At 37.2% G+C, this 60,948-nt stretch overlaps 2 protein-coding genes across 3 annotated transcripts; one reads left to right on the plus strand and one right to left on the minus strand.

The window, feature by feature from the left end:
- The first annotated feature begins 15,584 nt into the window (after positions 1 to 15,584).
- Positions 15,585 to 48,519, plus strand: LOC133990358 (corticotropin-releasing factor receptor 2). The gene is made up of 12 exons (XM_062428643.1): positions 15,585 to 15,880; positions 16,004 to 16,123; positions 38,582 to 38,667; positions 39,244 to 39,350; positions 40,212 to 40,329; positions 40,478 to 40,631; positions 43,521 to 43,581; positions 43,664 to 43,736; positions 44,262 to 44,347; positions 46,266 to 46,401; positions 46,935 to 46,976; positions 47,880 to 48,519. Exons 1-12 carry the CDS (start codon positions 15,760 to 15,762, stop codon positions 48,018 to 48,020), a joined length of 1,245 nt encoding a protein of 414 aa, XP_062284627.1. The 5' UTR covers positions 15,585 to 15,759; the 3' UTR covers positions 48,021 to 48,519.
- A 7,757-nt stretch (positions 48,520 to 56,276) lies between these two features.
- Positions 56,277 to 59,471, minus strand: myl13 (myosin, light chain 13). Of its 2 annotated transcripts, XM_062428535.1 has the most exons (6): positions 59,328 to 59,471; positions 57,858 to 57,885; positions 57,316 to 57,465; positions 56,676 to 56,849; positions 56,459 to 56,570; positions 56,277 to 56,361 (listed from the first exon to the last, which is right to left on the minus strand). In XM_062428535.1, the coding sequence occupies exons 1-5, from the start codon at positions 59,424 to 59,426 to the stop codon at positions 56,464 to 56,466; spliced, it is 558 nt and encodes a 185-aa protein (XP_062284519.1). In that variant the 5' UTR covers positions 59,427 to 59,471; the 3' UTR covers positions 56,277 to 56,361; positions 56,459 to 56,463. The 2 variants fall into 2 exon arrangements, with proteins under 2 accessions (XP_062284519.1, XP_062284518.1); XM_062428534.1 differs by having other exon boundaries at positions 56,277 to 56,570; positions 59,328 to 59,470.
- Between the last annotated feature and the right edge of the window lie 1,477 nt (positions 59,472 to 60,948).

Genomic DNA, 60,948 nt, shown 5'->3' on the forward strand with positions numbered 1-60,948 from the left:
GAAGCAGAAGCTCAAACATCATAAGAAATGTTTCCCCTTGCATCTCATTCTCTTAAAATACAAAAGGTCACCACCATTCAACAAAGAGCCATTTAACCTTTGTCGTATTTGAAACACTGAAATGGCACTCCTAATTTTCTGCCGGGATCTCCTTGAATCTTTAGTGTTGTTATTGAATTTTTAACATCAAAAATACATTTTTGTCTTTGTTTATTGAAACACAACTTTACATCTGGTTCTGTCCATGAACCTGACTCCATGCACTGCATGGTGTGTTAACGCCAAGGAAGCCATTTAATGTTTGTTTTCTTCATTTTCATCAGTGATGTATTTGTTGTATGTCTCTGTTCTTTATATAAGAATACATTTACATTACGTGCTCATACCCATTAGATTATTATGCTCTCCAAACCTCTTCTACATTCTTAATTGTATTATACTTGTTGTAGTACCTTAGAGTTTCCTTCAATCCAGTATCCCCACAGGGAACATTAATAATGCAATGATTCTTTTCTATTTGTGAATCCAGGAGTTGAATGTGCATTCACTAATTGCAGCCACACGTTGCTGTAGTTACTGTATTATACATACCATCCATTATGAGGGCCGGCATTAGTCTGCCCACAGAAACAGAAGAGCACACTGTATTTGTCACAAACAACAAAATGGAGGCAAGGTGTACAAGGGAAACTAATTGCAAGAAAGGAGAAGGAATAATTGGATTTATAGATTACCACTTTGGTGTGTGTTCTGTGCATTTATGTGAGTGTATGTATATGCATGTTTGAATTGCAGGGGCAGGGTATTTAGTGAGACATGCAGTAATATCCAGATTAATGTCAGCACCTCTGAGGCATCTGTTGCCATGGCTGTATGCCAGGGATTAATACTGGATATTAGAGGAGGTGGACTGGGACAACAGTTACGTTGAAAAGAGGCTTTGACAAATGAGAGAAGGTGGCTGTACAAGGGCATGAATTACATAAATGAAGGATTCAGAGTGAAGCAGATTAACACAAAGACAAACATTTCACGGTCAGGGACAGAGGACTATCAATTGACTCAGCACAAAAAAAGAATGAAAAAGCCTGTATGATAAAATTTCAATTTTTTCTTCCCTTTTTCTTTTGAGGATGGTCTTTGTATGCTTTACAAAAGATCTTAAATGACTTTAAACTGGCTGACGTGGTGATAATTGAGTATCTTTCTTTTTGTTGCTCCTCCAAACTCTCAGTGGGGATTTCTCTCTCTTCTCTCAGAAATGCTGCAGAAGTCATTGCTAGAATAACACCTGCTGACACACAAGAATCCTTTGAATCCTTCTAAAGCGGTGCTGAGTTAGATTAGAGGGATAACGGCTGAGAGTTAATGGACCATGGCTCTGTTTTAGATCAACCGCATAAATAGAAGGCAGGACGATGGACAATTTTAAGTATAAGAGTGACTTACAGAAAAGAGAAGAATTTCATCGATGTCAAAGCCAAGTTGAGGTGTTGCTAGAGGAAACACTGAGTGCTCAGCCTCATTTAAACTCAAATTGCTGTATGAGCGGACAACCCTAAAGGCTTTTTCAAATGTGTCTTTCCAGTTGAATCAAACTCTTGTTCTTTCTCCCTCCAGTAATAATATTTGGGTGTGGGCCACACCAACAGCTCCAAGCCTTGATCCAATCCAACTTTTTTGAGTGCTCTGCAAGTTTGAGTTAAACTCCGTAGCCAAGTGTGCTTTACATACTTGGATGGGATGTGTTGCAGCAACAAACCAAAGTTAGACAAGAAATGTGGTATTTGCATCTTAATTAAAGCAGCTTTTAATGTTTTATGATGTTAACATGCTGTTTTAGATGCATTTACATCTTCACAAGATTAAGACTGTCAGAGGACATCTGGATTCTTATGCATGATTTAAAAAAAAACAACATTTATTATAAGCAACAAACTATTTGAATGGATTTTCAAAAGACCTTAACTTTAAATTCTTACTGCAAATGCTATAGGGGAAACATAATATTAATTGAACAGTAAATACAGTAAACTGAGTTCAGGTGGGATTAATCCTGTATCCATCTGTAGATGGATTGTGCATCCATACATAACTCATAACATAACCCACTATATAAACTATTAAAAGTTTGCAATTCATGTCTGAAAGGCATTTTATACTAATCTCCTTGTGACTCTGACATGGATCTACAGGGACATTCAGCATATATGGCATTTGGCACATTCACAAAGCCCATTTGATGTACATGATATCATGGAGATTAATCTCTGTGGAAAACAGGGTCCATTTGCCTGTATTAAATTCCAAATATAAGAATAACTCTTCATCATTGATCATTACACACATGCACACACATGCGTGCGCACACACACACACACACACACACACACACACACACACACACACACACACACACACACACACACACACACACACACACACACACACACACACACACACACACACACACACACACACACACGCAACTCATTTATTACCATTACTTCATTAAATAAACACTGTTTTAATTAGAATTTGCACAGCATTATTGGACTGCTTTTCATACTGTGGAATATGAATCGAGTCAGATTACAGATTACATTGAATTCAGAATGAAAAAAGTGTACAACTGCAGGTTAATGGAGGATTTGCTGCAAATAACCATTAAAATGTGACAGTTCATAGGTTAGGTGAAGGCTTTGGAGATAACCTTCTTACTGCAGAGAGAATGATTATGAAATGATTTATACATGCTTCTTTTCAGATTACATAACAAATGCTGTTGTAATTGGGCTGAACTGAAATGTATATCCTTCGTTATCAGTGGTCCCACTCATTGTTTTTGTGGGTGTTTGGGTAAGGATTTCCTTCATCACAGTGTAGTATATACAATATACTGTATAAAAACACAAGAGGGGAAAGCTTTATGATTGCATCTTGTAGACAAGAGAGAACAGGAAATTAAAGGGTAAAGGTAACCCTACACAGGGAGCAACTTTGTAGTTGGTGTCAAGACATAAATTCATCACACTGATCCATATCTGAAAAATAGCTGAGATAAATTGATTGTAAAAACACCTTATCAGCTCATGTTATGACCCCACAGATGCAGTTAAAGCAGTTCTGTAAAAAAAAATGCATAAGAGCATTTTTCCCCCTTGTGCCTCCAGTTTAATTGGAAAGCTCTGCTGTCCAAAATGCAAAATTTGAGTTACCAGTTGGCTGTGCTATCCACTCACAGGTGCACACACTAGTTGCTAAATTGTTCAATTACGAATCAGAGCAGAGCAGAGGGCCAAAGGTAACTCTCCCATCTTGGACATGAATCAATGGTAGTATTACTGTAAGAGGTAAGAATGGGAGGATGGGTAGAAAGAAGATGAAGGGCATTTTGGGTTGTATCAATCATGCCTGGTAATATTGCTGCTGCTGTTTTGCCAGACACAGCACTGCCTGTAAAGTTGACGAAAACAGCATCCTGACAGTAGCATCATCTTGATAACAGAAGATGCAAAAGGTTTGATTCATATATTGTCATGCCATGTGTATCCAAATGAATGTTAGATTCAGGTTTTAAATGAGGAGATTCATGGAGTTTTGCATTTTGCATGTGTGTTGTGAGGCAGAAACAACACAAGATTAAACTGCACAGAAAAAATATCTGTCTATACAGCCAACCTTTTCTCATTTAAAAAATTTAAAACAACACTGTGTGATATTGCTTTTCTGTTTTGAGAGTTCTTGGTGCACCTTACAATTCACATTCAGCTGATATAATAATATACAATTTTTATACTGTCCAGAGATTATTTGGTGGTTGATTAGTAGACGCAGATCGGTGATGTGGACCAAAAATACCACATTTTGGATGAGGTGACATTAGCATAAATTATGAGGAAATTTCAGCTGGCAGTCAAATAGAAATGTCAGCTAATAGTTAGGTTAAAATAAGAGATGAAAGTGCACACTGTAGAGGCCAAATGCAAAACAGTGGCAAAAACAGAGTCTCAATGATTATTTTCATCTTTTTCATGTGCCAACCAAAAGCTTGTGTCCTGTACTATATATTAAAGGAATTGTTTGATATTTTATGTAATATGCATATATGCTTTGTTTGCTGAGAGTTAGATGATATATGATGTATCTTCAAAAGCTACAGCAGGTAGCTGGTTTGCTTAGCTTAGCATGAAAACTGGAAAAGAGGGGTATAGTGTGGCTCTGTTAAAGGTGTTTTCCTGTTTCCAGATTGTATTGTAAGCTCAGCTAACCTTATATTTAATGTACGAATAGTAAAGTGCTAACTCTTGGAAAGAAAGAAAATGAGTGTGTTCACTAAAGTGGCAGCTTGAATAGAGGTGTGTTCTAGTTTGCGTTTGGCAGGAGTACTTACCCATCACATGGAGTCATGGTATCTCAGCATGACAGGTTGAGCCATCTCAGCTATAATGCCTCTTCTTGCATCAACACTTTAAATACTGGCTCTAGTAAGTAAGTTCAAACCAATATAAGGCTTCAAAATGTCCCTCCAGAAACCCAAGAATGTAGCAAGAATGTAGTGTTTTACTTCTGTCGACATTGGTTTACACCCATCACCACGGCCCTAGTTACTCCTCTTTTTTGTTATAATTTTTGTTGTGGAGAAACAGATTTTGTTCTATTTGTATTCAGTGCACACACACACCTGCACTTTATAGGCTACTGTAAAACTTTTTTTAAATCCCAGAACAATTTAGAAGTCTAAGCTCATGTTTTTCCTCCTGAAGTTCTATAGCTGCTTAAATATTTGAGGAATGAAAGATACAATTGAACAAGGAACTAAAATGTAATCAAACCATGGCAGAAATCCCCATGTTTTTATCTCTGAATTACAGATGTTTGAATTAAAACACACAATACAAGTAAGGTGCCCCATGCTGCCCAATATAGCTATCTTTAAGGCGTCAACATCCACTTCCCTTGACCAATTGATTTGATGTGCCTCTGGTAATTTTTTCCCATAATTTTGCATCAGTGTTTTCTTAGAGGCAGTGTAATGGATTTGAAATTCACTTTGTCCTGCGCCAGATGTTTGTTTTTATTAAAAACATGCCAAAAACTGCTGCCTGGATCTGTGTATAGCGATACCAGGCTGGGAGTGAATTACACATTGCAATATATCCCAGTGCACAAATCACTGTAAAATCAAAGTAGTTCTCTTAATTGAAAAATTAAGATCTTACAAAAGCCTGAAACAAATTCAAGCAAAGTCATTTTATTTCAGTTGGCTCTCTGATGAAGTGGTGCAGTGCACAGCCTTGTTGACTCACACAGTTTTTGTTTAAAAAAAAAATCTATTTAGTAATCAATATTTTCCAGTATGATAGGCCTTTTTCACAGGAGCAATTTGGACTTTTTAGTCTATTAAAAGCAGGTATTACAGGTATTACTAATAACATGGGATGGGCCAGTGTCCACAATATCAGGACTCTGAAACTGGAAAAGGTTAATGAAAGTCAGCCATCATCAATTTTATTTATTTTACACCCACGTTTTTCCTTCTGTGACATGTCAAAATGTCATCTGTCAAAAAGGCTTTGTAGGTTCTTTAAGTTAATGTTTAGATTTTTTTATTGTGTGCTTTCTTCTATTGTATCATTTATTTATGAAAAACAGATGTCTGCTGATAACGTAGACTTGTCATGTGTAGCTTTATGTCACGTCATGTCATATTAAGGTATGACATACTAGATTGTATTCCAAAATGACAGTTACCGTTGAATAATACAATATGACATATGGATGTGAATATGGATGTGGAACTGAATGTGAATGTGCTCTGCATATAAAGTATTTGTATTTATGGGAGAGGTAGATGCAGAGCTGCTGTCTCTGGCTTGTGTCAGTCACTCTAAACTAATGATAGTAAGTATAGTAAAAACTCAAGTCACCCAGTTACATTTAAGTATGATGCAGCACAAACATTGTAAATCAGGAACTGACTGGTGATCCTCGTAATAGAGCATGTTAACAATATACAAAATGTACCAAATATTACAATGATAAAGGTTTAAAAAGTTGTGAAAAGTGTTGTAGGCCACATTGGAGGTCCATGATTAATGGTGGGGAGATGTCTCTGTTAAGCATGAGCACATCCTGAGGGAAATTCAGTACTTGCTGTCCTTTGCTGCATTCTGTTCACATAGCTTCTCTCTCTGACACGAGCATGACATCTCTGGGGAAACTGAAGCCTGAAGGCAGGGAGTTTTTGTTCTTGTGCTACCTATAGTACTTTCAAAACAGCACAGGATGGCACAGGGATCACAATCCAATATATAGCATTTCAGGTTATAAATTGTATTTGGGCTTCATTATGTGACATCATAAAACTCAACCGATAAATTCTAAACTGTTTTACAGCTGAAGATGAGCCAGTGAAGATTGTTTCACCGTCATTTTAGACCCCAATCATATCTGCCTGAATGGGGCATTTTTTCCCCCCTCCATCTTGAACTTTGTGCTCATAAATATTTGCATCCTTGGAAACAAGGTGGAAATACATAAAAAAAGAGCTTCGATCCGTTGCCTTTAGGAGATTAGGGACTTCAATCAAAAATGCCATCCACATCCCACCACTCAACAGAAAATCCCAGTTGAGATGTGAAAATATCTAAATGAGAGGGATTAAAGAGCTTCACTATGAATTCCCGGCAGCTTTTAAATAAATGAAACATATACATGTAGTGGATCAAGGGCAGGGTTTAAAGCTGGACGGTGTAGTCTGAGGATGGAAGAGTAACTATTGATTAAAGCTTCTTTCTTCTTTCTTATTGCACTGCGCAGTAATCTGGAGAGTGCTCAGAAAATTTAACACTTAGAAAGGAAGTCTGGTTAATCAAAGGTCTAACAGCCTAAATGCGAAGGAATTAAGAACAAAAGCACTCACCTGGGAACAATCTAACTGAGCACAATGCAAATCATTTACACAGATACTAATTTTGATTTCATGCTGCTGTTGAAAAAAAGAAATGGTTAGGAGTTGTAGATTCTTAAACTATGATTAGTTGGTACTTATATGTTGTCAATTATTATTTTATTTTTTACACTTATTCAGGGTCTCAGACACTTCATCTTCTTTAGACTTCCTTAACACCCCAGCCTGCATGCAAGTCTTCAATTCTGAGACAAGTGCAGGGAGAAATCTCTTGATTAATGATATCTGGTCAAAGGTTTTGGGGAATACAGAATTGCTTTTCCTATTATACGACAGCTCAGGGCAAAAGTATCACCTCTATTATCCATGATTTAGATGTCGAGCAGCTCAGCTTCATTCAGTCAGTTCTTCATTAAGGTGCTGCTGCTGTAAATCTAGGCAATTATACAAAAAGTGAATGATACTTGTTGGAGTCTCTCAATAAGAGATGGTAGTACGATATTTATTTGGGGACTGTGTTCAAATGTTATTTCCCTTAGCCAGAACCTAAAATGTGTACAGTTAGTAACTAATTTGCCTAAAATGTTTCAATATAAATGATTTGTTCTACTGGCAGGAGCAAGGGAAGAAGTTCAGGGTACTACAGATTTCTCATGCATACTTACACATAAGAGTTGTATAACTTGACTCTTTTATGTGCTCACTTTGTATACTTGTGTGTCATCGTTTTTGCCACAGATCTATGACAACGGTTCATTAACACATTCAGCATTCCACCATATCAAGGTGATTATAGTATGTCAATGTTGTGCTTACAGATTGATGCAATGCCCACAAGTGGCCAAAAAAAAGGAGTTCATTGCAATGTTGAGACTTGTCTGATCCTCCTGATAAATGGTGTTCATCCTTCACTCTTCACTGATCATGCATGCACAAGTCAACTGTGCAAATATTCCTCTAGAGTGAACTACTGCTTTAGAGGAAAATCAAGGACCAGATTACCAAGCCTTCCTGTGTTTAAATGTGCAGCTTATATTTTCAGCAAACCAGCCCTCCCAATTGCATTTAGTCTCTAATAAAGCCTCTACAAAGACTTTTACCTGGAGAGGATATTCTTTGACTTCTTTCCCAGGGTGCTGTTTGTGGAGATTCTCTGCTCTTAACTAATATTTTTACAATTACATTTGATGTGCACCTGGTAACACCACATGCCACATGGTAGATACAGAGCAGAATATGTTTACTTTTGACAGGATCATGATAACATAATTTCACCATCTCTCACCTGAGCGGTGTGAGGAAGCTGATGTCTTAGGTCTCTAAAGGATTAAATGAGAGCTCTGAGAGCATCTGCCAGTCTTTATAGAGTAGAAGGCACAACATGATATATTTACAGCTGAACTGATTTTTGGACTTCTGTGTGCGTCTCTGTTACCTCAATATGTTGAGTGCTTGAGAGAAGTGTCTTAAAGGGACATCTCATGCAACACAGAATCATTTTGAACATTGTGACATGTATGGCATACACCATCACTGGGAAAAAGGCACAAGGTTAATCTGAGGCAGTGGGAGTGACATCCCGTAAGACCTTGCTCTTTGTCAGGCGATTTCACAAGGGCACTCAGGGCGTGTCAGTCTAGCATGCAATATTATGATTAAGATCATCGGAGAGAATCAGCCTCTGGGAAATAAAGTGGCTGTGACCAACATATTTCTTCGTCATCAATGAGTAGATGTAGCGTCTGACATGCCAGCTCACACAAGCTGACTTAAAGAGTTTTCTTATTATACTGTTGAGTCTTTCTCCACATAACAGCATCATCTCCCGCCTGGGAGGGTTTGATTATTGAGTTACATACCTTTAGATAAATGAAGTAATATATTTCCATGCTCAACCTGCCAGTGCACTACACCTCCTATTCACCTTAAAAAGACAAATGGATGAGGTTATGAAATAACACCAAATTGCTATTGAATTAGAAAGCATTGAGTTGCACTCTGTAAATGAAACAAGGCTTAATTTGCACTGCTAGCTATACTATTAAACCATGTTTAAATGATAATTTCATGCACAAAATTAACTTTGTTTTTCCTTCAAGGCAGTGCAATCTCTGAAACACTTTATTTCTGTGCTCTGTTATATTGAATGCGTCCTTGAGGTTGCAGGGAGGATCAACAAAGCCATGGCTACCATGGCTCATTTAAACCACAAGTACCAAACTGAGGCCAGCTGTTCTTTAACAGGGTCCAGTTAAATTAACCCAGAAACTAAGCTTGCTTGCTTTAGTAATGTTGTGGTGCAGCAGCGTGGGTGAGGAAGTAAAGTCAGATAGGTTTTCTAAAAATAAGGTGTGGAGTGGGACATGTAGCCTGGAGGTATTATTTCATACAAACAAATACATTTCTATTTGAAGTACCTTTGCATGGTCAGTGGAATACAAAGAACACATTACATTAAACCATAGTAAACCATAGAATTTCATTATTTCTATTCACACCAAGAGGAAATTCTTCACATGGGTTTAGTTCAGTACTTATTAAGGTGCACTGTATTTCTGGTCTGTCACCTAAGTCAAGTTTTGTGAAAGTTCAATCAGGAAGACTTATAGGGCAAGTATCATTCACATTTCCAGGTCTGCATTTGTATTCTGGGGCTCTACTAGTGTATCTCTACATGATTTACAGTTGGAAAAACTAATTTATCTTATAGTGGTCCTTATGCAGCCCCTCAGTTCAGCCTCAATTTTAGCTCCAATTTCTTTAAGGCCCCCTTTGGATGATCCTCCTTCTGATTGGTTAAGCTATGCAAACAAACCATAGCAGTAGGATTTAGGGTTAGGGTTAGGGTTTTGTTTTTTATTTCTTAAATACACCCATACACGTTCAAGCGCAAACTAGATCCAAAATATGCAAGTGGACAACACGAACCACCCATGGAACAACCTTGACAAAACAATGTGGACGGCTATTTCTGGGGAGAAGGATGTAGAGGTGTATTACAAGAGAAGAGTTCAAAGCAGTTTGAAGCCCTGGCTTTTGGCATTTTACCTTTGTTCACCTCAGGTTTTAGAACTTTGACCATGTTTAACATAAACATGTGGCATCATAACAGTATAAAAATTACATGAACTCAAAAAACATGACAGGACCCTTTAATGTTTACTTGATTTATTTAGATATATTATGCTCTCCTGTTACCAACTCAATCACCTGACTGACTAATTCATATTTTTCACTCCAACCAGTCAAAGTTTTACCACGGTCTCTGTGAGTCAATCATCTTACTGTCAAACTTTAAAACCATCCCTGTCTCTTCTACTGTCAGCTGTCATTTCAGTGTCAGATCAATGTGAACCACCTCCACCACATTCACCTCCAATTTCTTCAGAACCAGCTGTCTAGTGTCTCAACTCCATGGGGAATCTTCCTGCACAGTTTATGGCTTGACTTTCTGTGTAAAAATACCGAATGCCAGTTGAAGAGCTGACTATTTGCAGCATGTAGCCTACACTGAATACCACTCTTACTGTTTGAAACCAGAGCCTGTTTGCAAAAGAGGCTGATTGCAAATAGCAGTATGTGTTGTCAGCCCTAACGAGTCTATAATAATAAATAAATCACTAACAGTCACAACAGATTTATTCACATAGCACCATTCTTGTAATGTGTACTCTATATTCTCTGTACAACTCAAAGAGGAAAAAGTACACATCCTGAGACAAAGGCTTTAGAAAAATACAAAAACAGACAACAGCTGTTATTTGGTTGTCCTTTCCCATCTTCACACTAATAACTCACACTTCAGAGTCCCAAGACTCGTGGTAATAACACAAAGTACTAAAAGTCATTTCAGATCATCCCCTTGAGCTCTATGTTGCAAAAACAACCACTTGGATTATTCTCTACCGTGGCAAAGAAACAAAATACATGCAACAGCACACACACTAACTCATGAGGGCTTGCATGCTCACAAACAGACACAAGCAAACAGCTAAAACATATCAAATGGGATATAGAGTCAAAGCTTGAGCTGGACTTTGGAGAGTATTAGGTTGAGAGCTGGAGGAAGCTAGGGACTATTAACTCTCCATCCACAAAGCTGGGCTGCTCTCATTATAAAGACAACTTTTTCTTCCTTTCATTGTTTTGAGCAAATGTTTTTCTCTTTTCTCCACTCTGTTTTAAATTGAACACCCTCAGGCTAGTTTTCCTTCAACACAGTTTTTGAGGTACTGTGATGCAATGGTTAAATACTTGCAGAACTCAATTATAATATACCTTCTTTTCATACAATTCAAGTGAGTATGTATTAATAATGTATTTTCTAGAGACTAAGAACATAAATCAGTATTCAAAGTTGTTTTGTAAACACAAAGTGATAGGAGACACAAGCCGGCATCAACAGGGCAAAGCCGTATGTTTATCTTCAGTGCAACAGCAGGATTGCCAGCATCTCCGTTTGAGCTCAGCCTGCTATAATGATCTGCTTTTGCAAACAATTTCAAGCAAATACGGGATTCCCATTCACCCGTCATAATGCATGGGCAGTTGTGATAACACACTGCATTTGTCACGGCTCAGTACGGAGGCTGAGTTAGCAGTGCGATGTAAGCAGATATATTTACAAAGATCCAAGTGACAATAGTTAATTTAGTTTAGCACATTAATTGCAGTGCAGTTGCCTGCCATAGCTCTCAGGGAGGTCATTCCAGTGTTTTAGCATGGGGGTGTTTTTAAACAGAGCAATGAACTTGAGGATTTAACTGCTGCTTTATGTCCACACGCCACACAGTTCAGATGAAGCAGAGTGGTAAACGGTTTTCTTCTATGAGCCATGTGTTCAACATGTCATCTTAGTTCTTTGTAACAGAATGACTCAGAGGAGTAGGTCATGGCTGGCAGCAGCAGGACATAAACAGACTGGACTCAATTGCTCTGATCCTCATCCAAAGGAGCTGTCTGAGAGTCAAATGGTTACAATGAGCATGGCTTATCAGTTGAGCCACCTGAGCAAGGCTCAGTATGTGACTGCTTGAGATGCACTCTCAAAATGGTTTTAAGCTTTGATTAAGTCACCTTTAGGCCTGTACCATTGTGCACGAGGACATTTATTCGGCAGCTGTCATTTCACACAGTACAGTAAGTAGCTCATGCTAAAGCCAGCAGTCATTCAAAGCTACTCAGGCTGACTCATTTTGCCCTTCTATACTGTAGGGAGTCATGTTAAAGCTTAATCAAATCCTGCTGGTGTGCACAATATATAGCTGGTATTGGCTTTTTATATTTTCCACAATATGTCATCACACTGACCTTTTGTTGCCTTTGCCTTTGATATTGCTTTGTTACGTCTCATTTAGGCAATTGTTCTGAACTTAGTGGTTCCTTCAAGTGCTCCAAGGTGCACTTTATGTTCCCTCCCCTCTTGTTGTCTCTCCACAGTCAGTTTCTGTGTGCTGTGCCCTTGGTCACAGCCACAACTCCATAATCCTGCACACATAGTCAGCCTGCAGATTTTCTTGCTCTTTTGAGTTTGGGAACTAAAAGGTGTCTTTTTATTGAGCAAAAAGTCTCACTTGCAGAAAATACATTCATTTGAATTAGGTCAAGTAGACTCAAAGGGTAAAGGATTTCCTTCAAAGGGATTTCAACATGCCAGTGGCAACCAAACTGCCAGACAGCAACTGGGATGCTCCATTAATCTGGAGTGATTTATATGCTTTGTAAGCATGTTAACAGTCTCAAAAAGCACATATGAAAACCAGTAATGGTCCACTGTACATTTGATTACTCATCCCCATCCATCCAGATGAAACTGGCTTCTTATCCGCAACCTATACTTACATTACCAAATAAATCTCTCTGTTATTGAACACCCCTAGGCTCAGACTCACCAGAAGAATCCCACACAAATGAACATCCTTTGATAAATCGGCGCACAACCCATGGATGAGTTGAGTTAGGTGGGATTAGGCATAAATGCCTTTGGGTCTAGAGATACTCCCAGATCAAAATGCAAGCTTTTGGTCGATGCAACCCTGATGAAACGTCCTTCATCTGAGTGTCTGAGCCTCATTTGGTGTACAGTCTGGTTGTGAGTAGAGAGAGCATAACAATATATATTACAATGTTATGTCATGTAGACAGGGGAGAAAAAGCATCTGCTAAAGATACAAATCTTTTTTGAGCTGACAACATAGCAGATTAGACATTATCTAACAGATGCGCTCCTCAAGCAGATCCTCATTATTGTGATTTACAATTCCCTTTCCTCCAGCAAAAAGAGGACCACAGGATAATTTTGAGCTATGAACCAGTTTAAATGACAATTTTGAATTTGTTTTTGGATTAATCACTACAAGACTGTGTTTATGTCTTATTTAAGTAAGAAGAAAAGTAGCTCAAATCTCTTAAATTTACATTTGTTATGTTTGTCTGGATACAGTTTAAATAATGTGTAAAATATTTTTTTTGGTTTCATGATGATATTCAATGGATATATTTTATACATAAGCGTTATTTTAATACTTAAACTAATTGCAGATCCATTATATGAGATTATACATAAAGAACTCTCTGCAGTCTGTGAAGTATCAATGCGATATTTGACGACCCAAGATGGACATCATGGTCAAGGATTGAAGTCCACATTTGTTCAGCTTGAATTTAAATATTACATAGACTAAAATCTCAGAAGCATTGTGTGGCAACATACTGTATAAAACGATATGGATTTTTTAAATGTTACAGTATTTTTTTTCCCATCAACAGTAATTAGATGCAGTCATGACAAACGCAAACCTTTTTTCTCCCATCACAGAAAGTGGTGATGTATGGAAGGGGTGCTGTGGGAGAATTCATTAACTTTTTGGTGTACTATTAATAGCGGGAGCAATTAGAATATTCATGTTCATCACATGGCCAAGTCAACATTCAGATGCCAAACTTAACACTGTGTGTGTTACAGCTCTATGAGTGCATGACCTGAAAGCACAAGGAGGTAAAATGAGATGGACTGCTGCATGTTGAAGCTTAGAGGGAGCTCAGAGAGAAAGCTTTATGCTGGCGAAAAGGTCACGTCTCAAATTTAACAGGTAAACAGCCAAGATATTAGACTCAGTTATGAGGCAAATGTCTAGTCTAGACACTTTTGATTGGACAGGTTTAAGATTTGGGGGCTTTGAGTTTGAATATTTGATTTACTGTTATATTTACAGTGTTATCCTTATGACCTTTAAACTAAAATGTAAGTAAACTGGTAGAAAGGAGTACACTTTCTGTTGGTGCTCTATGAGATTTTAACATGGTGACCCTATTTTTGTTTCATTTTATTTAGTGTAGCATCTTTGCAGAAACTGCTGGAAATGGAAAGTCCAGGGGCGCTGAGTAAAGGTCAGTTTGTTAATGTCACAAATATCAGTGACTGAACTGAAGTTCAGGTTCAAACTGCAAATGTCTGATTGTATTGACAAGTGTTTATCCGACTGATCCACCAACTAATGTGTTTTAGTTTTCATGTGACACATAGCTCTTACTGAACTCTACACCCAGCTGAATCTACACCAAATGCAACAAGCAATTGATTGGTAGACAGGAGAGCCACTCAACCTTGTTATAACTTGAAAATTGTTGAAAAATGTTAAGTGGTGAGAGTGTTGAACTGAATGCTATTTTTTAATGCCGTCATAATTATTTTCAAATAGGCCTCTTGTGGTAAAGGGGAAGGTCATGTATTTTAAGACCTCTCACTCTTTCTGAAGCTATAATCACTGAAGTATAAAATCAAGCTCTGTTCAATTGAGCTCTGACTGTGGAGTTATACTTAGATGAGCAGTCACACTAAATTATTTTGTTTGTATACGAGCACTGCGGACACGTTAAAAGATACTTTCCTCACCACAAACAGAAAAGTGTCTGTGGTTTGTTCCATTGCTTAAAACAACCTATTTTTTTCCCAGACAGGTGACGCCTTATGAATGTGTGGATGACTGTCCAGAAGCAAAGGAAGAAGTAGTGTGACATTATGATGTGGGAAACCTATCTGACGGTGGTGGGACTTTTTAGGGGGACTCATTACTTCAATATTTCTAAAATTCCAGTTCCAGCCCTGATCCTTTTATTAAAGTAAGATCACACATTCAAAGCCAATTCCCCAAACATTACCTGAAGCAAACACAGATTTCTGGGGGGTTTATGGCACAGAGGTGAATGATGTTCATAAACATTACGTTGGACCTAGGTGAATTCATTCATTACATAAGTATTATGTAACTTTAACCAGAAAACAAGTCCTCAAGGCATAGCTTGACAACTATTTCTGCAAACTTTAAGTTAAAAGGTGAGTTGAAACTGAAAATAACACTTGGCATGGCATTTCTCTGTTCCTTTCTTGTTTTTCGGATATTGCAAATTATCTGCTTTAAAAAATATATTTTTCAGTATAACCTTGCACATTCAGGCAACATCAACAGTCATCAACAGGGATGCATTGTATTCTAAATTATATCTCCTACAATTTCTCATGTGAATACAGAAGACCTTTTCTTGCATAAATAATCATGACAGGTGGGTAGCAGGTGTGAAACGTCAGACTGACAAAGCCCATGATCTGGTCACTTTAGGCAATCGGCTGTCTTTCGTCGGGGTTGCTGCAGCACGTGGATGGATAAGCGGTTCCGCGGCTCTGATTGGCCAGGGAAGCAGTTCCCAGCAGGAGCGCTGGGCTCTCTACTTCTCATTACTGTTGCTCCGATTCACAAGCCCCATGATCACCGCTGGGCTCAGTGTGGCCATCTCCTCTGCCCGGACTTGGAATTAATCGTACGTTATTTAAAGCGGCGCTTCGCACCATGGATGCCACCATTTACCAGATCATATTTGGAGAGCTCGGGGACCTAAACTGTAGTTTGATGGATGCTTTTCAAGACACTTTTTTGGGAAACGCTTCATTATCATTGCTGAGCACTGATGGTAAGGTGGAATGTCTTCCTTTTTCTTGTTTCATGAATGAGAATGTTTTTTGTTATTTTTTGGAAAAATGGAAATTATAGCCTAAGCGTCCTCTTTTTTTGTTTTACTTTATTTGTATCCAAGGTTTATATTGCAATGCCACAACCGATGAGATTGGAACCTGCTGGCCCCGGACCAGTACCGGGAGGATTGTAGAGAGACCGTGCCCTGAGTATATCAATGGGGTGAAGTACAACACAACGAGTAAGATATTTATCTATCATGGCAAAAGTTCCTTGCAATGCATTTGTTTGGAAAACCATTTAATTATTTTTTTTCAGAACTAGTTTATTAGTCATTAAACATAAAACAAGACATAGAGTATTGGAGGCAGAGATGCACTCATTTCAATTCAAAGTTAATAAAATAAAATGTAAAAAAAAATAGGGGCAGACACACAGACAGCAAACAAATCCAGCAACTCAGTGACATCCAAATAAACATTTTCATATTTTCACTTTCTTGGTCTGTTGAACCTCCATCTGTTCCGATATGAAGTGATGACAGTGAACTCAGTGATAATTACACCTCCTGTCACTGGAACAGCTGCACCACAATGAACATGTGTCTTGTTCACGCAATGTTAAAGGAGGAATCCACTGAAATCACATAAACTTCATTAAAAAAGCTACTTGTGATGTGATGGCAATTCCTTCTGTTTTGTTGAATTTTGAGTCAGATAACCAGTGAGTAACTTTGAAAACTTGGACATGTGACATTGTGGTGATGTTTGAGGTGCAGCTGATTTTTACATATAAAAAGAAGAAAACGCAGCAGTAAAATCCATGTTTATTTTTGGTTTCACACTTAGGCTCAACAGTCATTAAGAAATAAAACAAAATGAAATACATCATACAAACAGGCAAAGGCGTATCTTGTTACATTTGCAACAGCCTTAAAAACAACACATATACTGTAACATACAGGACTAGCAGTGGCGTTTGCTGGCCACCTTGTTGAGTTTATTCATGCCATCCCCTCCTGCTGAATTTAGCCATAGCAATTTCTGAAGATTGGCTTTACGGCATTTCAGCCTCATCTCAACCCCCCCTGTCATTATTTAGCCCATAAATGTGTATATTATGAGTGTGGTGGCCATTTCTACACACTGTGACCTGATAAAGATCAAATAGGAATCAAAACAGTTTCAATCTCAATTTGAGGTTTGGAGCCAGCTTTACCTTAACCAAATCTTACATGTAACATATATCTGCAGCCAAATTCACCTGCACTGTCTGTAATTCCCAACAACAGTCAGTTAACACTTTCAACTGATACAATCAGCAGCAAGTTGAGAGGAATGGTTTTATCTGTTGGCATGAAAGGGTAAGCAATTCCAAAATCAAGCTGCATCAGCCACCAGTTTTGCCAATAGCTGAGAAGAGTTTTTCACGGCTGTCAACCACACCATCACTGCTGTGTTATGTGTTAATCATAAGACAGATGAAGTTGTTGAAACTCATAAAAGTAAATCACAGCATTTATTTCACAAAATAACTCCTGTAATGCACCAAGCATGAGAGTTCAGCGTGACTGTCCAAGGCTGGATTTATCATTTAACACAGCTGTTGTCTGAGTAATAGGCTCAGGTGCATTGTCATTGCCCACTAACCCCCCCACATGATGCACACACACACACACACATCTACCTAGTCACCTCTTACTGCATTGATTTAACCTTTGCCCTGCTGGCGCTCAGTATTAGTTGGACATACCCAATGTGAAAAGCTCAGTCATTCACCATGACAACATGTTCTAACACCTTCTCTTACGTATACTATACCTTCATATGTTGATGCCCTTGTCGATCAATAAGACATTTTTGACAGGCATAGGATTAGATACTATGGTGGGATTGCCGTGATTGAATATTTCTGTAGAATGTATCCTCCAATCAGACTTTTGGCTTTACTATGAGGGAACTGTTTATGTGCTGGATTTCTAAGGTGATCATATAAATTAATCGCCTGTGGCCTCTTGCTTGTTTTAATAGATTTGACAAATCAAAAGGGAAAGAATGAGTGCTTTAATAAAAGAAAAAGTCAACTCTTACTGTAGTTAGTAGACCAGGTGACAGATTATTTCTGTTCCCTTGTGTAGATCCAATGACTAAGGTAATTATAGGAATCAGTCTTCCTGACAGCATATTGTACAGCTCTTATTCTTGTGGCACCAACATTTATTTTCAAAAATGCCAGTTTTTATTTTTTTTTACCAGGATTAGTGGGTGGATTTAGAGTGATTGGTCAAATCCATATGTTTTGCAAAGTGCGTGAAATAAGGCTTGATGCCATTATAGCACTTTTCTGTCAAGCAATGCTAAAGGTATCAGACTGAAAACAAAGTAGTCATTTGAAAGACATGAAGGAATGTATATTTTGCAGTCACATAACAAAATGTATTTTAACGCTTGATTCACACATCTGCTGTAGTGTCTTGGGAATTTCAGCTGCACCTCCAACCCCCCACCAAATCCAATTGCAGTTGAATTTAATGGATCATAGAATTTTATATCAGCGCCACCGTGGCGGTTTGAGTGTCTGTGATCAATTCTCATATGTGAAAAAACCACCCTCAGGAATGTTAATTGGCTGGTGAGAATTTGCAGCATAAAGCTCTTTAATGCACTTTTGATCATGTGAAGGAGAATTACAGTCTCTGTAGATTATGGCATCGATGTATACCGGTCTTTGGGGGAGCTTGACAGGCCTGCAGTGTGATATGTTTAAACATTGCATGCTTAGTATTAGCATGCACATCTCAAAAGATCAACAATTGGTTTAAATCACTGGCACTGTTCTGCAAAGTATACTGTTGGGAATCTGCATTTATAAATGTGGTATTTGATTAAACAAGTTTTTTCAATCATGAATGTATAGTTTACACAGCAACCAACAGTCACTCCAGCAAGCTGCCCAGTCTAGTTTTGGCCACTGAGCCTTTTTAGGGTTGAATGTCTAAATTAATGTGATAGGAGCTGTTTAAGTTGGTTCAGAGACAGGGTAAAGTTTCAGGCTTTGTTGTCTTATGTAGCCCTATGTTGTTTCTCTATTATCTTCTACAGTTTTTGTAATTTGTTGTTGCATCCCAGCAACATTTAAGTGCAGTTTGCTTTGCGCCTGGCAGGTACTTAGCTGGTTATTGAAAGGATATGACAATTATGGCAATTTTCTATATTTTCCTTGCTGTCAACAATTCCCAAGTGTAGAGCCAAACCAACAACGAAATCATCCTACTTACAGGTATTGTGTTTGTAAAGCAGATGCTACTGCACGTTTGGGAATGTGGTCAAGTTTACAGTGCTTCACTAGCTTGTTGGGCAAGAGCCTTTTGGCTTTGCACTAAAATTATTTGAGAAATTTACAGTGCATTACAAAGTCAAGAGATTGTGATTGCACAACACGCTAACAGAGCTATGTAAACAGAGCCACGTTCCCGCACATGGAACTAATCTCTGGAGAAAGAAAATACGGTAGATGTAATTAGTCTTTGGAGCTGTTTCTAAGCAAACTACTGCCCATACTCTTCGAGGTCAGGGAAAATGTCACCCAGTGCAGCGGCGTGACCCTTGACACACAGAGAAATAAGATACATCAGGCTTAAGATACACACACAATACTTATAAGTACGCCGAGTCCATTATTGGTTTAGCGCTGCACATGAGATTTGTTGGAAATCAGAACATTTTTATTATTATTAGTATTGAAATATTATTGCCATCCATATTATTTAATGATGGTGATGGCTGTTGAATGTTATGTATAGCTTTCTTTCAAATACTGTATAGTGCAGTCCCACATTGCACCATGGGATCCTGTTGACCGTTGACTGTATATGTACTGTATATGTATATGCAGTGTGAAACCCTGTAACATCCTAGTAAGTCTCCAACAAACAAGTCACTGATGCTTCCCCATTTATTTCACTCTAATTTCAGTTAAACAATGGGATTGTTTTTAGAAAATAAAGGAGATAGAGCACATGAGGATTAATAGTGTACACAAACGAATCATCTGGATGATAAATTTCAAGGACAAACTGTATTGGTGTAATGCATTTGTGCAAGTGGAGCAGTGTATAAAGCGGATCCTAATTAAGCACAGTAGAAGAGCCTTTGCAAAACTCCTGATTGCATAATTGATACTAGAGTCACGGGATGCAGTGCACTTTAGATTTACAACACTGTGACATGGGACAATGGAGGTGATTATGTTGAACCTGCTGGATCTCATTACCATCCATGGCTAAATAAACATTTTAAAACTCAAAATAGGTCAGACTAAGAATAGAGGTAGGCTCAAACATCACCATAGCAGGTGTTAATTAAGACGGTTTAAGTGTGGTTACAGAGGTTCTAAAAAGTACAAATAAAATATAAATTTGATGTGATACTGCTTTGCACTGTTTGCAAACAAAGGCTAAATGGGTGCATGTTCTTTTTATTTCACTCTTTGGCATAATACAGGATCTTACCTATGGGACTAACAATACAATTCCCTTCTATTTGCTTATTTGATATGTCTCAGAGCTAAACATTTAATGGTCTACATATCAGAAAAGCATGAACTACTGTTTCATTTTGAGGACAAGTCCCAGTACTTTGTTCTTGCAGTTGTTGAACGCTCAGGCATATAAATGCTCTATCTTCTGTGGATCTCATAGTTTTTCTGTAGTGCTTTAAAATGAACGGCTAAGTAAGTTTAATGTCAGAAAAATGCTTCAATTCTCTACAAAAATCTGAGTTTTCCCAGACTTAACAGGTCTGCTCAGGTAAGGGGCTATAAATTCTTTTCCATTTCTTCAAGTATATATAAATATTAATGTCTGTGCCGAATGGCTTAAGAGGTTTATGCATTTTTAAATCTTCCCATGTCCCTTTTGTGTGTGTGTGTGTGTGCATTTATTCAGTTCTCTGGTTTACATGAAATGCACATCACCACTGTTGGGACAGAGTTGTTAGATGTGGCTTAAAGTGATTCATTGTCTCTGCTTTGTCACTATGATGTGATGAGCTTTCTGTCAAGCCTCAGGCAAGACAAGATGTTCACAGCGGTATAGATGAATGATATCAACGGCAGAGTGTCAGTTTTGCAAATTTAAGCCATATCTCGGTGGCCCGTGTACTTTCTCTGTTCAGAGGAACCCAGAGACATGTAACTGTAATCATTCAGTGAATCGTATTTTCTTTCTTTGGTAAACACACCTCATCCCCCTGTTCCTTTGTTCATTGTCACTGAAGATGCATCCTGTCAGCACATAATGTCCCTTTCTATTCAAAACAGGTCAAAGTCAGGATTGTGGCTCCTACAATGAAACATTATTGATTTTCTTATCTGGATTAATAAAGTCCACGTCATATCAGCGCTGCAGTGTGCATCAGGTTCAAAGAATGGAAGGGAGCTGGTGCAGCACAGCATGTTGACGCTTTATTTTAAATCAGAGATGAGTCTGTGCAACATACCTAAATCTTTCCGAGGCACACATGAAACTGAAATAGAGGAGTGAATAAATCGAGGCAGGTGCTATCATCAAACATAAAATTGGTGGCTCTCTTGGTCAAAATCTTGGGAAGTTCATGGTGGTCAGAATCCACTAGAAAACAGCATGAAAGAAAACCTGGGAATGAGATGCTTTATTAAAGAATTAGATACATTTCTTACTAAAATTGAGCCACTGGTGACATTGTAGCAGTGGATTCTTGGCACAAATCATTTAAAAGTGTTTGAAGATATAATGTAGATTCTGTCAGTAGGTATGATTCTTTAACTAATTAAAGAAATTGAGGATATTTACTCAAGCAGTGTAACACAAATCGTTCTGCCTGTCAAAGACTTACTTAATGTACTGTCTGCATAATGTAATGACTCACTAATGTGTACTACTATAAAGTTTGATGACAGTCTAAATGAACATAACACAGCTTTGCCTCTTCTTGTCAGTTCCCTTGTGGAGGAGTAATATGAATCCCAAATGTCTACCTTAAAAAGCTGTGAAAAGGCATGCAAAGGCTTGTATGTAGACAGTGAACAGTTGAATTGTATTGGTCGGGGAAAATCCGAACCACAGAACATCTTATTTTAGGCACTCATCCTAACTGATGTGATTCCCGTTTGCAGCTTATCATGCTGGTAATTACACAATTCTAGCTGTTAAAATTTGCGCTATTTTTCTTTTCTGAATCCAATGATTGCACCAAAGTCTTTTGTAAAGTATCTCTCCCGTGGTGTATGCACCCTCTTGGAACCTCTGATCCACTTCTCCATGGTGAAACTGGATAAGAGGTTAGTCAGTCAACAAATTCAGGTCGAGCATGTGTAGAAAACATTTCACTAGCCATTGCACACGAAGTTCCCCATGAGATTCAATCAGCACCAGCCCCTCCAGGCTGCACTCAGGACTGGCTCAGCATCTATACTACACGACAGAGCAAGAGCTGGACATACATTTTTAAGCTGGATCCATGCAATACTCATCCAAATAGTGGAGAAAGGACCTATTTTTAGGGATTAGCTTGTGCAATTTAAAGGTCCCATAGGGACATTTTTTTTTTTTTTTTTTATTATTATAAAGAAATGCTATATAAAAATGCTATAAAAATACTGTGAAAGTATGAAAACACTCAGTCCATAGAGAAATGCACACAGCCTGTCAGTGTTTACCTTGGTTGGGCCCCCTTATTTATATTATTTACCTAAAGTATGTGAACTTTTTTCATTTTAGCAGACTGTGAGAGTCTCTATTGCGTTTTGCTGTCATTTATGGTTGCGTTTGTTTCTCTCCTCTCCTCTGTTCTCTGCGTGTCACCAGTGATGGGCTGCCTCTCCACACACACACACAGAGCGGAGCAGAAGTGAAACAGACAGTGGAGGAACAGCTGCACAGTTGTTGGTTGTCAGAAAGCAAATTTGTCAGGAAGCAATATTGTCATTGCACAGCCTTGCAAAGTATCATCCTCAACAGTGGCCATCACCATCTACCAGCGAGCTTTATCCAGAGCCCTGGTTTTTCCTTGCTACGCTAGGTTAAAATCCCTACCTGTGGTTGGCCTGGGTGTGTATCAATCAGAAAACAGTCAGCCAATCAGAAGAGAGTGGCACTGAGCAGACACAAAACAGCCAAAACAGCCTTTTCTTAGTAGAGCTCCAGAGAGAAGCTTAAGAGAAGAGATGTAAACTATATAGAGATGGTTTTTGGTACTTAAAACAAAACAAAACAAAAAAAATCTTCCAATGGATATCAAGACTTCAAATAAAACACTTGAAAGGTGTTAAGTAATTAATTAGATCATTGTATTAAATACAAGCAGTCATAGGAGTTAGTCAATCCAAATCTTTGATGGTTTACCTGCAAAAAAAGTTTCTCCACATGATGCTGAATAATCAATCCTGTCTCCAAAAAAATGACATTCATATCAGTAATATAATGGTCTTGATCGGTGGGTATGTTGTTTCTTACATCCCTTACACCCCTACTACCCTTCCTATTCTAAATTGGTGTTTTCACACATCAAAACACAGAGGACGGAGCAGCTTGTTTCTTAAGAGAATCCAAAGTCCAAGCACCTGTTGAGGTAATAGTAGTCTCTGTGATAATGATCAACACTTAACACTATATTTATCTTTTTCATATTGCTCATTGACGCTCACATGCAGGAGAAACTGCCCTAAGGTTTAAAGTCATATTAAAGATTTCAAGATGATTGGCTGCAGCCTTTCTTTGCAAAATAGATACTGATATATATCTCTGGCTATTTTAGGTAGCTATACAACGTATTCTCATCTTCTGTTTGTATGATATCGTACGAAAAGTTGTGCACTACTTTTTGTATGATATCATACAAATTCAAATACATGCAGTAACATGAGCGAACAGTGCCCTTGCACAACCAAGTCTCACAGCAGTTTTTAAAATAGCCCCGAAATGTAATCTATAATGCCCTGGGCATTACAGATTACAATCTAGAGTTAGTCCAGCTGCCCTTTACCCAGACATTCTGTTGCCAGTGAATATAATACAGGTAGCAATTTACCACAAAAATGTATTCAGCAAAGCAAGCTGTAAGCTAGGGTTGAAATTACAGGTCTTTGAGAGAAGATGAGACTTGGGAGTGCTATGTTGTTATACAAAGTTCACAGGACCAATACAAATCAATTGTTTGATTTTAACAGTAACAGTCAGACTGAAAAGTGTTTTTTCTTCAAGCAGTGACCTGCTATAAACGACTTGCTTATAGAATCTGACAACATATGCATGCTTTTAATTGTGTAATGTGGGATAATATGTTCTCACTATCCAGACACGCTATCTTACATGTTTGCCGTGCTGTTTTCCCTCAGGGCCAGAGACTTGTAGCACAAACCAACTGGTTTCAGTGCAGCTGTGAGATGTGTGTGAGAGTTTTACAGCAAACATCCAGGCAAACATTTGAATTTATAACGTACAATTGGAGTAATTACTAATGTGTCATGAGGGCATGAGAACATATTAAGAGACACAGCTGTGAGTAAAAGATTATCCAGTAACTCATCCTAAGGGTTTGTTGGCCTGTCTGCTTCAGTGGTCATCACTCAAGGCACAATGCTTTTAAAGATGGATCCCAGTGTTCCCCGCTAAAAAAATAGGATGGACTGACAGCTTCTCAAACTCCCTTTCACTGCAGGAGCTCACAGTTTGATGCTTATAAGATATGTGCAGTGAAGCTACTTGTATCCAAACCTGTATAATGTTTGTTTAACCATCCAAATGATTTTGATCTGTATTTGGATACAGTGGACATTGACAGGGTTGAATTAATTAGTCAATCGAGAGAAATTAATCTGTAGCAATTGTTATGATTGCTTTAATCATTAGTAAAAAAAAAAAACTGCTTCCAGAATCTCATATATGAATCTTTCATTTTCCCAGTGTTCTGATATTCAAAAAGTTTTCAAAATTCTTTAATTAAATAAAAAATAATCAGCAATTGCAGTCAATTGTGCAAATTCTAAGAGAACATGTTAATTTCATGTTCATTGATGTTTCACCAAAGACAATATTTATTTCAAGGATGTCTCTGATGGCTAGAAAAAACCTAGAAAGACATTCAAACTTATGTCACATACTGTATGTACATCGTGTTCCTTCCCATTCGTTCATTATGGAATTTAATGAACCATCTCATTGCCAATCATAGCACCCCCCTCCCTCCCTTCTCAGGGGGAATTTAGACATAAAATATCCTCAGAAGCAGGATCAAACTAGGATGTAGACTGTGTTCAGAAACATCTGGTTGTCTGCTGTCTTCCTATTTCAGGGTGTCTTTGAATTTGGCCCCAAAACTAAACAATCTATTCTTTGTAAAGTGGCATATTTTCCACAAGGTAGCTCAACCTCTCTTATGTCTCTGACAACAAAATCTTCAGATATTTGTTGGCCCAATCTTAACACTTCAACTTGTTATACTAATACAATTAAGCGTGGGCATAAAGGAGGACGGCAGTCCACAACCACGATTCATGGAAGCCTGCGAAAAAACTGTTCAAGTTAGTTTAGAAGGGTGATTTGGGGAAAAAACAGTCTTGATATATAACAGGTTTTCTGTCTGTTTCTAATGTCCCTGTGTTTGGGGATACATCAGTGCAGTTTGGGGGCAGAAGGAGATGAATTTTGTCTCTATAGTTAGAATTTGGTCATTATAGTTATACTAAGAGCTACAAGAATATATGGATCAATGGAGACTGTCAGTCTGGCCAAAGTGCTGAACAGGAACCCAGGATTGTTTCTGTTCTCTTTTATTGATGAGTAAAAGACTGCTCTGGCATTACAGAGGGCCTTGCTATATGTTTTAAGTTTTCTATCTTGCCACACTAAGCAATATTCTTCCAGTTTGGTGGAGTGCCGTGTCCTTTAAAAGACAGACGATTAAATTTCAGAATGCATTTTAACCCATTGACAAGAAGTAAAAATGACAACAATGCCTATTTATACTCATATCATTCATGTTGGAGGAAAGGTTGACTGAGAGTTAGAGAGTTTGGTAAGACACACTTAGGCTACAAAATGACTGTTGAGGTCAAATTGATGAAGAGGTTGTTCTTTCCCCCTGCATACTTGTGTGTCTCTGAAATGTATATTTAGCCAGTGAAAATGCACATTCATAGCATTCATTTGTATGCTAATATATGTTAGATCTACTTGTGGATCATCACTAATAATTGCATGCTTAGCTCATGAGAGCATTGCTTCAGTACTTTACCACTGATGCATGCAATCCCTGGTCTGTAATGAAGCTGTTAACATATTTTATGCTTGGATGATTTTTTTTTCACCATTTGGCTCCATTTTCAATGATTGTTAAGTGACCTAATGAGTTCATATCTGGGGAGTACAAATTCTTGGTTGTCATTACTCTAGATAATTGAAAAGTTGTTTTCCTTAATTGTCTTTAGTTATATCTGTTGTTTCACATTTGAATACAGGGACAATACTACATAAAGCTCACAGCTGTTAAAAAAGAAAGCTGTCTAAATGTGTAACTTTGCAGGTGTCTTAATTTCATAAAATGTGCTATTGAGACCTCTTGAGACTATGAAAGAATGATAACAACATGGCAAGAATGTGGCCGTGATTGAGCTTTTGTTACATGTTGTTAGATTGTTTTTCATTGTAGTTTCACTGGTTCTGCATAATCAGTTTATTCATGACTTGACAATTCCTGACTGAGAGCCAGATGTTTGATGCAAGGGTTAAACATTAAAAGCTAATTGTTCCCTTGGTTTCTTCGCCTTTGCTAAATTATGTGTTTTTTTCTATGTAGCCATGCTCAAGGGAGCTGAAAGTGCCACTGGGAGAAATGTAAGTAACGAAGGACATTTTCATCCAAAAGCAGTGAAGCTGTTTCTCAACTTTACTGCTGCACATTTGCTTCATCCTCAAGGGGAATCACATTCAAAAACACGTACCCCTGGAGGTTACAGTGTGGTCTGGCAACGCTTCTTTTTATTTGGAATATAAATGTGTTTTTTGTTTGTTTGTTGTTGTTTGTTTATTCCTAAATTGCCAAGGAAGGTGTTCCTGCATTCTTTATGAAGCATGGATGTAGGATAAAGACATCAAAGTAGGCCACTGTATAACATGTGACTGGAGTCCTTGATCGGGTCAGGCAAGCAGCCAAAGCTTTTAGACAAACCTCATATGCCTTTTGTTGATTGGATCAGTGTAGGTTTACAACAGATTGTTTGGTAAGGTGGTCCATGATGTTGCACCATGATGCAGTCACTGAGAAATGTCTCTCCAGTGCAGCATTTTTTGCAGCCACATCTCCAACTGCCATCTCAATTGTCAGCTTAAAGAGAAAGAGTGTGACACAACGGCTTACAGTCACTGCGGGAAAACAATAAAGCAGCAGTGGGATTTCTATTCTGGGTGGTCCCCTGCACACAATTCTACCTTCAATCTTGTTGGCTTTCATATAAATGATAATTAGTGTTTTTGGTATCAAACTAAAATCTACACCCACATTAGTTATGTTCCCAAGATGTATTTTCAACTACATCTTTATAGGTGACTAGTTTTGTTAGCGGAAAAAAAGTCAACGTTTCTTCACAAACCAGAAATGTGTTTGACACAGAAAAAACTTGAACGCCTTTCTTTAGAGCTATTCCTCCCCCTTTGTCTATTCCCTTTTTAGACATGAGTGCGTGTAAAAGAGTTCACAGAAGAAAAAATGTGACAAAAAAAGCAAGTCTGTATAGTTTTTCCATGTGTATTTGATTTCTGAACATTAATACTGTAATTTATTTCATATGCAACAGTGCAACAGCTTTAATTTCCTGGAGCAATTCAATGGACATCACAAGATGCATAAATATTCCTTGGCTAACCCCCCCCCCCCCCCCCCCCCAAAAAAAAAAAAAAAAAAAAAAAAAACATTAAAAAAAACAACCAAAATACAATGTACGCAATGAGACAGGACAGGTTACAACTTAATAGGCTTTTCCCCATAAGCATATTAAAGCAATGACACAGTCATTACTGATTAAACTCAGCACTTAGTGCTTATATCTTAAGATCAGAGCATCAGAGTAATGTCCCTAGTGTCAGAAAGCTCATGTCTGGTGGGATGAGCTTAAATATTTTGTGATAGACGTATGTCATGTGATAGATTATAATTGAATTGAATATTGTGATAGAATAAACCATCCTGAGACTTATTTTAGATAATCCAGTCATTTTTTTTAACATGGGCTAATAATTCCAGGGAGAGCAAGGGACTTTGTTTTTCCCTGAAAGGGATCAGCACCTCTGACAAAATGTATAACAAAGTGAATGTGACAAGACGGCAACAGTATTATTTTTTCTGAAGTGGTTTAGCTGCCATGTTGCATTTGATCAAACTTGGGTCAATCAAGGGCCTTGGATCAGATGCATTTTAATGCAGTGATGATGGCAGGTTAGTGTTGACAGGTTAGAGTCACTGGTGATATGTTATGATCTAAAAAACAGGTCATCTGGGTTATAAATAATGATTTTTGGAAACTTGAGGCTTGTGATAGTTTATCTCAAGATACAGAACAGCTTGTGTTTTACATGAAATATTACACAGAGGGAAAGTGTTCTCCCTTCTTTCTTATGCAACTTAATTCCGCATTTAATTCCTGCTTTCTTATGCAACTTAATTCCGCATAAGTCTGTCTTCTAGGTTCATTCAGGGCAGTCCTTTTCCTGTCAGATGATAAATACAGGAAACATGTGAGGGAAAGAAAAAAAGTTTTTACATGCCCTTTGAAAAGGACACTTTTGTGTCTAAGACAAAAAGGGCAGGGACAGTCGCTGACACTCACAAAAAAAACAACAAAGGACTTGAAGATGAGATGCAGGCCCAAAAATGATAAGAACCACCAATGACAATGCAAAAAACATACCCCAATAACTCACATTATTATACAAAGGTTCCAGACAAATATCAAAAGATGTGGTACCCCATAAAAAACTGTAGCCCTTGTCCAGTTTATTTGCTCTCTGTCTCTTACAGTGACAAAGGTAGTTTAACTCACTTATCTGGGATATTGAACAAATGTTTTCAAAATCTTACTTCACTAATGCAGTGCCTGTTCAAAACGTGCCTGTTTTGAAAAGGACAATTTCGAAATACCTAGAGAGAATAGTGTCAGTCCCCCAAAGCCTCTCATGCCGACTATCGGTTCACAGTACAATTTACCAATGTTCCGTAAATGCCTCACATACTTTCTATTAATAGACACTACAATTTACCAATGCACCATAAATGCCTCATATGCAAACTATTGGGAGATTACAATTTTGACTGACCACAATGTGGGATGCAATGGCAGAGTGCGGCTGTACATATTCCAGCTTGTTGACTTCATGGGCAGAAGACGAGGCAAATCAACATTGTTTATTGGAGTTTATATTTTTATATATTTCTGGAGAACAGCTCATCCAAACAACCTTACACTAAACACTACACTTCCTTGGCTCCCCAGCAATAAACCCACCTGTTAAATTGATCAGATGAACACATTTTGAGATATTCAAAGGACTGACAGACAGACGGACGGATGGAAGGACAGACAGACAGACAGACAGACAGACAGACAGACAGACAGACAGACAGACAGACAGACAGACAGACAGACAGACAGACAGACAGACAGACAGACAGACAGGTTTTTTTATTAGATGAAACTATTACTTAGATATAACTGACTCAGGTGTATGCTTCACATGAGCAGTTTTGATCTTTCAGTTTTGAGATATTATAGCCTTTCATCTTCACTACACTGTGATACACATGCAAATATAAGGCTCCAGTTTTGCTTTTTCACAAAACAACTGGAATAGGGTAATTTGCTATTTGGTACTTTGAGGAGGCATAGCAGTCATGTCATACCAACATCCTGGCACATAAGTAAGTAACACATATCTGAAGAGACAGATGACACACTACAGCACAGAGCAACCAAACCCAGAGACATACATGGTCCTCATTTTTTGAAGGCTTCTGGTCCTCAGTTTTGTAATGTTTCTCATCAATATGCAACAAAGCACTAAAACCCTGTTACTGCCATCTTTGGGAGTGCCTTTCGCGTCATTTAAGGAGTATAATTGCATTTGCCTCATTGGTCTCAGCAACTTATTTAGTGTAATTGGAAGGCAAATAGGCCACCTTCATTTATTCTAGTGGATCTTGTGCATCTAGGAGGTAATGCCAATGCTGATATTAGAAAAGATTATGTATGTTGAGGGCTTTTCATTTCTTTTAAATGAGTACGTTGCAACAGCTGTACATACATATACTGGTCAAGTGGAATACAGTGTTTTAGGATATTTAGGATTTGTCTGGTAACAACTGTCTCTTATGATGCCTAACTTGCACATTGTTCTGGATATAAATTTGTATTGTATTGTTATTATTTGTATTATATATTATTATTACTACTATTAATTAATTAATTAATTTTTTCTCTTTCTGTATGTGATCATTCTTTATCTTTCTGTGATTTATGTGCCATTGGATGAGAGGATGTGGGGGTGGGAGGGTGAGTTGATAATAACAAGGGATGCACCGAAAATTCGGCCACTGAAAATCTTTGGCTGAAAATTACAGCTAACTAAAGAGATCAGCTCCTCTGATGCATCTGTAGCAGACGTTATTCCTTTAATTGCAGCACTAAAGTGAAGTACACTCTTAGAGTCTGTCAGCACACGTTTCACTGAGATCAATTTGGATCCTCTGCACTTCATTGCGACTGTACTTGATCCGCGTTATAAAGATCATTACTTGGATGTGGGATTAAAGCAGCGCGCACGAAAAATTATCCAGGCCACGATGGATGCGGAGAACCCGCTTGAAGACGGAGAAGCGCACAGCACAGGAGAAGGAGAGCAGAGCTCAGAAAAAGCTAGAGAGTGTCTGCGCGCGTGTGTGTGTGTTTGTGTGACTATAAATGCAGTGCGTGTGAGAGCAAAGCGTCCTTATAGCTCTGTGTTGCTGCTTATTAGACCGACACCGATCGTGCAAGTTTAACATTTTATTTTTAACTTAATTTAATTGTATATTGTGCATTGTTGTAATGTCAGTGCTTAATAAATATTTTCATACTTTTGTAATTGATTTCTTCTTTGAATTGCAATGCCTTGATTTTAGTGAGGTTAGTACACAGTCATAGCCATAAATGCAATGGTACTAATAATTGCCATAATAATTTCTTTTGGTGTTTCGGTTTTACGCCTTGGTTTCCTTATTTTCAGTTTTCGGTTTCGGCCAAGAATTTTCATTTCGGTGCATCCCTAATAATAACAGACAGTATATGTATCTAGATGTATCTATATTTTGTATAATGGAAAATACCAATAAAATAAACTTTTAACACAGCCTTTAAGTGAAAAATGCTGTACTGTTATATTCAGCATTGTTGCAGGTCCCCCTGTTCATAGCACAGCAACAATCAGCTGAAAGAAACAAGTCAAGCTTAGCTGCAATGAAGACTGTTTAGTTTTTCATCCAGATTAGATCTACTGCTTTATTACAATTACATTCATCACAAGTAATAACTAACTATTTTATTTTCTACCTCCAATTGAAGTCCCAATCACCCATGAACAACCAGTCCAACCCAAATTTATGTAATTCAAAGATCCTCTCCTTGTTCTTTTTTCAACAAACAAGCTTCTAATATTCTCACTCCTTGAGCAATCATATGGTGTTTGTTTGCATATTTGTGCATCCAAGAAAGGCATGAAACTTGGCAAGGTGGCTGAGGAGATGGTGCAGTGTTGGCAGGGAGAACACCACATTTCTTTCATCTTGTGATACATCTTCACACCAATGAAGACTGGTTAGTGTTGGGTAGCTCACTTCACTGTTAACACATTCATATGGCAGCCTTATCTGCAAACTTCAACAGAGACAGACTGACTCATTTAGTTATTTTTATTTACTGTGTGAATGTAAATGCGCTATAAAGAAAAGTCAGAGGAGAATGGCTTTCCCAAGCGTAATGCACAGATGGTTAGTCAGAAATGTTTTTTTCCTGCACCAGTGCCTTGAATTAGTCTTGCGTCAGTGGAATAGCTCTCAGGGACAAACCTCTCAACCTGCTCCCCTTCCTTTCCTGCATCCTCACTGCTTGTTTCACAAGCACAGTGTGATATTTGCCTGAAGAGACTGAGAACTTTATATGGAAAGCACCTTGTGCTGCTATCGTATTAATAGCTCGGACAAGTTAAAGGTGCAGCTATATTGATCAATCTTAGCTTTAATACTTGTGTTTGCAGAACTTAAATGGGTAAATAACACCAACTCTGGCTGTGGTGTTGATATTACAGACTTACCCGTATTATCTACCTAAATTTTAGAAGTCGATGACAACCGGTGTCCTGTTTAGAGTTTTATACTGACTCAGCTCGAATTTGTTAAAGTCAAAATTAGCAAAAATGATTGCCATTCTGCCCAAATGACCCGTTGTGTGCTTTGACATACACTCAAATTGGGACGGAGAAGTGACATGCCATTGCTTAATTAAAGGTAAACGTACATGTGATGTAAAAGCAGCAGTTACTGTAAGGAAAGTACCTGTCTGACAGGAACAACATCAAATGTTTTAATTATTTTTAGCATGTTAAAGTGAAAATCCAAAATGCATGTTCTTTTGTATGCCTTAATTGAAAAACACAGCACTTGAACTGCATTCCCTGGTGCATTTTGTAATTTGTAAATGTTGTTATAGTTCCCTTTGAAAATTAGCCATGCATATAGACAGCATGATGCCACACTGAAATATTTAAAGTGCAGCAGCAACTACAGTGTTTAAACAGAGAAAGGATTCCAGTAATCACACCTTGAAGAGATAGCACTTCTTTCTATGCTCAAACTTTAGTGGCAAGTAAACAAAAGAACAAGAGTAAAAGAAGTAAAACTGTCCCCACTGACAAAATCAAAAGACAACAGCAGAACATTTGAGGTGAGTGAAGGTTAGCTTGAAAGTGCCTGCAAAGATAACAAAAATTAGAATTAGAAATGCAATACCCTAAACCAAATATTTGATGTTGGTCAGTGAAATGTTTTCTCTTCTTTAAACATTTCAATTCCACTTGACTGAAAGTGTGATCAGATAGAAAGCAAATTGAATTTTTCACCTTGCATCATTCACACTGTCTGCTGGTTCATTTTAAAGACCATGTATGTACTTTGTTGGCAAGAGTGTGCCTGTTTCCCTTTTCCCTCTCATCTCTGTTTGCTTATAAAGCAGATTCATAAAGCCTTGGGATACATGTGAATTTGAGTTGAAATATATTGTGCAGACACATCATTAAATCAATTCATGCTTGCCCAGGTGAATTCGTGCCTTATCGTGACTTCCCATTGACTTTGTATACAATCAACATTCACCACTTCTAAACTTGACTTCCGTCTGTTCTGGCTTCATGAAGGGTATTTTATTTCTCTTGTGTTAAAGGGTTTTATGAGTTGTAACAAATTACTTTATTAACCATTAATACATCAGTGACTGTCTGACACATCCATTATAAGCAATTAGTAAAGACTACCTGGGGTTCCCAGTATGTAAATAAACAACAACAAACAAACAAACAAACAAAAAACAAAATTGATTTTGCCTGATTTTTATCCTCTATTTTGTAATGATGCTTTGCATGCAGGAATTAATGTTGGTAATCCATTCCTGAATTCTCATTTATAATTTTCTAACAAGCCAATAAGTCTACATATCTAAATGTTAATAAGTCTTTAATAGCCATTAATAGGATTTTTACAAAATCCATCAAGGTTTCAGTTGTTAGTGTATAATAAATTGTTGATCACTGGATTTTATAATATCAACTGATATTTTAGAATATCAGATGTCAAAAAGTCCACTTCTTAATTTTAAAACCACTGTTAGAAAACAAAGGAAATGCCATGCTGTGGAGACTTTTCACAACCTGGCAACAAGATTAATGGCTTCTGACTGGTTTATTAAGCATTAGTAAATGATTGAATCACTTTATTTGACTTGATGAAGCTATTAATTATATCACATTTTCAAAACAACTGCGCTCTAGGTACTTCAGGTCAGGTGCACTCCACAAGGGAAATATTCAAAAGTCAAAGAAGCCTTCACACACTTTTTTTAATTAAATTACATAGCTGAGCACAAAGACAGATGTTTCAGCATAGATACCTTCTTCGGTGTGGACAAACCATATTAATAATTAATTATGCAGGTGGTACTGATGAAACTGATTAGTGCAAATGCATTTCAATTAGAGACACTCAAAACAAAAACCAAACCAAACCAGTAAAAAAACATGCTACCAGTAAAAAAGAACAGACATTAAACCACTATAGCAAAGTGTTGAACAGCAAACAAAAATCATGCAAAAATACACATATATTATATTTCATATTATATCTTATATTAGTTACAGCTTATAAATGCCTTATGCCTTAGCACCCCAGCCAGCCTGGACCCTCACCAGCTTGCATACAGAACCCACAGATCCACAAAGGATGCCATCTCCACTGTCCTCCACTGAAAATGACAACTAAACATAGCACGAAAAGTCAGGAAATTTGTGTTTGGTAGAGTATTTCTTTGTTGTAACAGTGCTTCTTGGCAATACATCTTATATCGTTGGAAAGCCTGTTTTTTTCCCTTTGAAATGGTACCACATTTGTAAGGAACATACATTTGTGGGATAAGCAGCAGAGCTGAGTATGTGGGTTGCACCCATGAAAAATTTGGCAAATCTTCTCTGCCAAATAGCTAATTTTGCTGTTGCTATTTACTCTTGTTTTCAGCTTCTGGTACCCTCAGGTGCTGCCAATCAGGTACCAATCAGGCGCCTGTGAGCAGTTCAGTTGCTGTCTGCTCCAAGAATCAGCATGCCATGTTTGACTGATCTGGATAGGGCCTGTGCGATAGGGCAACTTCAAGCTGGTGTTCCGCAAAACCAAGTTGCAGCATTATTTCCTTACTTTTTGTGCTATGTTTACTTCAGAATGTTGCGTTCTGATTTTAACTCAGCGTTTAATACAATCTCGCCATGAAACTGATTGGAAAACTTAGCACTCTGGGCTTGAGTACCACACTACAACTGGATATTGGACTTCCTCACAACCCCCCCCCCCCCCCCCCCCCCCCCCCCCCCCCTCACAAGCATGTGAAAACAGTTTTACATTCCTGGAAATCAGCATCACAGACTGTGTGACTGTATTTCACAAGGAAACCTAAGACTGCAAAATTTCCATCACAAGTTTTTGCTAACTTTTACAGAAGAGCAATACAAAAGCATCCTGACAGAAAACATCACAAATTGGCATGGGATGTGCACAGCCCAAGACAGAAAAGCTCTGCAGCGGGTGATAAAACCACCCACAACATCATTGGTACCCATCTACCGAGCATCAGAGATATTGGTGAGGTTAATGACTTATTATTTATTAATCCATTTATATATTTTCTGTTTTTGTGAGTAGCATAAAGTGACTTCAAACAACATTTCATGATACAACCATGAAATTATAATAATAAATGAATTCTTGAATTCTTGAATGAATGAATGAATGACTGAATGAATGAATGAATGAATGAAGGCTTTATTTCAAACATGTAGAAAAACAAAAACAAAGAAAAAATATAAATATATGTATCTTACATAACAGAAAACAACAGTCAAACGCACAAAACAAGGAAAACAACATTGATTAAACATGTTTGAAAAGGAGTAGGAATTCTTAATTTACAGTCTCTATTAGAAAAGTGGCATTTATACTGTAGTATATGGTACAAGGAAAAACATGTGAATCATTCCTTTAATAATGTGCATTATTGTGTCAAAGAAGAATTTTTTGAGGTTGAGGTTTAGTTTTTATATTAAATTGTGTTATATAAAATAATATATCCAATCGTATGTAATAAAGTACAACAACATAGGCAACACAACTTTAAAAATACAACCATATAGAGTTGAATCAACATCACTCTGCCTAATATATGGGAATGCATTACAATGTATAACATTCTTGTCAGCATACACTGAAGTCAATTACATAATGACTGCAAATTTATGTAATGTGCTTTGATTATGCAGTGAAAAAAGTAATATTCCTAATGCTAAAAGTCGACACTGATAGTATAAGCAGAATCTGCAGTCCTAAATTTCCAGTTTATTCGTGTTAGTTCATGTTCAAACCATGCGTAAGACATAAGCTGTCCTATCACGGTTGCCTAGACTGCACAAGAACTCTGTAAATGCCACATGGCAAATGATCAATGAACATGTTGAGGCAGTTTTTCGCAAAGACAAACAAACAAGGACGGTATGTTTTAAATGTACTGCTATTGACTTTTTTACTGAGTCTCATGGGATATTTGTTCCACTCATTCAATTGCTTTAGCCATTTAACTGACTTTGATTCACTGCTGTGCTTTCGTGCTCATATTTCATGCTCAATACTCAAACGACTGAGACCTGGGATTTCCCTTCATGAACATGGCACAAAGCATCGTCTGGTCAAAATACTATCTGTGTTGCCATAGGTCAGATGAAAGCATAATATCAGTCTATTTTCAAGAATATTTTTCTGCTTTACTTTCTACTCTGTTTCAAGCTGCCGCAAGCAGTTTTCTGCTCTCTGCTCTCCAAATACAAATGTCACATTACATAAGATTAATTCGAAGGCAAAGGATATGTCTCTGCTGCTGCTGCTGCTGCTTCAAGAGATGCTGTAGGCATTTCTGAGGTGGATGGTTACCCCCACTTTGTACCATATTGTTTTGCTGTTTACAAGAATCTGTGAGTCAGGATGAGTGAATGTGAGCATTACAATCTGCACTTGTGTGAGATTTGTCTAAACTGCTAATTCCTGAGGCGGAATAATAACATGCAACTTTCTGAATATTGAGATAAACATATTTTCTCATTCATCCGTTTTAGGGAAATATAAATGTGGCCTCAGGATTAATTCACTCACAGGAAATAGAGTCAGTTAAGCACGTAATTATGAAATAATATTTAATAGTTTAATTATTTAGATGTAAACCGATGATAAGGTGAGCTGAAGTACTTGTTTGATACTGAATGCACTGGGGACCTCGACCTGTGAAAATATCATCAATTAAATAATAATAGAAATATGTACTTGTTAGGGAATTTTTCATCATTAATATGCACTGGGTCAAACTAGGCTTTGCGGTCATAGCAACGCCACATCAAATGTTGGGTTTAGACACTGTCTCCCCTTGAGATAGTGGTAAGCAGTGTGTCTGCTCCTTTTGGGGAAAACAGGAGGCATTTTTATTTTTTATTTTTATTAAGGTTTTTTCTGGCAAAGATGCCTTTATTCGACAGTAGAGAGACAGGAAATTATAGGAGAGAGAGGGATGTGTGACGTGCAGAAAGGTCTGCCGGCCGGGACTCAAACTGGGGTCCGCTGTGTATATGGCATGTGCTTTAACCACTCGACCACCTGCACGCCAAACAGGAGGCATTTTGATAGTGTTGCTATAGCAGCCAAGGTCAAATATGTGTTTGACTGTTTTCCCTGAATGGGGTAAAGGTAACTGGAGTCAGAGGTTTGATATAGTGTTGGATGGAGGACAAAGGTCCTGAGTGTCGTCTAAGCAATGTTTTGTCTATAGACCAGTAGACTAAATTCTGTATATTGTAGATGTGTTGGATCTGTATATTTGGGCATGGCTCAAACCTGTGGCATTATCTGTGTGGTTTAAAGTCTATCCCCGGAGGACAGAAACTTCAGAATTGAAGGGAGCATCAGAACATAACGTGTACATTCATTCATTTCTCCTTGTACAAGTAAATACACCTTTTAATGCAAGACATCCTGGACTCCTGTCTACTCTCTCCATTGACGTATGGGCTGCATAATTAAAATCTCTTACAGTACTGAAACTATTATTGTGGTGCCTCTTGAAAACATTGTATATCAAACAAGCTTTTACTTCTGACAGCATCAAAATCATAATTGATCAGAGTTTTCATGCACAGTAAAAAAAATAAAATAAAATAAATGATGTGTATCTTGGCACCAGAGTGGTTAGAATTAACACTTGAAGTGGTTTGTCATAATAGAATAGAAGAAAATAACCTTTACACATTTACAGCTGCTCTGTTTCCACCCCAACTCTAAATTGTTCAGTGTTATAAAGATAAAGGTCCTGCTGAATGCGCGGTGAAGAGACTGCAAAATGAAAAAATTCACTTCAAAGTTGATTATGGAAAGTGGGTTTTTAACAGATATGCAAATAAACTGACTGAGTAAGAGGCTTTGCATTTCCCCACCATGAATAAGAATTTGTATTGCTGAATTGGTATTCTGTGTAGGAGTCTGACAAATACAGTAGTAGTACTAAACTTTGAACTGAGCTCTAAGGAAATTACAAAGATGTCTCAGCTAACCTACTTGGCAAACACTTCACTATAACCTTGACACAGCAAATAAACGGCTTGCACCAGCACCATCGCAAATGAATGCAGTGTCCGACATTGAATACAGACGTCAGATTTGAATGGATGTACAAATCTTGAAAACCATCTCTCAGTAAAAATCAACATGTATTTCTAAATGATTGTCAGTGTTGGCAATAATGCAACAATTGTGTTGTTATCTCAACTGTGCTCCCAACTCTTTTCTTGCAGGGAGTGCTTACAGGGAATGCATGGATAATGGGACGTGGGCGTTGAGGAGCAATTATTCCAATTGTGAACCCATTTTGGAGGAGAAGGTTAGTCTGGTGACGCAGTCCTGCTATGTTCATCATTCTTCATGCAATCTGTTAACAGTCTTAGATAAATGCTAATCACAGTTTCTCATCATTACACTAATGGCACAGAGGGAAAACCAATCAGATATGGCAAACTGAATGTGTTTTCTGATTGCATAGTACTTTAGCATGTATTTTTGTTACATAGCGCACATAAACGCTTTTAAACATTTGTTTCCAGACGGCTTAACAAATATGGATATACATTCATGTGTGTGTCTCTACAAGCAAAGCCTGAGGGCAAACTGTAAGACTGATGTATTGTGTGTAATGAGTTTTGGCCTGATTACCTCACATCATGTCTCCTGATTGTGTGTATTTTTGGGTCTTGCTCTATTTTCTCAGACAATTTTAAACCAACACATCTGAAGTGTGTCAATGACATTTGCTTTCTCTCACTTTAGTTATATCTCAAAAGTAACAAAAAAAGCATCAATAGATAATTCACTGTTGATATTGATGTATACCTGACCCACTCTCTTTCTTCTATTATTCTACAGTAACATTTAAGAAGTAATTCACGTGTTGTCTTTACAGAGAAAATATCCAATGCATTATAAAGTAGCGCTGATCATCAACTACCTAGGCCACTGTATCTCTGTGGGAGCTCTAGTCGTGGCCTTCATTCTCTTCTTATGCTTAAGGCAAGTACAGAAATAGTGCCCATTTAAATGTGTCCTGTATGCATGCAACCTCACTGAAGACAGTCATGAAAATTCATGTGATATCCTCGGACTGCTTTTCATTAACTTGCTTATGTCAAATGATTAGATTCCTGCAGCTCAGCACTCACGTAGGCTACAAAAACGTATAATGTGTATTTCATAATGTCATTCTTCTAAGTAGTCATACATCTTTTCATCCCCTGATTTAAACTCAGACAGGCACCTTTATCTACAATGACAGAACAGAACAGATACCAAACAGTGTTGAGAAGCCTTGATGTGGGCTTGAAGACAAAGATTGATTGATTTAGATTAAAGAGCAAAATAGTCAATATTTGGTTCTGAGATTAAGCATCATATTTCACAGATAAAAGAATGCGACCACTTGGTGTTTTCCCACTTAAATGTAATGTTGACAGGATGGGAAATTTTCTAGAACAGCGTCTGAATCTAAATGACTGCTGCTGCTGTTGAATTGCTCAAAATTCATGCCCATACCAGTTTTTATAATCTGTGATGACATAAGTAATAAAACACTTTTTTCTCAGGGGAAGTCACAGTCAACACAAAGCTGGGGTCAGCTGTTTTAATGAATAGTGACCCACCTCATCTACGCTTTCTAGTTTTACAATATGAGTCCTTGCATCTTATTTTGATAAGCAAGTTGAGAAAGAAATGTATAACATAAATGAAAACACTTATATAAAGGTCTAACCCTTCCATAAACAACACAGGTCTAGCATTTTTAATTTATGATCTTGAATCTTACTTTGAATATGCGTTACTGTAATAATAAAAACATCATCATAAAACATTTCTTTCACTCGAATTGTTGTGCAGGAGCATACGATGTCTTCGAAACATCATCCACTGGAATTTGATCACCACCTTCATACTGAGGAATGTTATGTGGTTTTTGCTTCAGTTGATTGACCACAATATCCACGAGAGCAATGAGGTAACATAATTGATTTGTCACAGTGTATGCAGCACACATGTAGCATGTAATCCTTGTTAATTCTTTGTAAAGTCAATTATAAGATGTTTTATACAAAGAAAAGTATTTTGTGTTTCTGCCTTGTGACTTTGAATCTTTTTCTTTTCAGCCTTGGTGTCGATTAATTACGACAATATACAACTACTTTGTGGTTACAAACTTTTTCTGGATGTTTGTTGAAGGGTGTTACCTTCACACAGCCATTGTAATGACTTATTCAACCGATAAGCTCAGAAAGTGGGTCTTCCTTTTCATCGGTTGGTGTAAGTATGTTCATGTTGGCAACACATTAGCGACGCTACTCAGTTTTCATAGTTTGAGACATTCACAAACCTAACAAAGGTAGAATGAGAATAGCAAATTGCATCATGTATTTAAATATAGATTGTAATACAAAATGAAAATATTGGAACCAGGCTAATTTAGACTACAGTTTAACCTTATATTTTGTGACTTACAATGCATTGATTATAGAGATTGATATAATTTGTTCAGTGATCCACAATCTTAAGCTTTATGTTTTTTGCAGTATTTCCTGATTATAAACTAAATTAAGGTTAATTCCTGAGCTTCACAACAGCTGATGAAACAATTTCACCTCAAGGTACATTTAATAACTGCTCTAGACCCCTCCTGCTTTTGATCATTACATGAACTTGATCAACAGATGGTGTTTCATCTTCTGCATTTGACTGATAACTGTGTTGTCATGTTGGCATGATCATTTTTGACTTTGGAAACAGTAGTTGAAAAAATAATCTCCTTAAATATTATACTAAATTGTTATTGTGTTAATGTTCTGAATTAATTCTGAGTTTATAATGTTAATTTGACATACAGTAAATTATGCTTATACACAGTATAGTTGTAAAAATGTTGATAGCTGGCCAAAATGATGCATTTCAGAATTTGTTTTATTGTAAATATACTTGGACTTTTGCAAACACAATTCTTAAGGCATTTGGATCATAATTGTATATGATGAAGTTAACAATCGCTTGAACAGAGATACTTGAGTGAAGGTCAGCGGTGAAGTGGATGGAGACCCATCAGTAATTCAGACTCAAGCCAATGCTCTGATTTCATAATAGAACAGAGCTGCAGTGATGTGTGGAAAATGTCATTTCTTTGTGCTTGACTTCCAGCGATACAATGAGTTTGGAACATGTAGCAGATGCCCTGTCATGACCATATGAATTATCTATGCTCACCTTGACTTCAACTATTAAGAGAAGCATATTTTGAGTTGAACAGTCCCAACACCAGTGTCCGAATATTTCATCCCGAGGCAGAAAAATGCGCATGGAAACACGCTTGTATGCTTCCCTCAGACAGTCTGACATTTCCGTCTTTCATTTATGTAATGGACAATGTGTGTTCTTGCAGGAAGAAATAGAAACAGATACTTTACTGCATCTAGGTCATGGTAAAGTGACTCAATAGAGCTAAACAGCAAATGAGCAGATGACATATTATTGGTAATGACATGATTGGGAAGCCAATATTGGCTTTAAAATAGAAATAACCAAAGGGAGATATCACACATATCAGTCTAATTTTGATAAACTAATGTGATTAAAATGTTAAGCAACTGACATTTTGTCTCATGATGATGTGATTATCTGCACAACTTCCTCCACGAGGAAGGGCATTAACACTTAGAATTCATGAAGTACTCCTGCAGGTGTAGATGACACTTAAACCAATCTATGTGGTGACATACCCTATAGTATTTTCAGTAAACACAGCTTACAAAATATAAGACTTCCACGTGTTAGAGCAGCATAAGGAAACGGCTACAGTGGGAGGAAAGGAAAAAGAGCCATTTAAAATTAAATAAATGAAACAGAATAAGAAATACATTATATACACCACTACATTACAATACCTTAGGGCATATGTGCAAATATTTGTGCAGATATAACTACCCCCGTAGTGACCTGATCAAACAGGTAGCTATAGTTTATATTATATATATTATTAATACATTTAAACAGGCGTAAGTATGATGAGTAATCAGAACGTCTCTTGTTCTTTCATTTCTACAACTGCAGCATGGAAACCATGAGCCAGTAGAGAGAATAGATCTCATAATGTCACTGCTATTAGTCTCCAGAGATTGTTAATTAGAATTCATTATTATATGATAGAAGTGGGGCAGATTAAATCTGTCTTCCACCGGAGACCTGCTTTTAGCTGGGATCAAAATAGGTTTAGACCTGGTGCAGAATATGTCTTCAGCTCCATTAAAGGTCATTTCACTGATCATTTAACCTTTACAAACAGCTGATCTACTTTGTGTGACTTGTTACAAAATGTAACCATATCAGACCTGCTTTCTGTGTTTGTGTTTTTTTTTTTAACACATCTGACTAGTGCACCATCTAACGCTATTTAGCGAGAGGATGTTTGTTCAAATAGCTTGTCGGCTCACGGCAGGGTGAAAAGCTAAGAATCAACAACTTGTTTGGGAGAAGTAGATTTTCCTTGAAGTGCAGTCCACACTGCTTTGTGGTAGAAGTTAAATAGTCCAATTGGTTTTCTTCTTACTTCTATCTTAAGCAGCAAAAAGCAGCAGGAGGCATAATCTCAGAAACATGTACATGAGAACAAATAAAGGATTGTAGAAAAATATATTAGATGGAGGTGTAGTGTAAAAAGGTTAAATGAAAATACAGTTTAAAGTGGAAATATAGGAACATGCTTCTTTAAGAAAAATATGTTTTGATTAAAATTTGATGAAAAAATTGTATTACTGTAATGGATACTGTTGCTCTTTGAGAAGAGAAAACGGGAACATATTTCTCCTTTCTTCAAGTTTCTGCTCTGTAGCTGGAGCTTGTAGTCTTGTTATTTTTCTCCATTTTGACCTTGCTGCACAAAGGTTTCAAAATGTTTTCTTCGGAAACGGAGAACATGGTTCTGAGTAAAAAAAAAAGAAAAAGAAAGTACATTCTGTGATTTGTGCCTTCATCGTTCAGTCCTGCTGCCTACACTGCCGTCTAAAAACTGTGGCATCTAAAAGCCTTTGGATTATCACACTCATTTGCAAAAGCAGCTTTTTTTCAACATTATATATGCCCCCTTATAAATGTTTTATATTTTATCTGCAAACACTGAATAACATGGATCATTTTTACTTTCCTTTTCAGGTATTCCATGCCCTATAATAGTAGCCTGGGCTATTGGAAAGTTGTATTATGAAAATGAACAGTAGGTATTCAACAAAACTACAAGTCCATATGTTTTTTGTCAATGAGATGTTATTGATTTGTTTCTTTTATCATTTCAACAGATGTTGGTTTGGTAAAGAACCCGGAAAATATGTTGACTACATTTACCAGGGACCAGTTATTCTTGTGCTTCTGGTGAGCAACAATGCAGAAATGTGGTGCGCTGTACATTCATTATCATTATTTTCACATTATTTGTTGAAACCAATCATTCATACAATAAAACTCATTATACACTAAGATTCATCACCTATAGTTGTAGGTGAAGAATGAAATGGTTTTATAATGAAAGCCATTCCCATGCAACATTTAGCTTGTGTTGAAGTAGAATCAATCTCCCTCATGCCTTAACGTGTTTTCACAAAAGAATACTTTAAATAAGAAATTGTATACATGCTGTCGGAATGTATCCGTTAATGGTTATATACAAGCTGTTACCAGCATGTAGTAATGCACTGACCAGCTCTGATTTGCCCAGCTCCTGTAACACTGTCTTGTTTAGAAAGGAGATGGATTTGACTCATGTTGCCCTCTGCTCCTCCTACTCAGCATTTAATGAGCAGAGTCTGGTCGCAACAGAAAATTGCTTGCAGTGTTTTTCAGTGTAAGCCATTAGCACCTGCAGTTCAAAACTAATTATTTTTGTGTGTCCTCTTTCAGATAAACTTTGTTTTCCTCTTCAATATCGTAAGAATTCTTATGACCAAACTGAGAGCTTCTACCACATCTGAAACGATACAGTACAGGTGAGTTGATTCTGTTCAAGATTGTGTACAGTGTTGAAAATGAGACTCTTTTTTGTTTTTTTCTTTTGTTCCAAAGACAACATGGGGTGTTCAGTGGCTGTGAAGAAATGTATTTTTAACATCAAATTATTATTATGAACGTTTTGACAATTAGTGTCAACGTTTGAATTCTGACTTAATTTCATACAAATCAGAACACTTGATGCCCTCAGAAGATATTAAGGGATCAAAGGACTTCCAAATACTATATTAGTAAAGCTCTATTATAGTTCTAATGGCTTTTACTGTGCCACTCTCAGGGTAAGTATTGCCTTTAATTGCAATTACCGTTGCTCAAATTTAAAACATTAAATCACATTAACACCTACAACTTATTCATTTTATGTGATTCACTCAAGCAGTCCTATTTCAAGCAAGTGAATAAGTCTTTTTTTATTTTGTCAGAAAGGGGTAACAGTCAAATCAGTCAAAGTTTCTCAAAACACTTCCACATTACAGTACTATATGGTAGATGAACCATCTAGGCAAAACTTGATTTTCTGATATTTTGAGTTTTTTTTGGACTGATTTCTCTAAACATCTCTGTCATCAACAAAAATAAATTGTCTAGACAAGCAAATTGTGAGTGTGAGTGAGCACAAGGTATTCACAGTACTACACCGAAAAGGCGATTTTATTTGGTCTTACCAGTACTCTGTAGAGGTGGCAAACCTCTCATGTGTCTGACAAGACTTGATAAGTGAGTAGTAGCAGAGATTGGTGTTTTTTTTGTGTGTGTGTGTGTGTGTGTGTGTGTGTGTGTGTGTGTGTGTGTGTGTGTGTGTGTGTGTGTGTGTGTGTGTGTGTGTGTGTGTGTGTGTGTGTGTGTGTGTGTGTCTGGCTTGAGAGAGGTGACACTGTGTGCCACTGTGTTTTTGACAACAAAATATTGAGTTTGTTTGCTCACCTTTTATTAAGTATCAAGTGTACTTTTCTCCTCCAGGGCATTATTTGGAGTGTACAGGGTGTTAGCAGTGCCACAGCTCAGACAGTTGGATTTACGGTTGCTCTGACAGATATGCTGACATGAGCCGTGTAGATTTAAGTGAGAGCAGGACAGAGTTGTCGGGCAGAAATTGTTGACATAAAAACAGAAAATAATGGTTTTACCTGAATAACACAGACCAGTGGATGAATCTGACAAGGAGAGATGGGATTTGTGGGATGTTTAAATTGCTAGCCATGTACAGCATTTCAAGTTCATGGGCAGAAAACATATTTGAAATCACAGTTTCATTTTAAACATATTGCTGTACCACGTTCTAGTAAGGCATCCATCATAAGGCATTAACCAACTTTAAGCACTGCCTTATCAATGATGTTTAAATAATTTATTTAAACAAAGATTATTTTAATTGATCACTTATTTACTTACTTATTTATACCTGCAGATCTGAGGGTTCATTAGAAAGTTAAGAAAAAAAATACCTGAATCTTTATTAATTAAAAATCATTATCACTCTATCTTATCTTTATATTGTTTTTTTTGTTTTTTTTTAAACCTGTGAATCTCAAATTTGTTCTTAGAAATGGAAAAAAAACTGTCTGTAAAACACAGCTGAAGTGCATTTCTTAATCAAGTACACAATTACAACACACAGTACCAGTTTTGGCAGAATCTGTAGGCCTTTACACCATATATAAATAGTGTCTTATATAAAGTGGCACCCCTAATACAAACAAGGCTTCATCTTTCTAATAATGTGCTTGTATTGTGAGAAGCAAAGCTGGGTGTTTAATTATTTCTGTCTCAGTCTTCCATTGAGGCAAGATCATGCATTTCCCAGAGTGAACTCGGCAGAAATCCAAGTTCTTATTATATTATAATTATAGTTAATTTATAAATGAGGCTCCTGATATTCTGTTCCTTTCTTCACAGAAAAGCTGTGAAAGCAACACTGGTCTTACTACCTCTGCTGGGCATCACCTACATGCTGTTCTTTGTGAATCCGGGAGAGGATGACATCTCACAAATTGTTTTCATCTATTTCAACTCCTTTTTACAGTCTTTTCAGGTGAGAATAAAGATAATGATGCAGTGTGACGTGGGCTAAAAAAAACTGCTCACACTGTTTTCAGAGCTCACAATGTGAATCATACTGATTTCGTAATGTGTCTCATCAGGGGGGATGTATCACTTCTTTAAGGATGACTTTTCAGGTTATGAGCCTTCTTGTGGGAAGATGATCTGAGGTAGCATCCTGGCTATAGTTATACACAACATGGCCCTTCTGCCTCGTGTTCAGGACACTCAGCTGTCAGGACTAACATGGTCATGTGGGCATTATTTCTGCTCTGTGGCCATTTCCTTTTTTTCTCCTTTTTTTCTTCTTTGTTTAAATATAAGACTGAGTGGGAGGAGAAGTAGGGTTTCTTTACTGTCAATAATTACATTGGACATTACAATATTTGCCCCATAAATTAAACTTTTTTTTTTTGCCTTTTCTTCTCATGACTGCGCAATTTGAATTCTGTGATGTCTAATTGAGGTGCTATTACACAATTCAGCTGCTTTAACTACTTCTAATAGTACTGTCTTATTCTGCAGGGGTTCTTTGTGTCAGTGTTTTACTGCTTTCTAAATGGAGAGGTGAGTCACTGGAGCTTTGCAATTTATGAATTTAATCAAATTGTCAACGTGTTTCCTGATGTATGATCTCAATAAAACCCCTGATGGATTTCCTTGATTAGTTTATCCTTTTTTTCCCCTACCCACCCTCCTAGTTATTGTTTTACTACTTTCAACCAGGGGAAGCATCAGGTAGCTATCATTAAAAATAAAATCACCTGTGAAATTGTAGCATTTTGACGATGGTCCTTAAATATAATCAATAATTTTAATTGAATTCTGTGCCTCTAGTCTAATTGAAATAAAAGCAGATTAGTGGAATTCCAACTGTTTGAAAGTCATTAATGCCACTACAAAAATTACACATTTGTCAGTAATCGTGAAAAATTAAAGACCCTCAGACACTTACTGCTCTCTCCTGGCCCTTACATAATTTGAGTCAGCTCTCTTTTACCATTATTTAATATTAGCTCAAAGTTGTTTATGGCAAAATGATTGTGTGGCAGCATTGGAAAGGTTTGACTTTTTTAAAGGATATTTTTAATTTTGTATTCACTGTGCATGTATATGCCAGCAGATTTCATGTTTGTAGTAATTCTTCCTTCTGTGGACCCTCCACTGATTTGAAAGTGTGAAACGACTAGCTGACAGCATCATTAAAGCTCACTAATTAACACGTTATGTCTTTAATCTATCTCTATATATCGTTATCTTTAATCAGTACAAAAAACGAACCAGACTAACAGTTAACATACGTGTTAATAAGTTAGAGGTGCTTCCAGTTTTTATGCTAAACTAAACTAAATGTGCAGTATATTCCTTTAACAGTTTCAAGTTGTGGCATTTCTTCTTCTCTGCATGTACACATTCGTTTTATATGATAGCAAACAGAAATAATTGCTTTATTAATCTTGAACATTTCAGGTACGTTCTGCAGTGAGGAAACGGTGGCACCGCTGGCAGGACAACCACGCCCTCCGAGTGCGAGTAGCTCGAGCCATGTCCATCCCAACGTCTCCAACCAGGGTCAGCTTCCACAGCATCAAACAGACCACAGCTGTGTGACGAGGGGTGGAGGGGGGGAGAGACCAGCGTATAATCTCCGCTACACTAAGGGATCAGACTTTTTTCCCAGTACAAACAATGAATTAAATTCAAAGAAGACACTGATATCCTAGATTCTGCTAACAAAGAAACAGTGCACCGGAAGAATCTGGGGAAATATTTCTTTTGCCTGTTGAGAACAATTAGTGTCTAAAGGAGTGAAACGGACATGACATCCTGTACATGAGGACCCGGGGGATGATTTTTCTGGAGTTTGGAGTATTTAAAGACATTTCAATGGCGTCATCAAACTGTCACATCAAAATATCGACAAAAGTCCTATCGTCTGATCTTAAAATGTTCTTATCGCTATCATCTAACAGCTAAGTGGTAATTAGAGGGGCAAGATAATCCTAAAGGATTTGTAGCATTATACATCAGCAGCTCACACACTTGTAGGCATGCTGCTCCATTTTTACTTAGTGGAAGCGTAACAAAGAAAACTTGCATTTTAATTGGACACACTGACCATGATGTATTCAAAATGTTGCCCAAACAGCCATTTACATTGAGTACAATGAATATCAAAATGCAGAAATACTCTTTGAGTTAAGCTGTGCTCTTTGGCATCGCCAGCTTCCTTTGACAGCTAGGAAAAAGGCTGTGGGGAAGAAGTGGGTTCATCTGAATTAAAGATTCAGAAACTGTACGGTATAAAAGGCATTACATTTGAACAAGGTACTGCTCTCTCTTGTGGAAAGGGAAATCAAAATAATTAAAGTGAACAATTGGCACTCACCAAAGGACAATCACAGCATGCTGTGATATGTTTTGGTCAATGTGAGCTGACTATTTTATACAAATAAGCCATTCTAATGAAGCCTTCAAATGTTCCCTCAAAGTAATCTGAGTCTCTGAATTCTTCTTGAAGTCTGTGTTCTTTTATACAATGATGATTTTTCAGTCTGTTTACAGTTGTGAAACATTGTTAAAATACGTTTTCACAAACTAATCTTCCCCTAAAGGCTTTGGCTCAGCTTTTTGTTTCCATCACAAATTTTGCTTCCCTTTTGTTGGATTTTTAAATGTTTTTCTCCACAAAGAAGGAGGGAGTGAACATAAAGAGCAATTTAACATGTAATGTGTTTGAACAGCCCAAGGCTGGTGAATGAACATACCCAAATGAAAGAGCTTCTCTGAAGATCAGATTGTATGTTATCTTATGGAGTTTGGAACAGGCCTTTATGTAATGTATATGCAAGCTAAGTGCCACACATGGATTTATCATGCAGGCACAGTGGAAGCAGCTTAAAGTCTTTTGGCTTTATGAAATCCTTGTGGCTTTCTCGTAATCAGTGTCACAACTAAGCTGCTGGTTCAAGAGAAGATGAGCTTGATGAAGTGAGCACCAATTGCTTCCCTGAACGCTTGCCCTGGCCAGGTCAACATACTGCTTTCTTCTAACACCAGCACTTACATCTGCTCTGGCTGTTTATGAAATGATAACCTATTTGCAGTGACTCCAAAATACTGTTCTACTCTGCTGGAGGACAAACGAGGGGACAGATAATGATCGGTTTGAAAAAGAATTATGAGCTATGGAAAAGTATGAATTATGTCGCAAGCTTAAGTTTTGATGCACATGTTCTTTTGTGTGTCTCTAAATTCGTTAAATACCAAGAGTATTTTGGTTTGTCAGGAGGTACGATAAAGAATGTTAGAGGGATAGTTTGACATGTTGGGGAAATGTGCTTAGTTGCTATCTTGTCAAGAGTCAGTTGAGGTGATCCGTAGGCTACTACTCTTATATGATCCAGCAGTTAACTTAGCGTAGCATAAAGGTTGGGAATGGGAAAACATTTGGTCGGGTTCTGTCTGAAGTAATCTTTGTTGGTTGCCCAGCAACCTCACTCCAGGAAGTCACTTTTCCCAGCCCAAGCACCAAGGAAGAGCATTGGGCTATGAAACCAATTTGACATAGCAGCCAAACGGTGTAATTACAATGTCAAATTATGTTATTGGGCCCAAAGTCCTTTTTCCCATAGACCAACATTGTAAAAGAGACATCTGTAAATTAGCAGATCATTTTTTTGACCCCTATGAAATGACTCGTTTCATTATAACAATTTGATCCATTCGTATTGATCATATTTTAAAAGTCTATAAGAGCCACATGTTTGAACTGTGTAATCCTCATTCAAGTTAGCTGGGATGGCTAAACTGTAAATTAGTGATCTTGGATGGCAGAAGTTTTTCCTGAGGATGCTCCATGGGTGCATGAGGCCCATAGTGCATGTGCAGTATCTTTTCATCTGGGTATTTCTTTACAGCAGGAAGTGGCTTTTTTTTTTGCATCATGCACCACTTTTATAGGAATGAACTGGGGCCCCGTCTCTGACGCTGTATACAGTTTTCTCTGACAGAGTCTGGCATACAATACCTCTCAACCAAAATGCCATTTTTTACACTTCAGTTCAAAACAAAACAAAACAAGATCTAATATGTTAATTAGTGACCATCTGATGTTTTATCTTTTTACAGAGCTCGGCTAGCTGTTTCCACCAGTTTCCAGTCATTATGCTAAGCTAAGCTAACCATCTCTTGGGTCCAGTCCCATATTTAACTGACAGATATGAACGTGGTATCAATCTTCTTTGCAAGAAAGCAAAATAAGCGTATACCAAACTGTCAAAATATTTCTTTTTGTGATTAATCTTATTTGATTTTAGTTTGTGTATATTTATTTCTATATCTATTTACAATTCTTTCATAGTGTTGTGGATATAAAAAAAAACAATTAAAGAAAATATGCTAAATTTCTTTGTTATGATCAAAAATGATCAAATGTGTTGTGCTGTGAAGAAGATAACATATTTCACAACTCCTTGTTATGAAATGTACATTTCATATATGTTTTGTAAACTTTTGTTACATCACAGCAGACATCTTTTGCTGTTTTGCAGCTCCAACTGAACAGATGTTAGCCGCTACATGAATTGTTGATCATCCAAAGCGACTTAGATGTAAATATTTTTTAACATTAGCCTGTGTTTCTGTGTCCAGCATCACAACATCTGCCACTTTACTTAACAGTTGTGAAATATTTTCATACAGAAATAAAATCAACAACAAAAACATTTGTTCAAACTCACCAAAGAGACAAACCATGTTTACCAACAGAGAGATTTTTATTGTCTACATCTTTCTATTGTTGCCACAGCACTTTGTAGACCAAATCTGGTTGACTTTATTTTGTACACCATTTACTGTACATGATGAAATGTATTCAATGAAGTGTGATGTCATATTTGGTAACTTATTATTGTACATACATACATTTGACCTTCTGATTTTATGAAGAAAAAAAACCCTATTTGTTGAACCACCCATGTTGCCTTATAAACAAAAGAAATGCTTTTTTGTGAAAAAGAAGCAAATCTTTCTGTTAATTATATGTCATTGTGTTACTGATATACATTTGTAAATGCACATGTGAAAGGAAAACTATTGATTTCAATTAAAAGCATACTGTTATTTTGCTGTTTGACTCTTAATATTAATGGGCAATTTTATCAGTAAACAACAGTAATCTGTGTTGACGGAGTACATGATGCATTATGTTTATTCAGTTACACTGGGCAATCTGGCATTAACTACAGATTGCACTAATAGGACCTTCTCAGGTGATTCATTTTCTATTTAGATATAATATTATCTCCAAGCATTGCATGAGATGAATGCAGCTGTATTACAATGACTCAATCAAATTACGTTCATGAGTAGAATGCTGCAGCTTCACTAGCACTGTGGTATGTAATTGTCTTACTTGTAAATATAGTTTTTAGTGATGGGAAGATGCTCTGAGAGAGCGCATGTCAGGTTATGTAATATGAATGTAGATCTAGTTTCATACATTTCAGGCTGGGCTGGAGGGAAGTGGAGCAGAAACTACTGCCTCTACCCAGAACACTCAGGGCTCGATGAGTTATACAACCCCTAACAATTAGCTGGGACTCTGATGCAGCCCAATAATAGCTTGTTGTGACAATTAATGCTTTTGATGGTTGACAACAGTATGAAAGGCAGGCAGGCAGGATGTGATGTTATGCAGCCTACTGTACCAATGCCTGAGGCAAGCAGCACATCTTAACTTCATTATGGATTGTTTGCCCTAAGCTCCCCTGTGTCTATATTAAACTGTGTTTCACCAGTCATTACCTCAACTAAAAATAAATGACTGGCATGACAGCCTGAGGCTGCCACTCTACAGGCTAACAATGCATTGTTGTTTATTATATTACTCTGTGAGGAGGGGTTTCCCAAAAAGTATCAATTTGAAGAGAAAAAAGAAAACACGTTAATTAGCTAAAATATCTTATCACCTAATGAATTATTGCTTTCAACATTAATGGTGATGTGTTGAAAGAAAGAAAGATGAGTTTTATCATTTAAAGGGACACCCTACTGATTCTACATATAAATATGTGTTTACTTGTTACAGGGAGAGCTAATCCTCTCTGTGAAAACAGTTTAATGTCTTCTGTGGCTCTGGAGGAGCTTTGTCAAGTCTGAGATAATGAGCCTAATGCTGTCGTCAGGATTATCTGTGTTTGGGCTACCTAATTTGTATGAGGGAGCCTGCATCACAAACTCAGGGTATGGTGTTTGTAAGACAAGGTCACCAGACAAGGAAAAGATGTAATTGGCTGCACTATGAGAGATGTAGGATCCTGCATTTTTGATACAAGACTAAAAGTCTCTAGATCTCTAGATCAAACAGACTCATCAAGGTCCATTTCTCAAGCTTTCAATCATGTCACATTATCTTCTTCATCAGTTGGAGTTTGCCTTTTGTAGATGTGTAGATACTCACTTTTCATTTTTTGCTGTTTTTTTTTCTTATTGAACTTCTCATCCATTTTGCCTCAAAAGTTGTGGTTCAAACAGTTTCACTTCCTGGTCCAATAAGTACCTGATCTGGAAATGTACTTCTTAAAAAATCTTGAGGTTCTTCATCTTTCTGTTTTTGTTTTTAATTCCATCTCTTGTGGGTTCCCAAACTTAATGGAATTGCAATAAAAAAATCACTAGAGTTGCCTTAAAATTGATTGTGTCTCAAGAGTAACTTGTAAGTAATTTGTAAGCTCCTATAGTATATTGCTGAATAAGTCAACAATTACATGTACAATAGTAACAATACTAGTACATGAGTAATGCAAATCCGTCATATTCTCAAATATGTATTTTGATTTACAGCACTGCATTGTTTGTTTTTAGTACCTTATGTTAATTATTGAACAGAGACATGATTTATTCCACTGACTACATCAAAGCCACATGGCAGAGCAGCTGTTGCCAACAAATCATACATTTATGGGACACATAATTATACTGATGCTAGTAATAGGTGGATGATGGACCACATTAGTGCTTTATGCATGTCTGAGACACTGAGACTAAATGTCAGGAGCCTGCCAACAGAATTATATACTATAGCTCAAACCTTTTAACAATAAATTGTGGACGATGAAGGCTTAATATATTGATTAAGCCAAAGCCAAGAACATCAAATGAAAGTATTTTATTTCAGCATTATATTTCCATTAATGTTAGCCTTTGGGACATAATGTTGAGTATGAGTAAAGTGCACTAAAATAGGAATGGTATTGCTCTTAACCAGGAATCATATGAAGGAAATGATTCTATTACGATACAGACAGTTTACTGAACTACTGAGGCAGCACAGTTTGATTGAAATATCCCAGCAACCGTAAACTGGTGCCACCCTGGAGGTCCAGAGGAAAATTGGCAATGCACAAAAAATGGTTAAATAAATATAACCAGTTGCTCAGGCTGGGAGAGGAGCACTGACTGAAAAAAAAGATTATGTAGTGTGATGAAGGTCAGAAGAGCAAAGAAGGAGACGTGCTAATTTAGGCTGGGATGAAATACATATTACTGTTGAAATTAGAGTGGAGATTGTTTCTAGGTTCATTAATGTCCTAACAAACTCACACTGGGAATCTTAACATCTTTCAAACCCACAGAATATAAGTTTAATGATAGTAGAGATCCAAAAGAAACCAAATATCTTACTGGATTTTAAAGAAATGTGTGCAAAATTGTGCACAAGATATCAAGAAGATTTTAAACTACTCTACTTTTAAACAAAAAATAGTTATGAAAACAATTATCCCATAGTGAAACATTTTGAGTTATAGTTTGAGAATTATCAGCTCAATTAACCTGAACAAACCACCAAGCTAACTTAGTAAATAAATAAATATTCCAGCATGAAGCTGTTTAAAATGTGTTAGAAACCATGAAGAGATAACTAGCATACTGGCATGAAACCTATCTGTAAACACCAAGAATGTGTTCAGCAGTCTGTGAGAAAGGTGTTAATTCACTTTGTTTGGAAATGTACTTTTCAGCGAGAGACAGAAAAAGAGGTGATATTTATGTCAAGGACCAAAAATAAATGAATGTGTGCTTTGCACTTTTGAGGTGAAAAATCTCCTAGCAGTTATGTTAATTGGGATGATTATGAGTTTTTAATCTGAGGTGTTGAGAGATGAAAATTCACTGCAATGTAAATGGAGGCCTGCAAAGTGGTTGGATCAGATGGAAATTTAAATTTAAATGACATTCGATTTTGTGGCACCAGTAGGATGAATGGACTGACAGGTGGGTTTTAGAAGATTAATATATTCTCAGTAGTATGTTGAAAATGGGGCTGGAGCTTTGAAACTGCACAAGGAGTCAAAAACCAAAACCAGGTTTTCAGGATGGATTTGGGTGCAGTTAACAGATTGAACTATTTAGTGAGTTCAGATTTGCTATGGGTCTTTATTTTAAAGTATCACTCACCCATCAGGTGGGATAGGGTCACTCTGTCAGGCATGTTGAAGGAGACAGACACAGATGCAGAAGACACACATTTACTCATGTGCTCTGTCGATGACCTTAAATTTTCATGTTACACAATGTGCAAATTATCAGTCTCTCTGAGTCACCTGAAAAAAATCTGTTTTTTCAGGTTACGTTAATTTCCTATCTAATAATGTTTTGAGAAAAAATATATTTTGAAATAAATGTTGGTATGTCAGTTGTTCCTTGCATTAGTTTTATCTTGCTGTCTCCAGGGACCCAAGTAATCCTTGTATGTTGGTAGGATGAGGTTTAATGTTCACTGAGCAAAGAAATGGCATGATGTTTTTTTCCCCCCCTAGTTTACTGAAACGCTAAATTTAGAATGAATAGATTATTTGAGCAATATCTCCCTCTGCTGGCAGAAGATAGGAATACTACTACTAGATGAGTGAGTGGATAATTGAATCAATGTTTTATCTTTGGTTTGATGCTTTGCCGTTGTCGTTGTCGTTTCAAAAAAAAAATGTTTTAATTTTTTTTTATCCTGGTCTTGCATGAAATAGTATTTCATTTCTGAAACTTTGTTTATTTGTTTGTTTTTGTTCTGTTTTGTTGTTTATTTACAATAAACATTTTGATTTGTTTTTATTTAAAAAAAGAAATGATATGGAACAGGATTTGTGGGAGTCAGTTGACATTTTCTGTACAGTAAGTTGAGACACTGATGCAATAAGTTATAAAATATATGTCTGCTTTGGGTAATTTAATTGATAAGGTTCAACATCTATCTTTCATAATAAAATGTAATTTTCAAATGATATCTAAAAATTATATAACACTATATTATTCTATACAATCCTTTTAAATGCCAATTAATTTCGGTCCTGATAAAAACTGTCTAATGAAACTGAATCAACAAAGGAAATACATTTTGTGGGATGCTTTTTTTTCTTTCTTTTTAGCCCCCCTTTCATTTATCCCGTGGTGTCTATAACCTATATTTTATTTTATTTCTTCTTCTTTTTTCCTATTCTTTTAATATAAGGCTGTAAAAGTGCTGTGTATTGTACACCCTGTGTACAGGTGCGTAGGAAAATGAAATCAGATAGTGCTGAATTTCTTAGATTCAATCTGTGATGGAGGTCTATGACCAACACATGGTATCAACAATAATTGAGGGCTGACAGTGTGTGGAAATTCAACTTACTGTAGAAAAGATAAGTGTCTAAAACTCTCTTTAATAAGTTGTGTACTGTCTGTGAGTTTTCCGATTGTAAAGGATCACTTTTAGAGGATGCAGAAATGAGACACAGCTCAGGAACACTGTTTTGTAAAAGAGAACAATGAATTGATTTATTTACCATGTTCTATTACATAAACGCGGGCAATGTGCAATGTATCTGAGACACATAGAAATGATAAATATACAAGATGGGATTTACAGAAATGTAAAGATCCTCTGCGCTCAAAAATTCAGGGTGTTTGTTTTCTAGTGATGGAGAAAAAAAATCTCATTACTGACTCATATTGATCTCATAATGCAGACATAGCACCAGAATGACAATGAGGTTGACATAGACATGTACCCTTTTTAAGATGCCATAATGTGTTTTACAAAAGCTTCATAATTTATGCATCCATTAGCGTCCTCTTGGTTTTGCATCAGCTGCTCCACCTCATTCTCCTTCATCTTCTCGCCTGTGGTCCACAAGGAAGAAAACAATATAAGTGTCAGCTCCATACTTATCCTTGTAATGACAGATTGTTTATTAAATCAGAGGGTATTAAGACTGATAATCTCACCCAGTGTTTGCAGGACGTGTCTGAGCTCAGCACCCATAACTGTGCCGTTTCCCTCTTTGTCAAACACCCTCAGACCTTCAACAAAGTCCTCAAATGTTCCACGATCCTTGGCCTTGCAGATGTGTTGGTGTATGGGCAGAAACTGATCAAAGTCAAGCATCTTTACCTGCATGTCTGTGAAAGATAATAATAATAATAATATTATATAATAATAATAATAATAATAATAATAATAATAATAATAATAATAACTTTATTTGCATAGCACCTTTCATACAAGAAATGCAACTCAAAGTGCCTTACAACAAAATAAATTACATACACTAAGTGATGCACATTAAAAGGGCTTAAAAGGAGCATAGCACAATGTTAAAAAAGAACAAATGAAAGGACAGAAAAATAAACATTACTATAATATAAGATGGAATAGAAAAATAGCAATGGAGAAGATAATGACAATGTAATAACATTGCAACATGAATGCTGGTTTTACCGAAAAAAAGACTTCTTAAACCTCATTTGAACCTTTACCTTTGTTCTGCCTTTAAACTAAATTCATTGCAGACTATTAAAATCAATCTGACAGCATGCATTGACAACATGGGAATCACTCAGCATACTGATTGTGCACATTACCCACCTTCAGCTTTGGGCTTTCCAAGCACGTACATGATCTCTGCGTTGGTAGGATTCTGTCCCAAAGCCCTAATCAGGTCACCACATTGGCCATAAGTGATTTTCATTTCATTGGTTGGTGTCCTATCGAACAACTGAAAAGCGTCTTTGAAGTCTGTGATCACAAAAACACCAGGTAACTCCTTTTGAAATCTATTCATTGCATTGTGATACAAGAGCATATGCAGAATCTTTGAGGTAAGATGGCATGCCTCAGTTAAAAGTCTCCTTTGCTAAAGAAAAAGACAGAGAAGGTCAAACCCAAAGGTGTTTGGTTCTACTTTGATTCACGTTAGCTTTCATCTCTTTTCAAAGGGATCGACATAGATGGATATATATACTTCTGAATAATAGTGTATCCCTGGGCCGCTGTATCATCAGCTGCTGCTTAACATTTCTCACACATTAATAGCATGAGCATGATAACCTAAACCACCCATTCCCTCTATAAATAGCTGACAGTTTGTTCAACACAAATGATGATTGTAAAAACAATCCCTAACTTACCCTCAAGTTGCTCGGGTGTGAATTCCAGCTAAAAAGAGACAAAGCAAACAAGGTTATGTGCTGCCAATCAGTCAGGAATGAGTATGACTCCAAAAAACAGTGAATGGAGACCCCTGACATTGCTTACACTTTCATCATGCCATTCCAGTAGATTGAGTTACAGCCTGCATCTGTTCTGATCATAGACGGGTGTTTATCAGTGACCTTGGGTCTAACACTCTCTTCTTACAGTATGTAAACTGTGCTACTGTGAGCTTCATTTCAGTTTATTTTTAGATGCAATGATTATGGTATGTTGAATATTTGAGAAAGAAAAGGCCAAAATGAAGTCTGCACAGTTACATTTAGATTAGAATGAGATGAAATGAATCCATCAACCACTTGTTAAAGTGTTTCAAAAACTTTAAAGGCGACCCTATTGAGAACTTTCTTTCAATTTTTCTAAATGCTTTGAAGCAAGAAAGAACCAAATGACCTAGTTCCCTAAATTACTAGTAAATACCAAAGTTCTGGAGATATTTTTTATAATTCAGGGCAAAATCAACTGGGGCAGAAAAAGGAATAAATGCTGAACCAGCTACTGTATCTGCAACACAATTCACATTTACAATCTGCATTGAACTCCAGTTTAATCTGTGATTCAAAGTCTAAAAAAAAACGTTTGTTCTAAAAGCCCATGACAAATGTTGACTATTTATACTGCATGTATATTTTGCACTACTGTCAGATAGAGCCTTTTCTGTCTGATGTCTGGATACCTGCAAAACCCAACCCCTCCGCAAGGCTTTGCAAAAATATTATCCAAACACTTATCTAAGCATGTTTAAAGATGGATGGCGACGGATATAATTATCTATATTATTCTTCCTCCTGGTTTTTCCGCCCTTTTGCCCTCAGAGGAATGACACGGGTGGTCTGCTATTCACAGACATAATGAAAATCATATTTTGTGGCTTTCATTGTAACATGGCAGTTCGCTTAACCAAGAAAACATTTATCCATTGAGAAGGGGCCAAGTCAGCAGAAGACAATGTTTCCGTGATGTGTGATATCAGTATGTCTGAATTTAACAGAAACTTGTACGTTTAAAAAAAAAAAACTGTACAGTACAATTTACTATGCATGTCTAAAGTTTTATACTCTTAAAGATGTAATGTAGCTAAAAATACATATTGTAAGGCCAGAACAACTACAATCCATTCAAATGGTTGCACAGTCCTGTTTTGCTTGCACTGCCAGGTTTATGTCACACGGTGTCTCTGATGCTCTTTAGAGACAAACTCCATTATCACATTTCCATTAAATCTCATTTCTATCATTATTAGTGATAATCTAATTGTAAAATACATAAAAATGCTATAGAAGAAACTTCTGAATTTCAAGTTAACTTTTCAAATCTTAAATCTCAGAACAAGCTACACATCATTTTCAATCTCTGCACTTCTAAATGTCGTTTGTTATCTGCTTTACCGTGATTGTTGCAGGGTCAAACTGCGGGGTCTTGGGGCGCTCAGGCTCTGGAGCTTTGGGTGGAGGAGGTGGGGGCTCTTCCTTCTTCTTAGGGGCCATTGCAAGAAGCTCTCAGGAGACTAAGGGGGGGGGGGGCGACTGACGCAGCAGAGGGATCCAGCTGGTGCGGATGGAGGTGGCCCATTAGAGGCCAGGTCCCTTTATCCACAGTCCACAGGTGTAATCTCCTCCCCCTCCATCCCCCAACACACTGCCAACAATAGGGGGAGGACTATAAAAGGATATGCCTTTGTGCTTCTATTTAAGACAAAGGTTATTGTGCATGTCATCGGAATATGGATGATGGAAAATTATATTAGCTGGGCCTGGAACCATCTGTTAATCAGGCTATTTCCATCAAGACAAAGGAGACCTTGAGTAACCTTCCTTATCTTGGATTGTTGACCTTGTTCAGTGAAGAGTGGCAATTATTAGCGAGGAGGGGATGAGGAAAATGATGATTGCTGGACAAGAGCAAGTGAAGTTGTTTAAATTATAATGCCACAATGCTGTATGATGAACTGCAATTCCCAGCAATTATCCTTGATCATTATTCAAATTGCAAACAGTGACAAAAAGCTTTATTCACTGTGCACATGATGTGTCAGGGTGAGCCTTCATGATGACAATTAATCTGTTCTGATCAGGGGGCTTTGAAGAGCATTAAACTTCAGTCTACCCAAAAGTACCATGCAGTGGCTGTTGTGTCTGTCTGATCTCTGACTTTTGAGTACAGTTATATGTGAACAAGTCAGTCTTAAAGCCAAGTGTCGAGAACATAGAAGTCAAGAAAGTAATCTGTTATGACACTGAGTGCCACTTTGTGAAGCCCCCATTCACACTTGAATGGAGACAGCCTTTGTAGACTGAGTGGCAGCCAGGGTGATGTTTATAGTGTGAGCACTGGGGTGAAATAAAAAACCATATGAGTGTAAATAACTTGAGCAAACATTCAATTAATTTGTTGATTAATGTAGAGTGGAGGAGCCTCCATAGATCATGGTTGACATTCTTATTAGTGTAAAAAACAAAACAAAACTAAAGGTACCTTGTACTCAACAGTGCTTCTCTCCTAGGTGCTAGCTAGTGCAGTGTAAAACACACTTTTTAGTAACAGATAACATTGAAATCAAAAAGGATCGAACTACGTAGTTCACATGTTCCTTCATTGGATTTGCTCTCGCTATGATTCTTATTAGAGGATTTGTTTCTTTGATTTCAATTTCAAAAGTACTGGTTAAGATATTAATTCAACCGCCCTCTCAATGTCCTTTTCACGCAGTAACATGTGCACAGACATGCTAAAATTCAACCCATTTTTCAATTCACAGAACAAAAGAGACAATGGTGTTTATGCTCATGAAATATGGAACAGTCTTATTGCTGATTTGATGCTTGCACCAACACTTTCTCCTTTTAAAATCTCAAAATAATTTAGTTTATTTCAGCTTTTTGAAGTTTTTGTAGTGTGTTGTCTGTCTAGTCTATCTGTCACTTAACTTTTTGTTTTCTGAGTGTAGAAACCCTTTTAGATGTGAGATTGTGTTCTACAAATAAACTTGAATTGCAATTATTATTAAAA

Source organism: Scomber scombrus, chromosome 11 (genome assembly GCF_963691925.1).
Source record: "Scomber scombrus chromosome 11, fScoSco1.1, whole genome shotgun sequence".
Taxonomy (NCBI): Eukaryota; Metazoa; Chordata; class Actinopteri; order Scombriformes; family Scombridae; genus Scomber; species Scomber scombrus.

What these genes read in the sequence shown, in the direction of transcription:
- LOC133990358 (XM_062428643.1), top strand. Translation starts at nt 15,760, where the DNA reads ATGGATGCCACCATTTACCAGATCATATTTGGAGAGCTCGGGGACCTA. An exon ending in ATCATTGCTGAGCACTGATG is followed by an intron (nt 15,881 to 16,003) that starts GTAAGGTGGAAT and finishes TTTGTATCCAAG; the next exon opens with GTTTATATTGCAATGCCACA. An exon ending in GGTGAAGTACAACACAACGA is followed by an intron (nt 16,124 to 38,581) that starts GTAAGATATTTA and finishes CTTTTCTTGCAG; the next exon opens with GGAGTGCTTACAGGGAATGC.
- myl13 (XM_062428535.1), bottom strand. Translation starts at nt 59,426, where the DNA reads ATGGCCCCTAAGAAGAAGGAAGAGCCCCCACCTCCTCCACCCAAAGCT. An exon ending in TGGAAAGCCCAAAGCTGAAG is followed by an intron (nt 56,850 to 57,315) that starts GTGGGTAATGTG and finishes TATCTTTCACAG; the next exon opens with ACATGCAGGTAAAGATGCTT. An exon ending in ACACGTCCTGCAAACACTGG is followed by an intron (nt 56,571 to 56,675) that starts GTGAGATTATCA and finishes TGTGGACCACAG; the next exon opens with GCGAGAAGATGAAGGAGAAT.